Source organism: Dermacentor andersoni, chromosome 1 (genome assembly GCF_023375885.2).
Source record: "Dermacentor andersoni chromosome 1, qqDerAnde1_hic_scaffold, whole genome shotgun sequence".
Taxonomy (NCBI): Eukaryota; Metazoa; Arthropoda; class Arachnida; order Ixodida; family Ixodidae; genus Dermacentor; species Dermacentor andersoni.
Window position 1 is genome coordinate 290790248 of NC_092814.1, and position 72089 is coordinate 290862336.

A 72089-nucleotide genomic window follows, 5' to 3' on the forward strand; every position below is an offset into this window, starting at 1 on the left:
GAAGCCTCCTCCAAGCTGATTAACACTTGGGTCTGGACACTTGACCGAGTTGCTCATCGAAGTCTCCAAGCCTGGTCCCCTTGACTTGAGCGCCATTGTCTAGCTGCGCACGCTTGCTTATTTCCTTGTTCCTTGCACCATCGCGCTTAGCGACGGCGGAGGATTGTCCAAGAAGCCGGTGGTTGAAAGGAGGAGGGGAAATAAATCCTAAAGGAGAAAGTAAGCCCCCAGTGTTCGGCGAAAATTATAGAATGTTCATACCCAGGAATTTTGGACATTGCCCCTTCGGCAATTTGTTGAGCTTCACCGCGTTACACCAGCGCAACTCAAGCGGCAGCATTTTGAAAAGTTATATTTGTCAGAACTGACCTAATTTCAAGAAAGCTTTGTTTACAACATCGAGACGGCACTTCCTTGTAAAAAATACGCATTTACGTGATTTAGTCGGCACTTCGCGCTGCGTCACAGCACTGTGTTTGGTCGTGACTAAAAATACACATTTTTAAAGCTGCAGCTGCGTTAGAACTATGCGTCGTAAATGCGCACGTTATTAGAAGGAAGTACCTTCTCGACATTGCTGTTCGAAATTTGTTCAAGCTCGGCCAATCATTGGAAATATAAATGTTTCAAAATGTTATTATTGAGTTACGTTGGTGTAATAGGGTGAAGTTCAACAGATTGCCGAAGGATCAATGTTCAATATTGCCAGACTTGTATGGAAGTATTCTAATTTTAGAGACTGATAAGTTTTATTAGAAATCATGAGTTTGAAAAGGACAGCAAATTTGGAGGTATTTAGGTGATTTCATAGAATATGAAAAGGCTTCTGACTCAGTAGAGGTACCAGCTGTCATAAAGGCATTACGCAATCAAGGAGTACAGACCGCTTAAGTAAATACCTTGGAAAATATCTACAGGGATTCCACAGCTACCTTAATACTACACTAGAAAAGTAGGAAGATACCTATAAAGAAAGGGGTCAGACAGTGATACACAATCTCTCCAATGATATTCACTGCATGCGTGGAAGAAGTATTCAAGCTATTAAACTGGGAAGGCTTAGGAGTAAGGATCGACGGCGAATATCTCGGCAACCTTCGGAGTGCCGATGACATTGTTCTATTCCGGAACATTGCAGACGAGTTACAACAAATTATTGAGGCCCTTAACAGAGAGAGTGTAAGACTGGGGTTGGAAGGTTAATATGCAGAAGACAAAGGTGGGCCCGGCTGCTGTGCTTCAACACAGCACGCTAATCCGCTGATGTTCTACATGCAGGTGTCACTTCCCACGATGATCCACGTTCTGTTCCCTGCCCTGGCTATGGTTTTTCTAGACGTACCCCAACCGCATCCTGCCTGGCATGTCGACTACGACACAACTGTTTTCTACCACCCAATGAATGCCAGCATCACTTCCAGACCGCTGACACCATTCTTGTGTCCGGCAGCGTCACTGTTCCCGGCAGCGTCACTCGACTTGCCGCCGGAATACCTATCGCCACCAACATCAATTCGCCCATCAGTTATAAAAGAGCAGGCGCGCACGGAGGCGTTTTGTGGGCCCGGCTGCTGTGCTTCAACACAGCACGCTAGTCCGCTGATGTTCTACATGCAGGTTAGTGAATCATATAGTCTTTTCACAAAGCGTTCAAGTAATTACTTTCTACTGCAGCTGCCGGGCCCACATTGCTGCCTTTCCATTGTTGTTCAGTGTTGTGATGTTATTCGCTCTTTATTGTTGCTGGCGGGTGACATCGAAACTAACCCTGGACCTGATAGTCAAGCCGTACTAAAGGAACTTAAGAACCTATCCGCAGGTCAATCGCAACTGATCACCGAGATTCAAGGCCTGAAGTCTCAGTTACTAACAACTGACAAAAAATATCCGATTTGAGCGTGCGCATGACGAACCTGGAGACCCACTACCAAAACCTAATCCCTTGCGTTCTGATATAGAAAGCGTGAAGAGTGATGCTGCCCGTGCAGCACACACAATGCAGAGGCTGGAAGCGCGTCTTGATAATGCCGAGAATCATTCTCGGCACAACAATCTAATTTTTTTATGGTATTGATGAATCTTCAGGGTCAGAGTCGTTCGCGCAATCGGAGCATATAATCATTGACCACTGTCGCAAACATATGAGCATCACGCTTGACCCAAAAGAAATCGAGCGCGCGCACCGCTTGGGCAATCGTGCAGCTAATCGTAACCGCCCCATAATAGTGAAGTTCACCTTTCATAAAACAAAAGATCTTGTTCTTTCTAACGGCCGTAAATTTAAAGGAACAAACTTCAGCGTTGGCGAGCATTTTACACGACCTGTTCAATTGACCCGCAGACACCTTCTTTCATTCGCAAAAAGCAAATCGGCACCTTACTCCCTGCGCTTGAAAACTCTGTTTATGGGTAATAAGCGCTATGTTTTCGATGAACGCACACAGAGTGTGAAAGAATTGCAATAGCAGCCAACTCGACGCGGGAAACGCCCTACGGTATTGACACGAGCTAACCTCTACTTTTCCGTAATCTTTGCCAACGCACGCAGCTTCCTCCCTAAACGCGATATTCTGTCTAACCTCGTGTTGTCGTCTAACAGTAATTTGCTGATAATAACTGAAACCTGGCTGACTGACGATATTACCGATACTGAGGTTCTTGCTGACTTGCCGAATTTCTGCCTTTTCCGGAAAGACCGCGAAACCTCACGAGGTGGTGGTGTGCTAATCGCCGCGCATCACCATTTACCGTGCACGCTTGCAACCATTGAGACTGACTTGGAAATAACATGGCTAATCTGCCGCGCTTCACCACAGACTGTTCTCTTGGGCGTTTGTTACAGACCACCACATAACACTCCTGATTTTTCGCATAAACTTAATAACATCTTCAGCAAACTTAGTGAAAAACACCCTAACGCAGAAATCCTGCTTTTCGGCGACTTTAATTTTCCGCAAATCAACTGGACTAACAATAGTGCTTTCATCATAGGCAATGAAGCTGCTAAAGAATTTGTTAATGTGTGTCTTAATTTCAGTCTAACTCAACTTGTGCTAGAGCCTACGCGGGTTACAAAAGACACATCTAATGTACTCGACCTTATACTAAGCAGCCATCCTGACAGTCTATCATCCATAACTTACCTCCGTGAGGTAAGTGATCATAAAGTAATCCATGCCACCTTCACCTTTCAACCCATGCGGCAACGAAAATCCAACAAAACTATATGCCTATATGATAAAGGGAACTACGAAGCTATTAATTACGAGTTAGGTGACTTCTTTTCAACTTTTGAGACATTATTCCATATGCACTCGCCTCAAGAAAACTGGACACTATTTAAAAATAACATTAATGAACTCGTAAACAAACATATACCAAGAATAACTATGCACACTAATCAAAATAAGCCATGGTTCCCCAGAGCTTTAAAGAAGCTTGAAAACCAAAAGAAACGTCGCTTCCGGCTAGCCACGCGTCTTGGAAGCACCGAGGCTTGGTCAAAATACTACACGGCAGAGAACGCTTACCTGAGTGCCCTTCGCACTGCTAAAAAATATTTTTATAACGTCGACCAGCCCCAGCTACTTACTCAAAATCCTCGGCAGTTCTGGCGCACTTTAAATCCCCAAGAAGCTCGTACCATCAGCGTGACGAATGCAGCAGGCGACACCCCCACGGACGCCGAGTGCGCTGATATATTCAACACAGCATTTTTTTCCGTGTTTACAAAAGAAACTACCACTCCACACTTTCCACTACCTACTAACATAACATCACATATGCCACCCATTGTATTTTCGATAGATGGTATACTATCAATCATTGAAAAAAACAAATTATGTACTTCTTCTGGTGTAGACGAAATTAACTCAAAGATCCTAATGAATACTAAGCATATATCCGCGGCATGTTTCACTCTGTTGTTCACACAATCATTGTCTACAGGTACTTTACCGGATGATTGGAAAGTGGGAAAGGTCGTTCCAGTATTCAAAGCAGGTAACAAAGACTCCCCCTTAAACTACCGCCCCATTTCATTAACTAGTGTTCCTTGCAAAATCATGGAACATGTCATATACTCGCATATCATGAACTTTTTAGACTCGGCAAACTTCTTTCATCCTTCACAACATGGTTTTCGTAAAGGGCTTTCATGTGAAACACAACTAGCTATCTTCCTTAATGATCTCCACGTTAATCTTGATAACAACGTTCAAACCGATGCAATCTTTCTAGACTATTCTAAAGCTTTTGACACAGTGCCTCATAACCGCTTGCTAATAAAATTATCTAGACTGAACTTGGATCCTCTTGTAGTACAATGGATAAAACAATTCCTTACTAATCGTTCCCAGTTCGTCTTTGTCAATAACGTCTCCTCCGAACTCCTCCCTGTCACTTTAGGTGTCCTTCAAGGCTCAGTCTTAGGACCGCTTCTTTTCCTAATATACATTAACGATCTTCCGCTGCATGTATCTTGTCCTATTCGTATGTTCGCTGACGACTGTGTGATTTATCGTACTGTGACTAACATCTCTGACCAGGCATCTCTCCAGAATGACCTTAATAACGTGTAGGACTGATGCAACCGTAGGCAAATGGCCTTGAACCCCAACAAGTGCAAATTTATTTCAATTTCCCGCCGTCGTAATCCTTATCTGTCTACTTACACAATTGCAAACGTCCCAGTAAAATCAGTTCAAGCCTATAAGTACTTAGGCGTAACCCTGTCCCACGAGCTTTCCTGGAATGCGCATGCCACTAACGTAATCTCGTCAGCAAACAAGTCCCTTGGGTTCATGAGGCGTCATCTTCGTCCTGCTCCAGAGCAAGTCAAACTACTCGCATACAAATCATTTGTCAGACCACAACTGGAATATGCCGCCGCCATCTGGAACCCTCATCAAACATATATCATCAATGCACTTGAGTCAGTTCAGAATCGTGCGACTAGATTCATCCATTCTTCATATTGATATAACATCAGCATTTCACACTTAAAGGCGCAATCTAGCTTGTCATCTCTTGCTTTTCGTCGTCGCATCGCCACGCTCTCTCTTTATCACAAATTTTTTTACAGCTCACTAAGCCGCCCGCCTTACGTCACGCCATCATCTTCACGCATGTCACAGCGCACCAGCCATCAACTCCAAGTTTCTCGTCCTCGAACACGAACCGTCACTTTTCAATCATCATTTTTTTCCTCGAGCTGCCAAGGACTGGGACGACCTACCCATTATTGTCGCTGCCATCACATGTCATTCACAATTTCTAGAAACTGTTGAAACTTGCATTTCAATGTAACACCTGCCTTTTCTTGTGTTCACATGTTAACCACCCCTTATGTAATACCCCGAATGGGGTCGTTAAAGTAATAAAATGAAATGAAATGAAATAATGCTCAATAGATTGGCAAGGCAACCAGAGTTCAGGATCGCCAGTCAGCCTCGATCTAGAGTCTGTGAAGGAGTACGTTTACCTAGGTCAACAATTCACAGGGAACCCTGATCATGAGAAGGAAATTCATAGAAGAATAAAATGGGTTGGATTGCACACGGCAGACATTGTCAGCTGCTGACTGGAAGCTTGCCATTATCATTGAAAAGGAAGGTGTACAATCAGTTGATTTTACCGGCGCTGACACATGGGGCAGAGACTTCGAGATTGACAAAGAAGCTTGAGACCAAGTTAAGGACCGCGCAAAGAGCGATGGAACGAAGAATGCTATGCATAACGTTAAGAGACAGAAACAGAACGGTTTGGATCAGAGAGCAAACGGCTATAGCCGATATTCTAATTGACATTAAGAGAAAAAAATGGAGCTGGGCAGGTCATGTAATGCGCAGGTTAGATAACCGTTGGACCACTAGGGTTATAGAATGGGTACCAAGAGAAGGGAAACGCAGTCGAGGACGGCAGAAGACTAGGTGGAGCGATTAAATTAGGAAATTCGCGGGTGCTAGTTGGAATCGGTTGTCGCAGTACAAGGGTAATTGGAGATCGCAGAGAGTAACCTTCGTCCTGCAGTGGGAATACAATCGGCTGATGATGATGAAATACGATCGGCAATTATCTTTTTTTTTCGCTTGGGTTGCCACGTGGCCTAAAGTCAGAATGAAATTAAAAGTAAGCCTGAAGTCCCGTTTCACGAAGGAGCTGCAAAAACGACTTATAAAAGGTGTGGTCCATCAACCATAGTTCATAGTCTTCAGGTTGGTCGCTTCTCAACGTCACAACCCTAAGTACACTCTCGCGGGCGGTCTTCGTCGCACGCACGTCCAGTATAGATGGCAGGAATCCACTGCATACGCAAGAGCGAAACAGTCCGGACACCGCACATTGTCTTTATGTGGCTGCTTTCAGCTATAAGCGGTGGCTGATGCATGCGCTGCTCCAGCCTAAAGTTTCCAGAGAGAAACTTTGTCCGTCCGAGAAAGAGTACGGAGAAGGGAGCTGACTCGCAGGGGAACGAGGGCACGCTTGTCCCGCCGGAGGATACATTTTTGGGCAATGAAAAGAGAGCGAGAGTCAGAGTGAGAGGAAAGAAGATGACATACAGGTGGAAAGAAAGAGGGAGCGTTGCAGTCCGCAAGGTCATTGTTGCGGTCACGATCATGTGCCTGCACCTAGTGGACACTAATGCTCACAAGCGAAGACTCGTGAAGTACAAATACGCAGCGCTTTCGTTGCTTGCTTGAACTGCTTAACGGCACTCACGTTGTCAGGATTGATGTGGTCTGCGCTGTTGTTAGGCTAGTTGACGAAAGTTTTCGTGGCATCTTGCATAGCCGGCGGCTCAAAACAATGAAGCATCCGAAAAGTTCGTTGAAAAGCGATGGGTGGCTTGGATCTCAGGGTGTATCAGACTTAAGAAAGCTAGTTGTCCTCACGGCATACGTGTTATTCACAAAGCGTGCCGTAGTTGCGGTCATATCGGTTGTTGGAATTGGTTGAACCCTTTGGCGGAGCTGTGTCGTTTTGTTAGCGGTTATTGTTGTGTGATAGCACGATTGAAGTTTATCCGAGGTCGTAGTTATGACAGAGCCTCCATAAAATATGATCGGTGAATTACTGATTTCGGAAAAGAGCATGGTATGCTCTTTGTGTCACAAAGATATTTGCAAACGTCTATGTCGACGTTCCAGAGGCTAAAGCCTAATGCAAACGCTCCCGAAGGAGAAAGTGTTCTGACAATTGACAGGAATGCATGTTTGTTGACAGGAATTTCGAAATGCATTTTTTCTGTCGCGTATATATCGACGGCAGGTTAACAAGAAATGATTGATAGTTTCAGTTTGCTTATAGATATGACAGAGAGGAGAAGGTGTGAGAAAATAACAGTGGAGATAAAAAATTTCATGGGTGAATACGGCAACACAGTCTTGTGTGAAACTTTCCCAGTTACGTTTGGAACACCATTGATTGTCCTATGGGTAAAGCAAATGGTTAGAATATATTGGAAGTGTCAGGTTAGCAAAGCCTTGACAAAAAAGGTATTGTTCGAAACGTAACCCCGGTAACATAAGCTAATGTCGGCAGAACAGACATACTTGTCCGTCGAGGCATATGCACGCAAGTGTGAAGCCCATTTCGTTTAAAACACACCACGGTGATCACTAACCCGCAGCAAATGCACTAGGCGTAAGTTCAAAGGGATTCATTATACAAACGCATTCAAAACGGTACGGTCTGAGGATGTGGTGTGTGACGTACGCACTCACAGGGGAATCGTTAACTGTAACAGCTGTCGAAAAATTTACTGAAAGTTTTCGAACAGCTGAAATAGTCGGTAATTCGGCCTTAAATATGGGTGTACAATCTGGAACACATAATGAATACAACTAGGTGACTTATTCAGAGAAAATGCTTACACTCGCTTTCTCTTCGCGCATTGATGCATTGGTCGCGATCGCATGATAAATTCCGAATTCTGTTATATGACATAACAGCTGGCTTAAATATCTAGTGGGTAGCAGTTTATCGTTGAAAAAGAGAACTTATGTCAAAACTTGCGGCGCCACTGAGCTCGACATCGGAGGTCTGATCGCGGCCGCGGCAGCCGCATTTCGATGGGGACGAAGTGCGACGATTAACCTTCGTGTACTTAGATTTAGGTGCACGTTAAAGAACCCCCGGTGGTCAAAATTAATCCGAGGTCTCAGCCTACGGAATGTGTCATTAACATATCGTGTTTTCGGCACGTAAAACCGCAAAATGTTTTAAAATTAATTTCGATCTTCAAAGTAACCGTGTGTTTGCCTACGGGAATCAACTCGCGTATTTGAACTTTTAATGGTTCTAGCTGTGATAGCACAAACATAACGTCAAGTGTAAATGACCGGGGCCATGCCTCCTCAACAAAATGTCATCCTATCACTAAAATTACAAACTCGGATCGTCTCATTAATGACGATTATTTTTCTTTTCTCTTCTTCTATTGTGTTCCAGTGCTTTCGCATTGTTGTTATTATTGTTCCCTGATATTTCCAAAGTGCACAACGAACGTCGTCGTCACCGCCTTCGTGCTCCGTCGCAGTACACAAAACAGTTTTTTATCAGCACACATCAGAACCCTGTGCTGAAAAGCCTGGCATAGCAGTATACGACTTGCTGGAGTGCTCCGCTACCCCAGACGAGATTAGAAATCACAATGATAAGAGGAAAGCAACACATTGTTCGAGCACAAAATAAACCAATAGAAAAAAAAAGATGGATGCCTTAGTGACGGGTCCCTGAGTTACGCAAGCTTCTGGTGTAATTCCTTAGACGCTTTCGATAAAATTAAAATTTTTTTCTTCCATCTGTCTCATTCTCCATGCACGTGAAGTAAGCTATTTCACATTCAGAATATATGTTCCCCTTCGCCACGGCAGGCTTTCTTTAGTGATTATCATTATTATTATCTCTAGCGCGTCACAAATGAGTTCTAATGTTGTAAAGGGCGATTACATATTGTTCGAACAGACATATCTGGCTAGGAATATGTACTCGTTTTTATCCCTGTAGCAGCCAAACTACAACTTTTCTAGCAGAATCTTGAAAATACGCTAAAAATGGTATATGATGTAAGAACCTATTGAATTCCAGGCTGTGTTCTGAACACCATCTTTTGTTCCTCCGAAGATAGCTCGGTGACATAACGTATGCCTTAAGACTGGAACATCTGCCGCAAAAGAAATACTTGAACGGCTTGAAAATCGTTCTCATCACTGATGGTTTACAGCGAAGCGCTCTAGTGCGCAAGTGGCAAGTGGAGCGGACATTTTTGCCGAGTATAATTAGGCGATATATTTTTTTTTATCTATACGCTCCCGGGCTCCCTTACGCACCAGTGACGCGGCGCTAATGAAACGCGGGTTAAAATTAATTTGACGCGCGCTGCAGTCGATACCCGGCTGCCTCTCGAGTTGAAAGAAAAAGTCACGTTTAAATGGAAAAGCGTCTCGATTCCATAGCTTCAGTAAGACAACGAACGATTTAGCAATTCATGGCTCGTTAGCGCAGCACGAAAGAAGTATCTCTCAGAGATTGCTTGGCTTCTGCAGCTTTCCTTACACCGGTCAGCTCCGTGGAAGGAGACTGCAAAAACAATTATGAAAAGAAAAATGCCGAAGCAACGGCGCTGCTCTGCCCGCGGCCTTGAGTAAATGCGCGTCGTGCAAGAAATGGGAATAAAGTGAAGCGGCCGTGTCCGCCATCAGAGGCCCAATTCACGAAGCCCTTTCTTTCGTAAATGCTCCTTGCCATTGGACGGCTGCCTTTGCTAAGGAAAGGTGCACCTTCAGAATTGGCTGGATTTTTTTTTTCTTACGACGAATTCTAACGTAAGAACCTTTCGTGCATACGGGTCCAGCTTCCTTTCATCAATTTTACTATCGTGCGTTTGCTTCTTTACTTCAGTGGTTGGAATGCTCCTACACTTGCTCCAATGTTCTTCATTCCGTTAAAGCTGCTACATCCATGCTAAAAATGAGAGAAACTGCTCCAAAGCTGCTCCAAGGACGAGCCACACCGTGTAATCTCGAAGGCCACGACGAAAAGGAGTTGTGGTCAACGCCAGGTGTCTGCCGCCATCACCGTATGCGAAGACTGCCGTGGCATCCCCTGTCATTCATAAATCTAAACAAGCTATAGGGTGCCTGAGCTAATCCAACCTAGTGCACGCTCACGCATGTTTGCGGTCCACCGTTAGGAAGCTCCGTGCGCCAAATGTGCGCAGTTTAGCATGGACTTGCGTCGGTCCTATAGTAGTGCGCTCTCAGCCCATAACATGTCGTTGGCTTGTCCCGTATTTGTGCTTCGTACCCACGACTTCGCCTTGGTGGGATAGGTGTTCCTCAACCAACGACGCGCACTTCGGCGACTGTGTCGTGGTGCACTCAGGAAAGTAAAACTTACCCCCTTGAATGTTATTAGATGCTTTGCTGTGTGGCAATCATGTACGCGTGCTCAACGCAGCGAAATTTAAGGTTGGCCATTTTACCAACTAAATTTAAGATGAAAATAAAATTGCTCAAATGGCTATTCTGCATATCACGTTGCTGTATTCCCATGAGTTTTTTTTTTTTGTGCCTTTGTGGGGCTTGCTTTACTGCTGGAATCGGGCGGCATCTTCTTTTTCGAGACTGTTGGTTGACTCAGTGTGGCCGCCTGATGGCTGTAACTTGTTCATGAGTGGTCACGCACGCGGATTACCTTCCTCGAGAATATTCGTGATGATGTATGCCAGTATTCTGGAACCATTTCTGACGCGCAAAAATAGTGTCAGGTCGATAACCATTCTGTATCATCATTGTTGATGGCTACAAAATCCGCTCCAAATGGTCATTTTCCCGTCTAGAAAATCTGCTTCAAAGCGTTCTTGCTCATTTCTACCACTGTCGTTTAAAAAAGAAATAAGGGCTTCGAGCGGCGTTGAGACTTTCGGCTCTTTGATTTCTTTGTCTCGAAAAGAGAATGTTGAATGATACTTTTTTTATTTAGCTTTCCACCCAAGGTCACGGTTGTCTTTGCAGCAGCTCAAGGTTTATTAAACTCCACCTCGCGTACGTTTTTAACCTAATCGTAGAGAAGTGCTATCATTTTTCGTGAGTGATAGCAGCAAAAGATCCCATTAGTTGTATTCTTAACTAAAATGATGCGTTAAGTATAATCACAAGCTTTAGTATAAACATGGGCCGAACTCGCAAAGCGTTTTGTTCGTAAGTGCTCTTCGACATTAGCCAGTTGTCTTCGCTAATGTTATGTCCAGAGCCAGGACTGGGTCGCATTTGCTTTTGCGATTAATTATAGCGTCAGTATACGTCCTTTGTGAATACGGGTCCAGCTCGTATTTGACATTGCTGAAAGTTCTGGTATCATGCGATGGCATAATGAATTTTTCTCTATTTTGAATTTTATAGAAATGAGGAAATGAAGCCATGAAACCTTACTCCGGAAAAAATGCCAAACTGTTCATTCATTATCGAAATAGATGGCCTGCATTATTTTACCTTGCGTTCATTTTGAGGGCACTGAAAGCATTTTCTGACGGAGGCGTACCAAAGACTCTCGTCCCGTGTTGCCGCAGTAAGCCTGCTTCCCCATGGATGTATCACTAGCTGCAGAGTTACGAGACAGTGTATAGATTTTTCCCAATATGCCAAGGATCGTCATCCATAAATAACCTATGGACGACAAGAACGGTAACCGAGGGGCCCGATTTTCGTTAGTTACAACCTTATGTGAAGACAACGTGCGATGAAGAAAAGAAAAACACAGGGAATATTAACTGTGGTTATGACTTGAATTATAGAAATGACGAGAAAAAGACAAAAGAGCGACAGCTTGCCACCTCTGGGAGCCAAACCCACATCTTTCGCATTAGGTTGGCGATGGTGTTCCAATTGTACTACACCCCCATGGTCATGAGTGGCGCTGTCTAAAGCTCCCAGGGCCAGATATTTCGTGCGTATACACAGATACCCATCAAAGCGGACAAGGGGATAGCCGCCGCCGCATAGCTAAATTGGTAGAGCACCACACGCATAGTGCGGTGCTTTGCTGGTTAATTTATTACCACACTTAATTTTCCCTATGCTTTCCTTAGCTTTGTTATCTGTAGCGCCATATGAATTGCCTCTACATTTTGCATACGGAAGTGCTATGCCATGCTAAGTTCCACCGCAAACTTTAATAGACTTACCCTCGAATAAACAGGGAGTGCATTTCCTCCATATTTCATACTGTATAGAGCACAGAACAAACAAGCAAAAGAAATGTACTTGCTTGACCAAACGAAAATCCAGAGACAACTTAACAAATCACGCATATCTCGTGCAGCCGTCAGAAAAGCTCAGTGAAATAGGGTGGCGAGAGCAGAGACGCAATCATTCGCAGCTGGACGGACTGCCTCGCGGCCGCGTGTCGGTCATTAAACTCGTCGGGGTGGCATGCAAAGAAGCCAAAATTAGCCAAAAAAGAAGCCTTGAAGCGAAACGATGATAAGCGGAGCCAAAGGCCGGCGCACGAATTGTAATCGACCGAACGTACTCGCCGCTGAGCGGGATACAGTAAGCTTACTGCGGATACAGGTTCAACGTAAACAGTGCGACGGGCCATGCTTCTTTAAAAAGCTTCCATCTTTCATTAGCGGCTTTTGCTCTTTCCTTGTTTAACCATGCGTGCAAACAGATGCGACGGATGCCCTCTCTTCCCAAAGCTACTTATTTTCAAAACCAGAGCCGACCATCGTTCCCGCCGCAGTCCCTCTTCACTTAAGAATGGCGAGATGCAGCCGACTGGCGAACGAGAAAGCCGCGTGCCGGGCCAAGTGCAGGACCGCAGTTCCATAACCTGTGCCCGCAGCTGCAGCTTCGTTTTCCCTTCATTGCGCGCGGCATTTCGTCAAGCGGCTAGGCTGACAATCACGAAGGCGTTCGTACCCAGGTACACGATTCGCAAAAGTAAAGAGCGACCAATCGTGGCAGCCAGCTAGGCGATAGCGAAATGCGGCTGACCAATATCGAGCGCAATTTAGGAACCGAGAACTTTGTCAATACAGATTCATTTTCGCGACTCACAGTGGTTAGCTGGAGGGCCCATTAGTTAAATAGAAAGAAAGAAAAAAGCTTTCATGCACATAATCAACTGGACGAAAAAGAAAAATACACGAAGAACGAAGGCTGTCATTACGTAAGGAGCGCTTTATCGCACGCGGGATCACGTCCATTGCTGATCTCGTCCAGCCAGTGACTGGGAAGGATATAAAAACTATGCTAGAACTAAGAGAAAGCTCTACCAGTGGCGCGGAGGCCGCACACGCTCGCAGTGCTTCATATTAGGCCTTATCAAATTCGACGCAGTTGATATCGATTACATCTCGTATGACACATCCTGATCTCCTATCTTTTTAGAAGAGAGGAAGGATGCAGCAAGCCAACGAGCAAATCATACTCCTTAATTTTGGAAGCTTATCTCTATCCGGCACGCGATATTGCTCCTCGCAAACTGCCTAAAGGCTCCCTGCTTCATTACCAAGAATTGACGTGCTTTGCTACCACTCGCGGGTCCGCTCGTTATTCTTTGCTTTCAATAGAGCCCCGCACCCGGCGAGGGCGAAAAGAAAGAAAATAAAACATCCTTTGATGATAATCAAGAAGCACGTCTTCCACCGTTCCCCTAAAAATTAATACCACTTGGAAAAAAAAGGAGCGCTCGTACCTCTCCAAGACGAAAAGCGCATAACAGAAACAAGCATTGTAGAAAGGAGGCTATGGAGGTGCTCACGGCGAAATATTTCAATTGCTTTCAATACCCGATTAGGGAGCTGCAGAAGTTGATGGCTTCCATCACGAAGAATTCGCCATGCCTGTATGCACGCCAGTTTTATTAGAAAACGGCTTGCGTAATGTCAGAATCCCTGCCGACCACCAAATAACTGCTACCACACACAAAAAAGTCGCAGTTTCGCCCAAAACGCGAAGCATCTATTGCGACAGCAAATTACTAGACGGCTATACGAAGTATGGAAAGTAGACTTACAGGTAGTATACGCTTGTAAACATTCGCTTACTAACTAAGTTAACAAGCATGGTGTCACGCGCACACAAGCAAACATCAACACATCTCACTCGATTACCGCGGGAACTCGCTGTCAAAAATGCTGGCGTGAGGAAGGGGATGAGCAGCGGCGAGCGAATTGACGTTCGTGCTGCCTCTCGCTTCAGCGCTAACTAAGCGACGAGAACACAGCGCGCACGAAGCTATCAGCACTCGGCGCCCAGTGTCCACATCGCAGATCTCTTTCAAGATGGGGCCCGCATGGCCGTGCTCTGCCGCTGCATACGCAGCCACCGCAGGAGTAGAAAACTTGGGCTGATAAACAATAGTGCCACCGCCGCTTTCATGACATCTGTAGCTGTGTACAACTTTGATTATCGCTCATTGCTGCGTTGTCAACTGCTGCAACTGCGCTTGGTATATAGCGCGTGGTTGCAGGAGGAGCTAACCAGTCGGCCAGCCACCTCGGTATGATGTCCGCAAGTCCTTGTCGGAATTCCCGCTACTAAATGCACAGTTGCAGTCGAAGTTTTGCGGACTCTTACGACTCGCCTCTGGGACGAACATTCGTACACGCAGTCCGAAATGACACCAAGTACTTGAAAGCTATCCCTCCGACGACGAAGACAATTTCGCACGCTTCAAAACGCCGCAAGCCCCACATTTCTAGCGGAGAAGATGAACGCTCGCGCCTATGCGCGTGGACACCTGTGTTTGCGTTTGTGCCCCTGTGGTGTGCGCGCGGAAGAGTGGGTGACGTTTGACGTAGGAAGGCGCCAGCGTAGCGGCTAGGCACTGACACGCGCAGACTAGCACAGAACGCGCCAGAGCGCGCTTGTTGTGGCCGCCGGTTCCTTTTCCTGCAGGGTCGACAGTGTTCCCGTTAGCATATAAAAGCTAAACGCATTCGCCTTCTCGTGCCCTCCGTGCTCGAGCAGGTTGTTTAGCTGACCGCTCTTTACGTAACGCATAATTCAACATCTTGTTTTTCTTCGAGGTCGCTATAGTCTCTCCCAGTACCCTCTCTACTGACCTACTCGGTCAAACTCTAGGCCGTTCAGTCAACGCCATCCTCTTCGATGGAAGAACCCTTGCAACAGGACCTTCTGTAGTCATTGGGCGCCTGATCCAGAGCAATTGATTAAATTGCAAGCCAAAGGACTCGCAGCCCTTCTGTTCCTGGGATATATGATGGGCCGATCTTTAGCTGAAAGTTCTTCTCAGCGATCAATTCGATAATTTTTCGTGTCATGTACGCAGCAAAACGTTTGCATCGATTTATCGCCTCCTGCGTTCTGCGCGTAAGCCGAGAACAACACTAAAGCCTTGTCGTAGCTGCTGGCACTCTGTATCGAGGTGTTTGTGTGCTGACAAGCATATGAGGTCGTCCGGATAAATTGGAAATACCGTTATTTGTAATATTTTCCAGTTTCACGCCAGTGGCATTAAGGTAAAGAGGATATATGTAAGAACAGAGCTTTATGGAACTCCGCCGATTGACGTGAGCGCTCCAACTTCACGGCCATCACCACGTGCTGAAATATCCTGGGGACATAGCGTTACACAAAAGTTGAGCGTGCGAATGTTTTGAACGCAATAACGGTTACAAGTAAACAGAATTGAGGTCTGCGCAATTGCCGCTCGGTAAAAAGAAAAAAGAAAAAAGAGATCACAAAGCCACAGATCTCCAGAAATTGCACCTCAGTAACGCACCGCGAGAACTGACTTTATTGCTTAAAGACTGTGACTGCACCGAGGAACACAAGAAGATAGGTGCAATAAAAAAAAAATGTACGTGCACAGGCGACCTTCGCGACGTCGTTCCCGTGGGCGCGAGTTGGGGGCGTGTGTCTGCCGTCCACAAACTGCCCAGCTCCTGCTGCGTCGCCCTGGGGTGCATTACGGAGTATCCGCGTTGATGGGAATGGAGTCGCTTGCTTTACGGCTGCATGAGCGCCAGAAATACCCGGTTGCGTTGCATAGCGACCTGCGGACTCTTATTGTGCTCCCCGCTGCTCTGCAGGCGCGTTCATATTCATTTTCTTCACTGGGCTAAAAAAAAAGTGACAGCCGTCGCCCACGGTGCACCTATTTCTTGCGAAAAGCAGAGGAAACACTGGTTGCACACGTGGTGTTTTTTGTCACTATACGTTAAAGGAGGAAAGCCGAGGAAAATGGAGACACAAAAGAAATTTTAGTTGCTTTTAGCATATACGTTTTTTTTTCTTTTTACGTTAAGCAGCACAAAGCTTTTCATGACTGTCAATTTAAGTTACCTACGCTGCAGTGCCATACGTTTTCGACAGGTGGGCCCCGTCAGACGTAACGTGACGGCAATACATGCGTCTCTCTTTTTGGTCGTTTCTTTGTCTTAGTCCGAACACATTGTTTTTAAATAGCATGTGACAGATACGACTTTTCCCATCGAAATTCTGGACAAGGTGCAAATTACCTTCGCGAAAAAATTTCATTGTCCAGGTTTGTAATTAAACAGGCTCACTAATTACCTTACAGATTATCCTTTAGGGCAGATGTTTTCATTTCGGCATGTGTGCCGAGCCTATATCGAAGTCGGTATGCTTAGCAGAAATGTCAAGATTAGTAGCACTATGGCGAAATCCGTCCTTAAAGTATGCTAAAAGATACATTAGTGCTCTAGAAACGAGTTTCCCACAAGCTTCCATCTAGCAGTTGGGGACTATCTCCAACTAGAACCTCAAGGCATTTCTGAATTTTGCAACTGCAACATGCGCTCTAAAGTGAGTAACACAAAAGGTAATTAGTGAGTTTTTTGAAGACAAGGTTTTTTATTTTACTCGCTTCATAAGGGCTTGGTCTACCGGGGTGCTGCACATATCTATGTATGTAACGTCGTAAGAAAAGCGGCAATTTCGTTACATTGCAACGTCGTGGCGAAATTCAAAAACGTATGAAAATGTAGGCTTTAACTCGACAAGAAGCGAGAATTTGTCGCACAGTAGGTTGGCCTAATGGTACGGGTGTAATTAGCGCCGATATAGGCGGAAATTAACCAGATTGCACAACAGACTTTACTATTACCGGGACTGGCGCACCTGACCTCTCGGTGAAAAACATCTGTAATGCCTTCCCAATTTCAGCACCAGATGTTGCTCTACGAAGACCTTCATTAGTATTTAATTATAGCCGTTTTGAAATAAAATGATGTTTCCTACAGAGATATGCCATCAGTGGTGCCGATCACGAGGTGACGGGTGACACGTGGCATTTAGTTGCTAACACTCATTCATTAATTAGCCTTTAAACTTTTAGTTCCAGAGGGATCATTGGGCACGGCCGCATCGCAGTGAGCATGGCGCTCACGAACCACTTCATCTTTCTCGTCCAGGTCCTTGGTTTTTTGTTGCCCCACAACGTCTGCAAACAGGATCACGGCCCGGCTTCGCTGCTTGATCTTCCGTTTGCTGAAATCCATGGAACACAGCGGATGCGCACCCTGTCCGGCGCAGCCCTCGACCAGATGGACTAGCGGGAGAGCGCACGCTACCGCTTCACTTCTACAACTGAGATGGCAGTGATACCAACTGCGTATAAATGGAGCAACTTGTCGATCGTCGGCATTGGGCACGGCCGCACCGCAGTGAGCATGGCGCTCACGAACCACTTCATCTTTCTCGTCCAGGTCCTTGGTTTTTTGTTGCCCCACAACATCTGCAAACAGGATCACGGCCCGGCTTCGCTGCTTGATCTTCCGTTTGCTGAAATGGCAGCATGGCGCTCACGAACCACTTCATCTTTCTCGTCCAGGTGAGGAAGGATTACGGGAAATGTTTTCGTAGCAACAATGTGTTTCTTGTGGGGCTGCCGTGACCATGGCAAATGTGTTCACTTGTTGCCGAGTATGGTGTTTCCTTAAGAAATGTATTACTCTTGTCTGGAGACATAGAAAGTAAACCTGGTCCTACTATTCAAGAAGTCATGAACGAAATACGCAAAATGGCTGCAGATCTTAACGACATTAAAAGCGAGAACAAGGCGGCTTCTGAATCATTAGCAACCATTCACGCCAAACTGGATGGACTGTCGCTTATCGAGGGTAGGGTAGGTGACGTAGAAGACAAAATTATCCTATTGGAACGAACCGTGACCAACCTAGCACGGCAGGTTGACGACCTCGAAAACAGAAGTAGGCGATCGAACCTAATCGTTTACGGAATTAAGGAAGAACAACATGACACTGTCGAGCGCCTTGAAAATTAAATATGTGTGAAACACATTCAAAATAAACTTGGTGTCACTATTTCTGGAATAGAGACGATTCACCGCCTTGGGGCCAAAAAAAGGAAAACAAGACACGTCCTGTCATATTTAAGCTGCTTGATTTCAGAGATAAAACTAAAATATTTAAGAACTGCACCAAACTTAAAGGTACCACCATGTCATTCAGCGAAGATTTCGCGTTAAGGGTGCGTAATATAAGGAAACAACTATGGGTTAGCTGCAAGACCAATCGAGAAAATAAGGATAAAGTCAAATTGATTTTTGATAAAATTAAGGTTAATGATGACGTGTTCGTTTGGGACGAAGAAAGTGGTGACAAAGTACCATTAAACAGAAAAAAGCAGAACTTTGCAAAAAATGGGAATAGCCCGACCAACAAGAAAAGCTAACTATAGTGAACATTAATTCCAGAAGCGTTGTAAACAAAACCTAAGAATTAGAAGCATTTCTTCTGGAACACTCTCCGCAAATAGTCACAATCAGTGAAACATGGCTGTCGTCACGAATTCCGAGCAGCGGTATCTTTGCACCCGGCTATATTGTCCTGCGCAAAGATAGATGCACCCGGGGGGGTGGTGTTGCAATTTTGGTGAGAGACGACATTCCAACCATGCCCATGCCTGACGTACGTGGTATAGAAGCACTGTGGTGTAAGATTACTGTCTGTAAATTTGTATTCTTCGTTGGAACTATGTACCGGCCCCCAAACGCCGATTGCAGTATGCTTCGCGCACTGGCTGATTACATGCAACGCCATCTTCGGGATACTCGTAAAATTATACTCGCGGGTGACTATAACCTACCCTCAATAGACTGGGCAACGCTTGACGGCGGAAGTGCCGATCCGTCCTGCGCAGAAGCACTGCTGGACATTGCCTTTAACTTTAGCCTCAAGCAGATTATACATGCACCAACACGTGTAACCACGAAAACCAGCAATATATCAGACCTCACCTTCTTAAGCGACAATATTCCCGATAACACAATCTCTTGGGAAACAGTCAATGGCATTGCAGATCACAAAGCAACCATATGTTCATTAACATTACACAACAGGCCGCGAGCGCGAAAGAAAGACTCAAATATACGACTGGACAAATGCCGATGACGTTAGCGTTCTTGACTTCCTAGAAGAATCTTACCCAGAATTCCTTCGGTGTTTCCACGATGGAAGCATGCCAACTGATAACCTATGGGTGCTTTTCAGGGCCAATGTTGATCACTGTCTCAGAAAATTCATTCCTAAGAAAATAAAAACCGTACGCAAAACGAACCCATGGATATCAAGAGAGATTATACATTTAAAACTCAGAATTGCAAGGCTCAGAAAACTTAGAAACAAAAGAACTTTTTTCATCAATTGTACAAGAAAAATGAGCGAACTTTCTCACGCGTTGAAGATAGCAGCGAAAACGGCTAAACAAAAGTGCTTAGATGAAACCTTAAATAACTTCATTAAAAACTCCCCTCATAAATTTTGGCGCTACCTCAAATCTAGGGTTCCGAAGAAGAGCAAATTATTGCCAACCGAAGCCTTAATCAAGGCTACCCAAATTAATCAATTTTTCCAATCAGTTTTCACAGTGGACAATAACACTACCCCAGACAAGGTCGCACAGACAAGTGACATAGGTGAAGTACCATGTGAGCTAAATGTAACGGAAGCGGGAATTCTTTCTTTATCACTTAATCTTGATATAAAAACATTCAGTGGCCCACATAACATTCCAAATACTTTTCTCAGAAGGTACGCTGAATGTGTTTCCAAATACTTATTGCTAACTTTTACAAAATCATTGCAAACTTCTGAGGTTCCTCAAGAATGGAAAATTACAAAAATTATTCCGATACATAAATCAGGTGCTGCTACAAATCCTTTAAACTTCCGTCCTATTTCACTCACTTGCACAGCAGGGAAAATTTTTGAGCATTTAATATTAAAACACATATTAACTTTTGTTGAAAGTCATTCTCTAATTAACTCTAACCAACATGGATTTAGGAGTGGTTTGTCTGCAACAACTCAATTAATAGACTATTTATGACCTAGCATTAACAATCGATAAGCGAGGACAGGTAGACATAATTTTTCTAGACCTATCAAAAGCTTTTGATCGGCTATCGCATCCAAAACTAATCCATGAGCTGCAAGGAATTCTGGGACACGGTATTCTTACAAAAAGGGTTAAAAGCATATTTGTCAGGACGTCAACATTTCGTTCATTTCGAAGGGCAATCCTCAGACTACGTTGAAGTTTTATCCGGTGTGCCTCAGGGCACAGTTTTAGCTCCCATTCTCTTCCTTCTTATTATCAACGACATCGCAAATGGCATTGACGCAACGGTACGCATGTTCGCACATGACTGCATTATTTATAAACCAATACGACCAAGGATGATCAGGTTGTTCTGAATGACGCATTTAAAAATATAGCAAAATGGTGTCAACACTGGCAGATGACGCTTAATGCAGAAAAAACTGTCTGCATGACAGTCACGAGAAAGAAAGCACCACTAACCTTTCCATACGCAATTCAGCAAAGAGAACTACAAAGGGTTGAAGAATACAAGCATTTAGGTATCATTATTTCTTCGGATCTGAAATGGCACAAACACGTGTCATACGTGGCAACAAAATCATTCTCAGCACTTTTTTCCCTCAAACGGTCCCTCACATACGCTTCACCCAACACCAAACTACTCGCGTACACGTCACTCATTCGCTCCGTTATAGAATACGGTGTCATATGCTGGTTTCCATACACTAAATGTGCCATAGCGAAGTTAGAGAACGTACAAAGAAAAGCAGTCAGATTCATTTATAATAAATACCGTCGTCATGATTCCCCAACTCAACTTCTACGCTTAGCCAGACTCCCAACACTTAGAGATCGTGCTAGGTATCTCCGACTAAAATTCCTGTTTCTTCTCCAGAGCAATGCCCTAAAAACAGACAAAAAGAAGTTTTTAGTACACTCTAATGCTAGAATTTCAATAACGAAACACAATAAACACTTATCTGAGTATAGGTTTCACAATGACACCTTCAGATATTCATACTTCCCACAAGCTATCAGAGAATGGAATATGTTACCACAAGAGGTTGTGATTGTACAACCCTCGATTCTTTTTTTCTCTAAGCTGTCTAACCATATCTTTGTTGCTACATGATGAAATGTAGTTTTACATTATGTTCTATTGTCACCATGAATGCATTGTATATATCGCTGTATGTGTGTATGAATAAGCTTGTTTTTGAACCAAGGCCTCTTGTAAACGATTATCGTTGAACCCTGTGTGAATGACGTATTTTCCCTTTTATGAATGTACCCTTTCCTGCCAAAGCCTTTGTTAAAGCTAGCAGTAGGTACCAAATAAATAGAAATAAATCATTGTAAATGGGGAAAATGAAGCGAGCTTTCGGTACAATCCGTGTCAACTTTCGGATCTGGAAAAATTCGACCACCCGAGGAACTGTGGCACGACGAATTTCGGCTCTCGGAGCGCGGGCGACAAAAAGCGTGAGGCTGCAGCGAGCGCAAAGCCGCGCCCCTTGAGGCCACGTTCTGCTGGCGTCAACCAGCAGCGTGCGCGCTGCGCCTCCATGGACCTCGCTCTCGCAGCGCGCTGGCTGCTTGCGTCACCCGCTGCCGGGTGACGCAAGCAGAACGTCGCGCCGAGGGGCGCGGCGGCGTGCAGTGTACCATGTACGAAGTCCTTGTCTACTTTGGCATCGACTTTGGTTGACACTTTAATTAGCTGCCTTGCATTGCGACTTCCGGTCCTTCTCGGCCGGCGAAATAAAATACCGAAGAACCCGGAACCGGTGTCGTCACACGCGACCGCGCAGCCTGCAACGATGGCGGCCGCTGCCACGCCGAGACAATGGCGCGAGCGGAGAAGCCGGAGGGCAGTGCGCGTGCGCAATGGTGACTAGACGGGCGGGTATGGTCCTTGCTTGGGCTACGCAAAGAAAGCGACTGTTGATTTCCAAGTACTGCAAGTTTTATCGAAATCAAGAACTGCATGGCACACCGCGCTGTCATATCTTGATTTCGCCAGCCGAGAGGGAAAGGGGAACAGTCATCATCTTTGCCTATGCCTCCGCCCCGTTGTCAGACTAAACGCCGCACGCAACAGCCGCGTCACATCAGGGAGGAGCTTTGCGCCGATCCTCACTCTCTTACATGTGTAATTATGCGAACTACAATTAAAGGTTGGAGTCGGATATCTCGGAGCATAGACACCCTAGAAGAATTCTTCCTTTTGAAGCTGTGCAGAAAACGACTGCCTCTAACTTTTCAATACAAGCCTACCCACTTACCGCAATCAACAAAAAGCTAATCATTTAGCTTTAGTTAGCTGGGCTGCTAACAGCGATAATTATCATCTCACTTTGTGTCCCCCTGACCACATCAGTTATTTGCACAGGTGGTCTTCGCTTGCTTCCCAGTGCCTAATATTAAGAAAACCATAAGGCTTAAGTTTGAACACCCTCTCTCTATATATATATATATATATATATATATATATATATATATGATCGTAATGTATACGTTAATTGTACAGGCGGTCAGCCAATGACAAAGGGTCTTTGGAATGTAAGGTTACTTTTTCCGTGTTACAATTCCAACTTATTTATTTATTCATTCATTCAAGGGCTATGGGTATATTCATTCATATATGCCAGGAAATGTACTTTTATCTGTTATTGTTGATTATTATTCTAGTGTGTGTATCTTATCTCTTAGGATTTTTATTTTCTCCTGTGTTACTTTATTGCGCGTTATAATTCATTTCCTTCACGGGATAATTTTGCTTTCTCTGCCATGCGCACTTTTTCACTGTGTTGTATCCTTTATATTCTTTTTTTTTGTAAGTCTCGATATGTTTTTTAATTGTTTATCCTAGTGCAGCAATTGACACCGCATGCTTTGTTGCTTCCTGCACATGTATTATATAGAACTGAACCGCAGATCGCTTGCTGTGCTACTCTGTAGGGGGCCGGAGCCTTGTCAAGGTGCGAACCTGCAGCTTTTTCCCTGCACCCCTTCACCCAAATGATCAAGTCTGGTCATCTTTCCAACAGACCGGCGCAACCGAAAGGCCGCGCCGCACATCGGTCCGAAGACCTCACTAAATCATTCAATCGGTAGTAGCGACGGGCGGTGTGTACAAAGGGCAGGGACGTAATCAACGCGAGCTTATGACTCGCGCTTACTGGGAATTCCTCGTTCAAGGGGAACAATTGCAAGCCCCTATCCCAATCACGAAAGAAGTTCCACGGGTTACCCAGTCTTTTCAGACAGGGCTAAAGACACGCTGCTTCCTTCAGTGTAGCGCGCGTGCGGCCCCGGACATCTAAGGGCATCACAGACCTGTTGTTGCTCTGTTTCGTGCGGCTAGGAGCCGCTTATCCTTCTAAGAAGGTTGTAAGGTGCTGGGAACCCCGCACCTATTTAATAGGCTAGAGTCTCGTTCGTTATCGGAATTAACCAGACAAATCACTCCACCAACAAAGAACGGTCATGCACCACCATCCACCAGCTTAATTTGCCTACCTGCCTTTGCCGACCTTTGCATAGCTTTTAATTAATCGCTTCACATAAGTCGAACGTGTCCCTTGGATCTCCAGAATTTTGTTTCGTCCATGAAAGCAACATCGCTGACTGATCCGCTCTTAGCGCCCAATTTCGCCATATTTTCGCCTCCCCATTTAGCCGTTTCGAGGTCGAAAAAGCAAAGGCTAAACCTGCGGCTACAACTCGCACGCGAATCATCTACACCTCTTACAACCAGGACATTCTGGCTTTCTGTCGCCGTGCAAATAATACCACATTGTATGCCGAGCGCAAATGTAAAATGTTGAAGGGCATTGCCACCGTCGCGTGCAACGCGTTGGTTGCTCAGAAACAGGCCGCTGTATACACGACGTTCCAAGCCCGTGTCAGCGCCTGAACGAGACAATTCGTTTTCACCACGGCTCTACAGCGACCCTTACATTTTCGACGCTTCTAATTTACGTGATCTTGTTCACCACCAAGCACCATACCGCGCAAAGAACTTCAGGAGCAAGAATTTTGGGTGTTACTCCGGCTGGATTGCTTCCCACCACCACCTTCCGGCTTGAAGTAGATCGTGAAATGAGAGTTGGCGTCCATGGCGTTGCCGACAACTCCCGAGTCTCTCGCTCATGTCGCTGCACTACAATCCATCGCCGTCACTGCCAAGACACGGTCTTGTGGCCATACAGCCTTGGCTTCGACGGTAGCCAAGGCCACAATTTTGTAGCGATTTTGTAGGCCACAATTTCGATGCTAAGCCGCTTTTATTATCCGCCGTTCACAGCTGCCTGATCCAATTGATAACGCTGGTGGACCGTCGCTCTGACCCCTGACAAACAAATGAAAAGCGCGAAAAGAAATAGCATCGGAAAAGGCGTCCCCACAATATCGCGGCCCAGCGCATCTGCTGCGCCATCATATATGTACCCTCCGCTATTCCCGAAGGGCTGGCTTTCCTTTTGAGGCACTCAGTGGCGCAGATAGTAAGAGCCGCGTTCATCGCGCGACATCTGCAACGCACAGCACATGCTTCATTTGAATAAAACATTATATCGGGCCAGTTGGTTCATACCAACTTCAGGTATATAACTTCCCTTTCTTTTTCACCTGTAGTATTCGATAATACAGCAAGAAAAGAAATAAGAAGAAAGCTTAAACCAGCCAAAATCCAGTACAACGTAAAGGTTCCTTTCACTCGATCCGATTCCTTGCTTATCTTCCACCGCCCACGAGCGGCGGATCCCCCAGATAATGCAGGCGAAGCGCCCCTCGGTCCACGGCGAAGCGCAAGAAAAAATAATAAAGAATTGGAGTAGAATCTTTAGATTATACCAGCGATCGTCGAGTCTCGTGCGTTGCTCGGATACGCCTCAGAGATTGGCGTGCTGCTGTGGAAATAAGTCCGCCTGCGGTTCTCCATTCAGCGAGAAAGCCCCCATTCGAAGCACTCTGCCCCCAACATACACCGCAGCTGGCTATAGGGGTGAAATAGAGAGAGAGAGAGGTGGGATTGGACCTTTTTTTTTTTCGAATTCATATCAGTGCGGCTGCTGAGTCTCAGAGAAAGTAGTCATCGTGGGAATCCCCAAATCGGCCTAACTTCTGAGCTGGTGCACGCTCAGTGGTTACTGCGCATACGCTCACCGGCATCGTGAAAAATGGAAGGGCGTGGCGACTGCTTAATAAGCAGGAAAGGGTGGTGGACACGATTGTTGCGTCAACTGCTTTTCCGGCGCATTACTCGGTTGCAGTGTCGCAAGGGCGATGATTCTGCCTCGTGGCGAGGGCTTGCGGATATTGCGACTGCACCCAACACCACCTAGATAGCACAAGGCCTTTTCACTACAATCCATGACGTCATGTTACCTGGCCCGACTGCCATAGAATCGAATGGGGATGCTCCCGAGTCGGCAACAGTGATTTTGACGTCACCGCTTTCATCACGCCAGCCTTGTCAATGGAAATTTCGGGCCAAGTAGCGTGGCGTCATGGATCGGAGTAAAAAGGCCTTGTGCTATCTAGGTGGTGTTGCTGCACCTTGGGTGGAAAGAGGACTACGCGCTTTGTAGACGCCGCAGAATACACACGAGAACACCGGTTCACGGCGGTAGTCGTAGACGTTAGCTCCCGGCTTACGCACGCGTGTAGTGTCGCAACGGAATACCCCGAAACAGCAGAAGAGGTAGCGATTGCGCTTGCGCTTACCGACCCCCTCTGCGAGGTAGTTTTTAGCGACTCACAATCCGCAGTTCGCAACTACGCGCGGGGGCGCATTTCCTCCGAAGCTCTCCAGATTCTAAGGAAAGCTGGTCGACAGCACTTCGATAACACCGCCATCATATGGTTTCCAGCGCACGTCGCCACCCCCACCGATGAGGGCCTCATTAACTTGAACGAGGTAGCACACCGCTCTGCACGAGAACTGACCCGCCGCGCAGAATCGGAGACCGCCTCTTCGAGTTCGGAACTGCTGGCTCAAAACACGCGAGAACGCCTGGTCAGGTACAATGACATCACCAAGCACTACCAGCTAGGCAGGCGGTTGCTGCCCCCACCTCACCCCATGCTGAAACGTCGCCAGGCAGTCATCTGGCGACAATTGCAAACACAAACATTCCCCAGTCCGGTGCGATTGCAGCACATTTTCCCCGCGCAATACCCGACTGCTCTTTGCAAATTATGTCAGGACACTAGAGCGACGCTGTCACACATGTTGTGGGAGTGTCGGGTTACATCAGCTACAATGGCAGTAGCTCCGGAGGCTCTTGCGTCGAAGTGGGCCGCCGCTCTGCGCAGCTCCAACCTCAAGACACAAGAGTGGGCTGTCCAGCAAGCCCGAGAGGCGGCGACGAGGCATGGCCTCGAAGTCCCCTCATGGGAGACCTGAGCCCGGGTCGTCAAATTTGCCGGATTCAGAATAAAGTTGTTTCCATCCATCCATTGCTGCACCCCTCTTGACCCACGGCATCCTTTTTTTTTTCGCAATTGTAAAAACCTGCGCAATATATTAGATTGGGATACCAGGTTTACAGTATCTTACGACACTTAATTATGACTTGCCTGGAAGCGTTGTTGCCAGGAATCCTTTATCTTTTCGGTCCGCGTTATTGTGTATACTTAGTCAGCACTTAAGTATACGAAAGCAACCTGAGCACTTACTAAGCCATTAGGGAGAAGCTGAGCGGGGTTCGGGTAAATTTTATGTGTGAATATGATGAGAACAATATTGAAAAACGCCATTCAGGGAAGAAAAACTGCATGCACTGCTTGAATGATATTCAAAACTGAAGGGCCTTTATAATAAATCACCTGCAATTCTGATTTGCATATACGAGTACACGATCCGTTCAGAGCCAGTTCTGCAACCTCTTGAGCCATCGGCACAGCCCAAACGCGAACCGTAGCTCTCATGGAGAAAAGCACGTTCACCATCACAGAGCGCGATGTGCGCACATACGGGGTTCGGCTACTGACGTGTTGATTACCGCGCATTCCGTTTCGAAGCCTTCGCGCGGTGTTCGAGCAATCAGTGCGCGCGCTCGTCAACCCGTCGAAGAGCAGGCACGCACCTTATACGAACCGGCTCTCGGAAAGCGTGCAGCACAGCCGAAGCCATAACGATGACGTCCGCAGCCAACTTAGATCCCACTTGACGGAAGCCATGCGGTCGTCCTGTCGTGGGTAAATGAAACCCGAGCAAAAAAAACTCACATTAGAGCATCAGGATAGAAACATTATATTTCAGACGGAGGCAATATTAGCTGACTAGAGTACAACCCCAAGTTCTATCTCGATGAATCAGTCGCAACCTTAGGTTATTAAAAGAACACCTTGTGAAGGACGCAGTAATATATGCCTGATATGTTATCGATCAAAAACAATTCTTGCGTACTTATGCTCCACTTAGAATTTTCCTGTTCACTGTTTTCTTTCTCGCCGATTATGCAGTATTACAGACTGGCATTTTTACAAGTTAAGAAGGTCCCACTTGCAGGTTTTCTGGTTTTGTTTTATTGTGAACAAACTTTTAGATTACGGCGAAGTGGTTCTGAGCCGGTGTTCCCAAAAACGTTCTTACGCTAGAATTGTTATTTATAGCTGACGCCAGCCAATGGTGATGTCAGATATATTGTCAGGGAAGGCTGCAATGACTACAATGGTTAAGAACCAAAATCTTCCCGAGTCCGGCATTAGGGCCCGTATTCACAATATGCTCAGGTGACAAAAATGTTTGTAGGAGCAAGCGTCATATCCAATACTGATATTGGGCAAATCATTAGAGAACGTGACCGGCCAATGGCGAATAGCACTTACGAGGTAAAAGCTTTGTGAATTCGCTCACAAAACATCAGGGGCCGAATTCAAGATGCCTTTCATTCGTAAATGAATTTGACATTGGTCAGCTTTGGTCACCAATATCTCCAGCATCAGTATTGCCTGGTGTTTTTTTTTCTCACGAAATAGTCAAGCATAAGAACATTTCATGAATACAAGCCCGGGGCCCGTATACATAAAAAAAGCTTTACGGAAGAATTTTGCGGCTGAGCAAATTTCAGCCAGTCCTGATGATTGGACATATTAGCGAAGGCAGCGAGCAAACAGAGAACACTTGCAGACGAAAAGCTTTCTGAATACGAGCCCAGGGGCCTATTTTACAAAGCCCTTCGTTCGCAAGTGTCATCTACTATTGGCCCACCGCCTTCGATAATATGTTCAGCATGGTCAGCATTGGTGTGCATTTGCTCTGACGAACAATTCTAGCGCGAGAGCGTTTTGTGAATACGGGCCATGATTTTCTTGTATTTAGGCCTAAAGGTTACCTGAACCACCAAAACAAGGGCTTGCAATAATTCTGATTTGTACGTACGCGAGGACGCGGAGAGCGCACCTTCAATCGATGTAGTAGTGTCATGAATGCGTAATGATCGCTAGCAGCGAACAGGCGCGTTCGCTGGTCGTCGATGGTTGGTGCTCGGGCGAGCACTGGCTGCAGGAACTATAGATCGCCCGTACACCGGTGCGCTCATCTTTGGGAATTTTGCCACCGAATAGTTCCGTAATGTGAGCGGAATATTCCCAGTAGCCTTGCGAACGCTGCACAGTTTTAGTGAGCCAGAGTATACTATCGCCGCGGCTTCGAAGCAGGGAGCGTCCTACATCACGTCCATCTACCAATACTAGGCGACGACATTTGTAGCAGGAGCTTTTCAGTCGAATGGTCTTTCCCATCTCTTGCGCTCATCCGGACCTACGAAGCAGTGTGGTTTTGCTGCAGAGCGCTAACGTTCATTAAGGGCTCACGTGGGATTACGTTATACGCGTGCCTGGCGTTCCACAGTGCTTCCAACGCTTCGAGACGGCGAAATGGACCCAGCGGAGGCGTTCCTTCGACCGGCATTCGCACCGACACTCCGCGCACGCTGCGGAAAATGTCGCGTCGATTGAATGACAGTGAAATAACTTGATTCGGAAGCGCTAGTAGGAAATGTAGAGATGCTACCCAAATCGAGTTTGTGTCTTTCGACAAACGACTTCGTCACGTAGGATGATCGCTTGTTTTGGTTAAAATAAATACATCTGCGGAGTTCCAGCGCCTTATAAAGCGCGTTGGTATATATATATATATACACACACACAGTGGTTTTCCGGATGAGCACCACAAAGACTAGACGTTGCGGGGCCGCCGAACAAGTGCTTGCGGTATATAGTGTACAGGCAGGGAAGGTCAGCCACGCGCCAGGAATTCCAAGGCTGCAAAAAGCGTAAATCTACTTGTATTCCAATTTAGTGCCAGTAGAGCCAATGACACCGCCGGTGTTTCCGCTCTGCCCATCTTGCACGCGTGTTTTGTGATCGCGCTGCACTCAGGCCAGGCGCTGACACTTGCGCAACATTTAAGGCGGTACTTTATGGACGCACACGGTCTCAAAGTATACGAGTGCGCGAAGCCAATTTCGTCGAGAGCTGACACATATGCGTACGTAATCGGAGAGCTCTGTTTCACTGAACATGATGACGAGGCCACGTCAGTTTGTGAGTTCCAATCTGTGCACGGAACTTTCAGTAACGACTTCAGAAATCCTTGCCCGAGTGATTGTAATTACACAAAGACAACCTATGTCATATAGTATGGGGGTGTGTATGAAAACGTGACACAATAGAGATCGAAACACTAATTGAGGAGCAGTGGGAGGCCAAGCTAACAGACCCGGAGCCGAAGAAGCAGCGCAGCCTGATCGAACGGGTACGGGAGATGGCCACGGCCATCTCAGAAAAGGCTACGCATGAAGCCCACAAAAGGAAACAACAAACAAAGAGCCCGTATTCACAAAGAAGTTAGTACAGAAGAGCGGTCCCTATACGAAAAGGCGTCGTATCAGTAGTGCGCACACACGATTAGCTAAGGAGGCCAGTCACACAGACGCACGCACGAACGTACGCACGCACGAACACAATGCAAAAATCTTACCAACGAAAAGCTTTGTGAATGGAACTTGAAGAAATTTGTGAATCTGTCACAAAGCTACGACAGTTACAGTACATTATATTAGCTCCTAGGGATTCTAAATGTCATCATGGTTGGCTTCGAGCTCTTTGCTTCTTAATAAATTCAGTAGGCCGGAACAATCTCTTATTGGCATATGGCTGAACTTTAGCGAGAACTTTTGTAAATTTCGAAACTTGGCAAGAGAGAAGCCCTTGTAACTGTTGTGTATTTAATTTTGTTCTGGCCTTTTACCCCTAACTCGAATTCGGTTAGGTCATCTTAGGCGCACAAGTTGGTGCCTGAGTGAACAGTAAAATTATACGGAGCATCCGATGGCAGCATTAAATATATATGAAGCTATGCGGTACATTATTTGCATATCAAGAGGAATGTGGCCAAAATGCAACGTTGACACTTTGCAGGCCGTTTAATTGCTCAAGCCGCGCAAAACAGAATAAACTGTGTCTTGATAAATGTTTGACTTTAAGGGCATTGTATCGATTAAAAGACAAAGGTTTATTATTGACACGTGAACTTGTCTATCTTTTTCGCGTGAGCGCTTTTTACCATCTAACAAATGCTATCGCTCAGCGCGGGACGCACCTGTATTTATCGGAAGTTTCTGGAATGTGATCGATTATTCAATCCGTTGTAATCTTATTGCATGTATGCGCGACGCCAATGGTGTTGAACTTTTTCTAAGACACGTGGGCACCAGCGATTACTCTGAAACGTTCGATTGCTCGTGTATAAAAGCCGACGCGCTTGACCGGGAGATCAGATTTCGACGATCGTCGACTGTGTTCGCCGTCGTCGTTGTGCTTTAAGTGTAGCCTGTTTTTGTGGGCACAGGTGCGCCCAATAAAAGTTAGTTTCGTCTTTCGCAGTATTGCTACTGTGTTCTTTACCGTCACTAATACGTGACAACATCTTTTCACCAAAAAGCTTTACGTAGGTGTCACTCACTTCGTTCGTTCTGTATTTGTTTAAAGTTATTTTGTCTATTTTAAAGGCACCACCGGCGCAAAGAATGCAGAGGAATGCAGTTGGCTCAACTCATAGGTTAGTGGAGGTCAAAGTATGGGTGTGATATAACCAAGGGGGAGGGGGGATGGGTGTATTGACCGTCTCCGTGATCTCACAAAAGCTGCCGTAACTTAAAACAAAGAACTTTATGAGAAACACTCATCTTGCAGATGCGACCCATCGCATGCTCTATACTACCATGTGACCCCTCTCCGCTGGATTCCACTGGCTACGTCGTTCCATCTTTTTGTCACGCCCTTCCCTTGTGGACGCTCTTAATGTACGCCTGTTTGTATCCATAGGCTACCTGCGTTTTCATTTCCTTTCATTTTACTTGAGTGCATATACGCGCGTTGATAATCATAACGCCCTACGTATTTTTTTATATGGCTCACCCTTACCCTTACCAGAGAAAATCTATAAATTGAGCTCTGCGTGCTTGCAATCGTACTCTTAGTGAAGGCCGATCCCCGGCCAAAACATCGATATTAAATGTTTGTTCTTGCTCTTCTACGTGCGCCTGCACTTGTTTCGGTACATATATATATATATATATATATATATATATATATATATCTACCGGTGCGTTTCTGATGTGTTGACAGCTTGTATAGGGGCTACGAGGAAAAAAATGTTGTAAAGCAAAATAACTTCCTGTGCGCCTCCGTGCACCAATCTTGCTGTGGAGACTGAAATAGGTCTTCATTCCTTTCCGAAGGAAGTGTCTCTAATCAGAAGTGGGCGGTGAAATTCCCGATCGACAAGAATGTGAAATGTGCCAGTGAAGATTTGTATCGTGCACTTCGTCGCCAAAGAATTCTTCTGGAGCGGTATCGGTAAGCGAAATGCTAATTATCAACCTTGATCACGAAAGCATAAACATTAAGCTCTTACCACGTTGTGGCTACAGCTTAGGTGAACGACGCGGCACGAAAAGGCAAGCTAACGAGTCCGCGCCTATGCCTTGCGACGTTACAATAATTACACTTATTCGTAATTATTTGTAGACTCGTTAGGCAGCTGTGCCTGCTTTTCGAGTCCCAGCGGAACGTGAACGGCACGTTACTCTGGAGAGGGGGTCGATAGGTTTAACAGGCCATATGCGACGCTGTGTACATTCGCTGGACTGTGTTTTGAAGTATTTTTTCCAGTCTTACTTTTTATCGTGGTAGTTTTATGACTGGTTTTGAGCGTTCTAATGAATTGTGCTTGGAGAACTCTGCAGTAGCACTCCTTGTTACAGCAAAAGAAGTAATTATTAATTTTTTTTTTATCCCGGCCGCGACGGGGCGAAATGTAAAAACGCACGTGTACCATGCCACAAGCACGTACTGCCCGCTCGATACGCACGATAGTCATAATTACGCGGGGCGTAAATTGTCATATTCAAGAATGTCATTTACGTATTTACGAGGGGCGCGCAAGGCGTGGGGACAGCGCGACTGAAAAATACAACAAGCTCTATCATATTGACAAGACTGGCTTCATCAAAAATAAACTCGAACTCCTATGAGACTTCCTTTGAACGTACGACGTTTGCACGAACCGTCCTCGAATAGCAACAGCTTGAGCGCTTTATGCGTTGACAAAGGCCACTACAAATGAGGCGTCCAGAACTTCCTTGTCTTCCAGGCACAGCCTTCTTTCTTTTTCGCAGGTTTGAAGGTGATCCATCATTTGCGCTGTCTGTCTGCATTACAATTAGTTCTTTCTGCTTAATACCACGTGGACTGCTATTCTATTGGTCAATTTTCAATTCTTCCGCTACATCACAATGATAGGTCCAGAATCATATAACCCTGACATCCTAATTCACAAAACTTTTCGTGCGTAAGTGTTCTTTGTTACTGACTGGTCGCTTTCGCTAAGAAAGTGTCTTGTATCAGGATTGGTTGTAAATTGCTCTCACTCACAATTTTTGCCTGATAGCCTTTTGGGAATACGGGCGCAGAACGCGTTATTGCGCTAATTGTTATACATAGCTTGCATTAAGAATATGTCAGGAGAACCTCTATTTAGGTCCTTTCTTGTATTTATTTTGGTCGTTTTTTTTTCGCGCTTTACCTTTAACACAAGCTTTTGATGCGTAATCACGAAAACTGTTTACGCTAGAATGGTTCGTAAGAGCAAATTACTGCCACTTCTGATACTGTACCTATCAAGTAATAATACCCTCGTAATGAGGGCCTTCGGGGGTATTTTTGTATAAATAATGAATAAATAAGTGACGACGGCCAGCCTATGGCTAATAGACTTATGAAAGAAAGGATTTGTGAATTCGGCCCCTCGTCCCTTACTTAACTTGCAGCAAACCGTTGATGAATTTCTGATTACTTTGTGATTATCCTCTGTGAACCCTGTGCATCAATTCTCTTGAGTACCACTTCGTTACTGAAAAATAATCAGGCGTGCTCCAAGGTCAGGCAACGCTAAGGGCTTACAATGGCGCAACATCGGTACATTGTAGTTCGCAAATGCAAACTGCATGGAATAATTGTGCCTGAATTGGCAAAACGTTCTTACGCTAGAACTGTTCGTAGGAGCAAATTTCAGCTGATCCTGATGCTGGACATAATATTAGCGAAGGCGACCGACCTACGGCATAAGCACTTGCGTAGGAAAATCTTTGTGAGTGCGGCCCCTGGTGTCTCGGTTCTCGACGGGTAAGAGAAAGACATCGACACAGACAGCAAAGAACACACGTTTAAAAATCGAGAACACAAAACATAAGGCTACAACAAGTATACATATAAAACGAGGAATCTGCAGGTTAACCTGGAATGCAGTTAATCTAGGTCTTGCTTTCTACTAGTATTAGCTCTTCTGGGACACTAGCTCATTATGCTCACTGCTCTAACTAAATGTCCTAAGTATAACAGTAGTCCGTTACGCTTACAAGTGCTTGCTTCCGTGTTGCTAGCGTTGTGTGGGACGGGGTCCGTTAGTCACTGACGCTTCGGTGGCGAGGTTGTCCCCGTAGAAGAGGATGGGGCCCTTGTTATCAGAGCAAGCCTAGGCCGAAGTACTCGGTGCACAACCGTGGGACAGTTGCGATGCCGCTGGTGCCCTCCTTGGGCTCAGGTCTTCACGGCCTATGCCACCGCTTCGCCTCCTCAAACAGATTGTTGAATTGCCGAATCGAAGTTAGCTGGTTAATTGCTTGGTTGCTTGATCATATGTGATGGCACAACCCACTACGGGAGAGAGGTCATATATCGGGCGGTAGTAGAAATAAAAAAACTAAGGAATTTTGTAAACTAAAGAGCAGATATAAAAATAATAATAATGCCATATGATTAATAATCGAAATAAAGGCACCTAATTATCTATACATGTTATTACAAATACAAGATTTATATTAGTGTTCTTACTTTATTCATATCGTTAGTCGTTTATGACGACAAAGAAATGTGGAAGAAAATTAGCGTTACAGTGTTTTGTATCGCTCGTAAGGTTAAATTGAGCATTACATACGTTCCTGTCCCAGAATCGTAGTGCTGACGCCCCCAGAGAGTGTAGCATGGGAAACACAAGGTCCAGCCTGATCAGAGGGTTGCGCGTCAACACTGTCACGCTGTTCTTTCTCTATTTTTTGATGACGATGAAGATTAACCTGCATTTTTTAAGCATGCTGGTGGCACACGATGTTTTCTTCATCTTCTGTTATCGTGCAGTGGCAGTGCTGCCGAAACAGTTTTTCTTTCTTTTGATGCCGTCTCGGCCGATTAGCTGCTCTTCTTCTGAACTCGCGGCAATTGAGTGATGATGAATTAAATCTCTCTATAAACAACGCACGATCACACAGGTAGCATGCGGCATCCAAAGCGCCTGTCCACATACTTTCTTTCAGACTCGATCCCCGATAAATGTCGAGGGGTGAACCCATTGTATCTTACTGTGCGGTGCGCGGTTGATCGAACCCTTTGCGAAGTATGTAATTGAAACCAAGCCGTCAAGAAAAGGAAAGCGACGCATACAGTCGCTATTTTAACCAAACCTTATTCGAAATCCTGCACAGAGCAGGTAGAGAGAGTTCCCGAAAGTGCATTAGATGTTTGTTAAACATTTTTTCTCCAATGTTTCCGGCAGGAACCATAATCTTTGCCAGGACACATTAGAGATCGAGAACATCAACCAAACTATTTTCAGAAATGCGAGTGTCGGGTATGCTGATTACGTAATTTGTTGACTTTATGCCGCACATAAATATAGTTTCCCCTGAAATGTGTTCGTGCATGAGGTTAGGCCTGTGCGCTATAGTTTTGGAGTCTGCTGCCTAATGCATATAACCTTCCTTAGGTTACACAAGAATAGACTTCAAAAAATGTGTGGCCATATTTCACACCATTATGATGGTGAATTAAGGAGTCAGGGGATTGATCCCAAATCAAACACTTGCAGGCCGCCTTTCAAGACCGTTGGTTTTTGCACGAGTAGCATTTCTGCGTCAGACACTTACCGAACCTCTGACTGGTTACAGCAGACGATATCTAACCAGCCCAGGAGTACACAGCTGTACGTATGTGTATACGGTATTTTTCTTCAGTAAACGTATTCAGGCAAAACCAGAGGGGCCGACTTGGGAGAGACCTGCCCACTCCGCCGCATGCATTGCTGGCACAACTGCGTCAGAAATAGCACACCAGCGCAAACACGCGTGTCCGCGGACAAGCCACGACGGCACTCTCCGTTTAGACACACTTTCATAAGACGGTAACATAGTTGTAGGTAGTCTTAAGTAATAAAAGACGCAGTGGTAATGCTTCCTCGCGAGCTCCCTTCATCATCGAGCGCCAGACAAACGACACACATTTCGAAAGAGCTGGCCAGTGCTCGGCACGACTGCATATTTCTTCGGCTCAGTGCGTCATGGCACTGTTAGATACGGGACCTTTTCCTGAGCCTCCTTCGAATTCACCAGGCCACATTGAATCGTGCCACAGCTAATTAAGGAGCGCACAGGCACATCTACCCCGTTCCCGAGGCGCGGCACGTGCAAATGAGTTGGTGTCCCCCACTTCCCGAAAGTGTAGCGGGAGCCTGGCACGGTTCCAGGTAACGTGGGTACCGAGCAAAGCTGCTCTGCAGCACTGAAACGTCGCCCCCATCCGCCTATTGTGACGGCGCTTGCAAGTCAGAATGGCAATACCGCAGAGAGAAGTAAGCGCTCGGACAATTGGGGCCCAAGGAGCGACCCTGTGCGTCGGGTGTGACACAATCGCACGGGCGCCTACTATTGGCCAAAAATGGCGTCACCTGAGCGTGCTCGCCGATTGGCCGAATGTGACGTGTCTTCGAGACACCGAAGGGCTTAAAAGCCAGAGACCGGGAGCCGCAAGGGAGCATTCCTTCATTCATCTCTTTCGAGCTTCTTGCCACGGGCCGCAGCGTCAGAGTTGCTGCCGGCCCGCAATGACTCTATGACTGTTAATTTCTTGGTACTCTCACTGTAAATAATGTAAATAAACCTCCAGTTTTCATCTCAAAGTCCTCCTCAGCCTCGGCCAACTCCCGCACCCAACGGCAAGGTCCCAAATCTGGGGGACAGCAATTGGGATCGTCCTCCAGATCCAACAACTGGTGGCAGCGCTAGGGATGAACCTTCGTCCAAAGAGATCCAACAGAACGTAAACATTGCCTCGCCAAAAACGTGCAGCCTAGAGGAGGCCAGTGCTCGCGTCGGCTAACCGAGGGCCAAACTGATAGCGGTATTCGCGCGTCGCGACACCACCCTTCCTACGGATCAGTTCTGCAGTTTACAAAAGATCATAAGCGTAAATAAATAAGTGGTGCTTGTTTGCCGTCGGCCACAAAAGCTTGCGGCAGACGGGCTTCGCGACAAATGTGAATTGCTTCTATGGTAAGCTATGACACTGCTAATTTATTGGATCATAGTGCAAGTCATAGACATTACTATGCTTTGAAACTTTGAATTCGAGGCTATCTCCTCAGGCTTCGTGAGAATTCAACTTTTTCGAAAATTCCATGCTGCGTAAACTTTTGTGGCCATAATGTGTGCGTGTGTGCGTGTGTGTGTACCAGGGATGTTCCGAAAGTAACTTTCATCATATTTTTTTTGGAAGAGAAGATGGTGCATTAGGTCAAACAAACAATCACCGTAAGAATCCACGCCCGCTGCTGTGTCAGTGGAGGAGGAATGACGCATACGCAAAGCGCCGAAGAAGAGAGGGTAGCAGCAGACCGGCGTGCTCGAGGTTATTCGAGTACAAATAACTAGACAGACAGTAGGCAGGCAGACGTGTGCTGACAACGTGGTCAACAAGGTAAGTGCGTGCTGTTATCCAATACGAATGAGCACCTGTTGCCTACATTGAAAGCCGCACTCTCGGGACGTCACTTCCAAAACAATGCTGAGGTGGAGCAGGCTGTGCGACAATCGCAGGGCACCAAGTATATTTTACCAGAATGGTTTCTTCAAAATGATTGCACGCTACAATAAATGTCTCAATGTCGGTGCGACTATGCGGAAAAATAGTGCAAGGTGTAGAGTTCATGATGCCATGATGTACCCCCGCTACGTTGACGATTTTCTGGTGATCCTTCCTGCCCACCCTAATGAAGCCACAACCCTGGTCGACCACGTGTTTGAAAAATTCAGGAGCATCTATCGAGGTTTAACGCTCACAAGAGAATTGCCGGAAAAAGGCCAAATCCGCTTCCTTGACCTTGCACTACACCTCCAGGAGGGGCACACGTGTTCGATGTATGACCCGCGTTCCAAAAAACACCTTCTCCTCTACACATCCAACCATTCTAAAGTGGTTAAGCGCTCCATCGCCCTAGTGGCCCTTAGAAATGCGGTCGTTATTGGAGTCCGGCGGCTTAAAGCAAGTGGCTTTCCTGCACAACTGCTGTCATCCATGGCGGAAGTTTTATTGCAAGAGGCTCGTTCCCCCAAGAAACAGCGCGAAGCGGGTTATGACTTAACCAAGACTGTTGCGATCCCGCATATACACGGAGTATCCCATCACATCAAGAAAGCCGCAGGCCGGGCCGGTGTAAAGGTCGCGTCTACTGCGCCTAACAAGTTGGGAAAGATGTGCAAAAAAGTCAACGAAAGCCGGGTAACACCTGGACTGTGCAATAAGCAACATGTCGCCAAGCCTGTAGATTGCAGTACCAATGTAGTGTATTCCATTCCCACCTCTTGCGGCTGCACTTACATAGGGCAAACAGGACGTTGTATTAATGAACGTTTGCGTGAGCATGCGCACTGTGTCAAGATTAAGACTGGCAGTAATCTGGCTGTTCATGGTGCAAAGTGTGGTTGTTCACCACCCCTTGACAACACACGTGTGTTGAAAAGGTGCAGCAATCAGATGGCCAGAGAAATCTTTGAGGCATTTTCAATGTGTCAGTTAGGAGCCACCTGTGTTAGTTCCCCTTCCATAGCACTTTGTGATAAAGAACTCAAGTTCCTTAGAAGTTAACCAGTTTGACCTGTGTCCACCATGTTATGATTACTTTCATATTGTTTAATGTTATTGACGCATGCACAGCAAGAGTTGAACGACGATGACTCGCCTTCCCCTTTTTTCACTCTATTTATGCCCGTTGCGAAGTGTATACATTTGCGCAGGCTTCAATAAAGGTGTTGTTGGCAGTCAGCGCGCGCCCAGTGTCCTCCCTTGTCCGTGTGTTCTTTTGGCGCTGTTTTAAATATGAATGGCCATGATGTATTTTTTTTTCAATAAAGTTTCCGCGTGAAATAAATGTCGAAACTTGCTTTCGGAACGTCCCTCGAATATATGTGTGTGCGTGTGCGTGTGCGTGCGCTTCCTAGAGTAGAATTCTCTTCCTGAAGGCAGCTCCATATTAACAGGTGTACATGTTTATCCGGTGACCGCTTTTCACCGGCTAACAAATGTTATCGCTCCGCTCAGGACGCTCCTTCATGCGTCGGAACTTTCTCGAGTGTTATCGACGGTTCTATTCTTTGCCTGTTGTCACCGAACCTTGTGTAATCTCAGTGTTTGCGCGCCGCTAATTCTGTAATGCTTTCTGGAAGGCACGCGGGCACCAGCGATTATGCTGGAATATTCAACGAGTCATGTATAAAAGACGACTGAATTGATCCACTGATGAGATTTCGACGATCACCGACTGTTCTCGCTGCTATCGTTGTACGGTTGTGCTTCGAGTGTCACTTGCTTTTGTGGGCACAGGTTCGCACAGTAAAAATTTGGCTTCGCGAGTTACAGTTTAAAAATTTTAATTATGGGGTTTTACCTGTCAAAACCATGGTATGATTATGAGGCACGCCGTATTGGGGGACTCCGGAAAGTTAGACCACCTGGGGTTCCTTAACGTGCACATAAATCTACGTACCACAGGTGTTTTCGCATTGCGCCCCCCATCGAAATGCGGCTGCCGTGGCCGGGGTGATTTACTGTTTTGCTGTTCTCTTCTTCACCGTCACTACAACGTGACATCTGCTGGAGGTGCTTTTCTCTCCATGTACTGGACGACCCGGTCCAAACAAGAGCCTAGTCCAAAGCGTGAAGAGGACGCCAACGCCGCCCCGGACCATCTAGCTAGCCGCAGGCTAGACAATTTGCCCCCGGAGCACGGGCTCTACCAGAGACAACCAGGAAGGGCGTAGCAAAGTCAACTACCACCATGACGTACCGAGCACCGCCTGCAGTCATCGTACTGCAATAACCCAGGCAACCACCTATTTTCCGTGGAGCTTCATCCGACGACGGAGAATGCTGGGTCGAGATATTCGAAATGGTTTCAAACTTCAACACTTGATACTCTCAAGCCAAGCTGCGTCATGTGTACTTCTTCTTGGTACCACCGCGAAGACGTGGTTTGAGAACTGAGAGATCACTCGAACAACGTGGGACCTGATTAGAAGCAACTTTCTGAAGACGTTTACGAGCGTCGTTCGAAGAGAGAGGGCCGCAATACTACTGAAAGCACGAGGGCAAAGTCTCAGTGATGTCATCGCAATCTTCACGGAGAGATGACGTGTCTTTACCTGCACGCCGACCCTGAAATTATTAAGCAGAAACAATGTCCACTTCCTAAGGCGGGGCTAAGCTAATAACTTTTCGCCGGACTAAGGTTGACAGAGGCAACGACGATTGAGAAAACTATGCGAACGCGCACTTGACAATATATCCACCAAGTGCTCATGCCGCAGTGCGAAAATAAAGCACACGGCTCCAACCATCTTTGAGAGACCACCAGGGCCATTGTGCGTGAAGAACTGCGCAAGATGTCCCCTTCTTCGCAAACTCACGTGGCGTCGTCACTTACATGGTCAAGGACTAACTTCGACGGTCACTTGGAGTTTTTTTAAGTGCAGCCCGAATTGCCGCCTACCGTGTCGGAAGAGATGACCTACTCCGCAGTCTCTCACCATCAAGCTCATCCACCGTGCCAGGGACCCGTAACGCCTCAATTATGTCGGCCGCCGCAAACGCCAGCTCGCAAGCTCGCCCGCCCGACGCCTAGTGCAACTACCCAAAAAAGACAGATGTATAACGTGATCCATACCATCCCCCGCTCTGCTATCACTGCGGAGAAGCCGGCCTAGTCCACCGCCGATGCCCGTACCGCGACTTGTCATTGGAAAAGTTTCTCGTGAACGCGCCGCCGCCACAGCAAGGTGAACGGCCTCGTGATATCGCAGACTACCTCGGCGTCACTTAGTGGAGCCCTCGATCACCGTCCTCATAACCGTCACCAAGGCGCTATCTGACACTCCAGCGCCGACCGTACGCAGGACCAGCCCGTAGTCGGTCCGAAAGCGCATATCCGGAAAACTAGAAGCAGCAAACGATGGCGGTGCCATTGCTGTTCGTCGAAATGCCGAAGATCCTCCGCCGCCGACGAAAACGACGAAAAGACCCTCTCGACAGCGTAGCGAACACGCGGCGCCACCCGAACGAAGCCTCGAAGCCAAGAAAACGCCGCCTGAAGAAGGCCTAAAGAGCCGAAGTAACATCACGCGGACAACACCACGCAGCCGTGACCCGACACCACGCCCTAACTGCACCGCAAAAAATAGAAACACCGACCTCGACGTGCTTCTCGGACACGTAGTCACCGAATTAGCGGACAGATTAGTTAAGACTGCATGGGAAAGCCCTCAAATTCGGACAGCTGGACGACACCTGATACGCCAACTGGAATCTGGACGACAAGAATTACAGTTCATGACCGGACTTACCCTGCGACGTTCATTGTCCTCCAACAGTGCTCGCTACGCGTAAGTTTCGGCTTGGACTTCCTGAGCCAACACGGCTTAATCATCACCTGAGGTGCAAGTCGATAACGCTACCCCGAGATCATACGATATCACCGGAGAGCGCTCTGAGTCACAATGGCTTAACTGTGCTTGAAAATAAAATCAGCATCCACCTCGCTCTATCATCATCGTTTCCGTCAGCACCAAAACACCGGCAGACGTAGAAGGTGTCGTCGGAGGCAACCAATATCTACTGATATCGAAATTTGCGTCACAAGAGGAATCGCTCGACTGCATGGCGAAAAGTGAAAGTAGTGCTGACCAACTTCAGCCAGGAGTACAAACACCTCAGGAAGGGCACGACGATTGCATACATGTAAGAATTTTTTTAAACGAGCAATGCGTTTGTCAGCTCGGATTCTGCCGTATCTACCTCAGCGGTCATAGTTCCCGAACCAGCCTTCGACATCAATCTGAGTCTCCCCATGAGTAAGCAGCAACAGCTCAAGTCTTCTACGACGATATAACAAATGATTTTTTCGTCATCATCAAGTATACGTTCTTAGTCATCTTATTCAGCCGCCAATGATGCAAGAACGTGAAGCCATAAGTCACCAAGTCAACTAACTGCTGCGTGACGACATCATCCAGCAGTCAAAAAGCCCGTGGGCGTCTCCTATTGTCTTGGTGAACAAAAAGGGCGGAAACCTGCGTTTCTGCCTGCATTATCGGCGGCTGAATAAGGTGACGAAGAACGTATACCTGATCCCGCGGATAGACTACGCATTGGACCCGCTTTGCAACGATAAGTAGTTCCCATCCATGGATCTTAAAACTTGCTACTCGCAAATAGAAGTGGATGAGACGGATCGCGAAAATACCGCCTTCATCGCGCCAGAGGGCCTTATGAGTTCAACGTCATGCCATTCCGACTGTGCTCGGCGCCTGCAACTTTCCAGCGCGTCATGGACACGGTAGGAGCAGGATAGAAGTGGCATATATGTCTTGTTTACCTGGATGACGTCGTCGTCTTCGCCGCAAACTTCAACGATCACTTTAGGTGGCTTGCGAGAGTACTAGAGGCCATCAAGTCATCAGGGCTAACTCTGAAGCCGGAAAAGCGCCGCTTCGCTTAGACGAGCTTCTGTTCCTGGGCCTCGCCATCAGCAAATCTCGAGTGCGCCTCGAACCGCAGAAGACAACTTCCATCGCGCAATTCCACCAACCCATCCACAAGAATGCAGTTCATAGATTCCTTGACATCTGTGCCTACTATACAGGCGCCTTGTCAAGGAATTTGCGCCTACCGCGTAGCCACTGACACATCTAACTAAATGTGATGTCGAGTTCAAGTGGGAAACGCTGCAGGCCGACGCATTTCACTAACTCAAACGACGCATGCAGTCGCCAGCGGTACTTGCGCACTTCGACGATAACGCCGATACAGAAATTCGGTGACGTCCTAGTCCAGAGGAAAAAGGGACGGGAACGAATGATAGCTTACGCTAGCCGGTCGATGTCAAAAGCAGAAGACAATTATCCAACAACCGAAAAGGAATGCCTCGCCATCATTTGAGCTACAGCAATTTGTAGAATAGAATTTATTGACAGGAAAGACAGAGAGGTCGACCTGAGCTAGTGCGCTCTAGTCTGCTACTCTGCACAGGGGAAGAGAGAAGGGGAGTGAAAGTACTGGGATGGATAATGATGATGATAAGAGAAGTGGTGAGTGCTTATGTAAATGAGACAGTTGCCTTGCTACAGCCGCTCCTCGAGCTTAGTGTCCTGCATAAATTTCAACAACACTTTAGTTGCACGCATTGAAGTTGCAGTGTCCGGCCATGGGCCGAGGATAGCTTCCTCCCACAGTGGTTGCCTGCCAACGCTGGCTAGGAAACTTTCTAACGTCCTTCGCTCCAGCATATATACTGGGCAGTCGCACAGTATGTGTTCCAGTGTTTCAGGCATCTGCCAGTCTTCACAATCAGGGCTGTTAGATTGGCCGATGAGGTGCGCGTAGCGACGGGTGAAAGCAACGCCCAGCCGAATCCAGTGTAGCAATGACGTTTTGCTCCGAGTAAGCTTCGGGCGCAAACATAATTTACCGTCTGAGTCGATCATACGTAGGCGTCTGTGAATGTTGTCATCGTGGGCTCTATATGCCTTTGTAAGGTCCTGCATGAGTGCCTTGATCATGGAGTGGGTGTCAGGTCGGCAGTAGGCAATCCGTACTTCATCAGAGGAAGAGAAGGCCGATCTTGCCTCACTGACAGTGAGTTCATTGCCATTCACACCACAATGACTAGGCACCCATTGAAAAGTGATCACGGGGCTACAGCAAAATTCCGCCCTTACCTATATGACAGGCCGTTCAAAGTTCAAAAGTCGTGTGCGACCATCACCTGCTGTGTTGGCTAGCAAATATAAAGTACCCTTCAGGACGCCTAGCGCGGTGGCGCCTGAGACTGCAAGAAGACATCAGTGTAATCTACAAGTCCGGACGTAAATACTCGGATGCCGACTGCCTGTCTCGCGCTCCCGTGGACCCCTCGCTCCCAGATGACCAAGACAAGGACACCTTTTTAGGTAGAACAAGTACAGTCGACTTTGCCGAGCAGCAGCGAGTGGAGCCGGAGCTCAGAAACCTTGCTAAGTACTTGCAAGGCAAGGCCGACGTTGTACCGAGGGTATTAGTATTTAGGCGCAGATTGTCTTCGCTTTTCTTACGAAACGACGTCCTGGTGAAGAACGTTTCGCCAGCACGCGCAAACTACCTTCTCGTTGGGCTCGCAGTCCTCTGGTCAGGAGTGCTGCACGTCCTGTACGATGATAAGATAGCCGGGCACCTCGGGTTTCCCGCACGCTCGCAAGAATACTAGAGAAATACTATTGTCCGCGCCTGACCACCGACGTCGCGTGCTACGTCAGGACATGCCGAGACCGCCACCGACGGAACACACCATAAACATGGCCAGCGGGATTGGTGTAGGAAGAGAATGGTTGGCCGCCTTGTCAACCATTCCACTAGATTAGAAGGGAATTGTTGGAGCCATTTCCGACGTCTGCACCCGGGAATACGTGTATCGTCGAGGCTACGTACTGCGTTACCTGCTACGCCGAAAGGAAAACCCTACCCAAAGGTACCGCGGCCGAAGTGGTGAAATTCTTCGTCGAGAACATCATGTTACGACATGGTGCATGCTCCAGACGTTCTGATCACCGACTTTTACGGCAGAGCTTAAGCTATCCTGCAATACAATGAGACAAGTCACTGCAGGACAACCGCCCACAGACGAATGGCCTTACATAGCGTCTGAATAAGACCCTCGTCAATATGTTATCCATGTATGTCGCGGTCGAACACAAGACCAGGGGCGCGATCCTTCCCTACGTAACCTTCACTTACAACACGGTGGTGAAAGAAACAACGCAAATCACTCCGTTCAAGCTGGCTTACGGAACGTACCCGACGACGACTCTCGACGTCATGCTGCCACACGTTACCGACGACTGGAATCTCGAAGTCGCCTCCTACCTGCAGCGCGCAGAAGAAGCACGACAACGTTCTCACCTGCGCATCAACAGCTAGCAAAGTACGGACAGCCGACACAACAGTCTTCGACGACACTGCGGAGAATACCAGGCTGGCGACCGTGTTTGGGTATTGGCCCCAATACGCCGACGAGGGCTAAGTGAGCAACTTTTTCGAGGCTATTTCAGACCCTACAAAATCATCCGACGTATTGGCGAATGGGGCTATGAGGTGGCGGCGCTACGCATTTCGCAGCGGCGCCACTCGCAACCAGTAGTCCATGTTGTGCTCCTCAAGCCCTTCTACCAGCGCTAACTAACTCTGGGACTTTGTTTCTGTGTTTGGTATTTTTCTTTATTGCATGTGATTTAGTTTTTCGCTTTCGGTAGCATCAGGTCGATGTTAATTTATTGTGGGGGGGGGGGGGGGGATTTACACGTGCACTTGTTTATCTTTCTCCGGTGACCGCTTTTCACCAGCTAACAAAGGTTATGATTCGACGCAGGACGCGCCTGCGTATATCCGAAGTTTCTGGAATGTTGTCGATGATTATATTCCGTGTCTTTTTACGCCGAACCTTGTCTAATATGGTGGTATGCGCTACGCCATTTGTCTAGTGCTTGATGTAAGGCACGTGGGCACCAGCGATTACGCTGGCACCTTCGACGCGCTGGACCCGCTGATGAGATTTCGACGATCGCCGACTGTGCTCGCAGCCATCGCTGTGCTTCGAGTGTCACTTGCTTTTGTGGGCACAGTTTCGCCCAATAAAGATTTAGCTTCGTGATTTACAGCTTTGCTGCTGTATTCTTCACCGTCATTACGACGTGACAATATATGGTTTCTGTCCTGCGGTGATGAAGAGAGTGCCACTATTGAAACTGTTAACGGTTTACGAAATAAACAATAAATTTTAGTCTATGTCAGCGTCCTGTTCAAATAACTGGCCAATTGGCCTTGCAGCTTATGCCATAAAATCTGCCAGCAGTCTATAGAGGTATAGATCAGTTGCTTATAGAAAATTAATTGGTCTATACTCTATGTAGAAAAGCATAAATGAGTAACCGTAGTGATTGAACTGTCCATGAACTGGCTATCGACAATCAACAAAGTATGAGCGAATATTTTATATAACTGCGGCCTAGGACATGTATTCAGCCACTGTGAGCACAAAATGCCTAGAAAAGTAGTATATGTCGAAGGAAAAAAAACAAATCTATGCACAGATAATTTCTACATTTTCTCTGTATTACGTACCTGGAAGACTTGTCGACAAGATGCCTGAGTACAATGCCTACATTCTTATACGGGCTGATGATCAGAAGGTGGCTTGGCTGTCTTTTGCATTTCTGACTTTCGCGATTGACAAGCTCACGAACGTGATGGCCCACAACTGGTGCACATGCATCCTTACGTGGTATGAGCGCAAGGACCATTAGTACTGAGCATGAGCCCTGCGAATTCGGTCCTCCGTAAGTTGACGCTGAGACAGGCCTGGTAAGTGATGCACCCCTTTTTTTGAGACAGAGTGGGCATTGGCGCGCTTTTCACGACGGACACTGAGCGCGAGAAGCGGCAGCGCCAAGCTGAATACGTTATTCCACGTGGGCGCACCCGAGCGTGGCAAAACAATATCGGCCATAGAAAACTAAAATGCGCCCATGGAGACGACATTCACTCATGCATGCGCAGTGAGTTCCGCTCAGTTTATCTTCCGCGCTTGAGAAACGCCTGTGCCCAGCGCAGCTTTAGTAATACTCTAGTAAAGCCATTAGGCATTAGCTTCCTTTCTGCATCCCCGCGAGTGGCATTCGCGGATGAGCAATGAAAACACCTGCTCAGGGACTGTGTCGCTCGCAAATTAGTGAAAAAAAGAAGAACGCTCTCTTGCTTTATCGATAATACGTGGAAGGAATCAGCTTCTTGCATAGCCCCGTTAATATTCAGCGTGGACACTTTAACGCCATTGTAAACGTGTCTTTGTTGCTAAAGCTTCTGTGCAGTGTACGTCCGCAGCAGAAGATAACGAAAAAGTCATCGTCATAGTAAATAACGAACAAAGGAGTCTTAGGAACTGTGTTCTAAAAGCATGATGAAATGCCTCTTGTGTGTACTCGTCTCCGTGCGTGTGGCATGCACGGTATATATGAGTGTGCACTGGTAGGTGTGTGTGATCGTGTCTATTTCAGTTTGTGACAGTGCTTGTCACACATTCAGAATGCAGTCCCACGCCTGACAGGAAGATTTCCAGGCATGTGCAGGAATTCGAGGCATCTGATCCAGTTCAACGACACTATTGCACTGCCCCCCCCCCCCCTCGAAATGTGAAGTGCCCCGCAATGAGGGAAACACTAACGCAGATCACCGGGTGCGATGTGCGCAAACTGAACAGACACTCAGAGAGAAGGGAATGTGCTCAGCACCAGAAACTGATCAAGTGAACGTTAGCTCTATTTATCACGAAACTTATTTCCCGCTGCCGAAGCTTCCCCATAGACGTTTCCTGAACCGGCAAATCGTCTCACGAGGAGGTCGGTATCTATTGTGCATGCGTTAATATTTGGCGTGAACGTGTAATTAGGACAATAATCTTTGAAGAACTTCGTCGTTTAAGGGACGTGTTGTTAAAGCGAGGCGCAAACTGTGTCTTCGGTCGTTAAAAGAACATGGCGACATTCCAGTGATAAAGTATACATAAACCTTTATCGCAAATTATTTTCTTTCTTCGGATTGAAAATACGTCACTTTTCGGAAATTTTCGTGGGCTTGAATGCATGGAACTCCCCAGGTAATTAGGAAGATCTTTTTTGGTGGGTAAAAACAGAATCGTCATGCTTTAAGCTCGGCTAGGCATGCAGAACACGTGGAAACGGCGAATTTCTGCTTCGTTGATCGCATAAATAGCATAAAAAAAAAAAGAACGCTGGTACATAAAAGCCGCCCTTCTTTGCTGCTCGCAGGCGATGGGGCCGCTTGTATTTATTGCTCGAATTGCATGGCAAATACCTGGCCAATTTAATTTTCCACAGTTTTTCTTGCTTTTCGCATCTGAAGCAACTATCAAGGCGAACTGGCAGATTTTACAAGAAATAAAAGAAAAATTTGCCATAATTATTTTATATGCCTGTTCAAAAAAGAGAAATGTGAAATTCTTATTTATGCGCTTCCACGCTGCGTTCAGTATAAAAGAAAGACCTAGGTATAAGCCACTCACAACTGAAGAAGCCTGTGTGCACCTCGTAAATAGCGACAGAAACAACAGCAACGACGACGATAACAACAACAGCAACAAATCTTCCGAGCGCTTTTATGATCGCAATACTTAATTACTAGTATAGATGTCCGATGTGCTGAACATAGATGAAAAGGAAGCCGCATATTCTTAGCGCACCAGTGCTGTTCTACCCTCCTTGGGAGAAATTAAAAACCAGTCAACTGTAGATCACTTTTGCGAGAGAAGCTAAATGTCTAGCTGCCCGATGTTTATTTCTGCTTTCTCGCCATTGTCACACAGTCTAAGAAACGTTTACGTGCCATTTATAGGCTTACAGAGTAAATATATGCAGGTAACGAAAGCTTTATGCAATACATATTTCAGCCTCGAATACAGCGCTGCGGCGCGCAGAGAGTTCAATGTGCAACTAGCTGGCGCCGTAATCACCACGGTATATTTCGCCTAATGGCAGCCTTAGACTTGTTACTCGCAGGCACCAGTCACACACAACGGCTGCGACCTCCAAACCAAACGACCCTCTTCCCATAAAATGCTAAATCAAGTGGCACAAGGTAGGGTACGCCATGACAGACGACATCATCGCCTTACAAAAGCAACGTAATGACCCCGATAGTGACCGCAGGCACATTCGCAAGTGAAATACTACACGTACGCAAGGCAGCTAACTCCGATTGTTCATCACCTCGTGTGAGAATGTGACAGTACTAAAAATATTTCGGGAAAATCCCAGGCCTTCACGGCGGTGACGTCCTTCGAGGACTGGACATCTGGCCTAGCGTCAGAGAGACGCAACTCACTATGGAGCTTCGCATGTAAAGATTCCACCATCGGAGCCACACACAGCATCACGCGAAGCACCCACATGACCCACCAGTTTTTGGGCCGGTGTGGCCTTTGAGATCGCACGAGCTGGCTGGCGCACGCAATCTCGGATGTCATGCGGTGGGGGGCGGTTTCGAAAAGTGTTTGTACGGAGTTCCCACAGAACAAAATTTTGAAAGCGGACTAAAATCAAGTCATGCCGCTTTTATGCTCCCGCAGCTATCGAATGTCGGCACCGAAGGAACGTCGCTATATTGCTCACGTATGTATCGGGGCAAATATATAGGATGGGGAGTTTTATGGCGCAAGACCTATATAAAGGTAATTTTTCTTGGCAGTGTATAATGACAGGAATTCCATGTTTGTGTGTGCTAATCGCGTTTACAAGGCCTCTGTTCATTATGGTCGTAAAAAAATGGGAGAGCAGGCAGACAGGATATTACTGCGTCGTAATGACTTGGAAGGAGGAGGAAATAAAGAGAGAAGGCAGCGATGTTAACCAAAAAGGCGTCTGGTTGGCTACCCTACTCTTGGGGATGGGAAAGAGAGAATAGAAAGATAAGATAGACAGGGGGAGGGGGAGGGATAGGGAAGCAGCGGCGAGCTGGGGCGCACGCACGCGGAGAGCCTGAGCAAGTCAAAGGCGTTCACATAGGCCAGTCGCCCTCAAGAAGCACTTAAGTGCCTTCACAGCTTTGTGGGCCGACGAGCAGTGGGGTCGGTCTTTGAGTTGGAAAACAGAGCCCATGGATGTACCAGGACTCTCTGTGTAAATAAATTGAAGCGCACTGCGCAGAGCCGTGAGTTCTGCAGTCGTGGACGTCGTGACATATGAGGTCTGGAATCGCACTGTTATTCCGCTCGTCGGTATAAACACAGCACCGCCAGAACTGGTCGATGTAGTCGATCCATCTGTGTGGATGTGTACGTGGCTACTGTATCTCTCGTACAACAAGATTAAGCTCAACTGTTTTAGCACAGATGGTGGTAGATCTGACTTTTTCTGAAGTCCTGGAATTACGAAGTGTACTTCAGGACGGCGCAAAGACCTTGGAGAAGACACTGGCCCGGCCGCAGGTGTGTACCCCGATGTAAGCGAGGCACGATATACGCTGACAGTTGTGCTAAGTGACGTGCGGGGTCTTTCCAAGGTGAGTGCGGCGAGGTGGTGGCAAGGGGTCCGGGCAATGTGCCTGACATGTGCACGCATTGTCTCGACGTGCGACGTGCGTCGTGATTGAATAACCTTGAGCAATGGCAATAGTTTCAGCCGTTGACGCACTGCATGGTAATCCAAGGCATATCCTCAGAGCTTAAGCCTTTTATGCTCTGAATTGTACGCAAATTAGTTTTGCAGGTGTTGGGTATAAGATGTGGGCTAACCGAAGGAAGTCAACAAACAACACTGTATACAGCTGTAACATACATTGTGTGGACACCCCTCAGTTCTTTCCTGCACGGAACCTGAACAGATGACAAATAGCAATCAGTCGTTTCTTTCGCGTGGTTCACGTGAGGAGTCCAGGACAGGTCTCTGTCAATAACAACCCCTAAGACTCTATCACTTCTGCGGGATTATATCACTTGTCCGTTGATTTATATGCGGTATGGAGACATTGGCTTTCGACAATGACAGCACTGCATGCGCACTTTTCCCATGTCACCACCAGCCCTTGTTTGCGAAGGAAGCATGATGTCGATGAGGCCACCTCCTGGACTGAGCGTCAAGGTGAAGCCGTGTCAGCCTCGATGTCCAGATAAAATGTCGTCGGTCTAGATAGAGAGTCGAAGGATGCTTGATAGGTTCTTGAGTAGCCCAATAAGGGCTAGATTAAAAAGTATTGGGCTTAGTACTCCATCCTGAGGTACACCGCGGCTACTGTAACACTGGAGTGTTGTGCTATCCCTGCTGAGCATGTAGAATGATGGCAACTGTAGGTAGCTACAAACCCAGAAATATATCTTGCGACCAAGTCCTATTGCTTCTAATGCTTTCAGGATGGCTTCATGGGTGACGATAACATAAGCCCATTTAACGTCCAGAAACAAGGCAGCAGACAAGCGTTTAGAGGCTTTCTGGAATTCGACGTACGTTACCAAGTCGACAACGTTGTCTATAGATCAACGGCCGCGCTATAATCCTGTACACGTGTCTGGGTAAATTTCATAGTGCTATCGGTACCACTGCAGACGCGTTAGATCAATCCGTTACATTACTCTTCCTGCACAGCTACCAGGCGCGATTGGATGGAACGACGCAATGACCAAAGGTAACTTGCCAGGCTTGAGAAGCGCAATCAGGCGACTTGACTTCCATTCCTGGGGAACCGTGCCACTCTGCCACGAGTTGTAGATGAGCAGAAGTGCCTTTTCCAGATCGTTCAGTTAGGTTACACAAAGCGCGGTAAGTAATGCCATCTGATCCTGGCCCTGAGGAATGACTGCGCAAAGCAGTTGCAACCTCTAGTTCATCCAGAGAAGAAGGGCACTCCATACGGGGATCACGTGACAATAGTTAATGGTCGGGAGCCTGCATCGCAGTGCAAGTTGCTTCGCCGGCAATCCTCCTACAGAAGGATTCTGCGACTTCAATCTCTCTGCATTGTAGGTGAAGAGCAAGGGAATTAAATGGGTGGCGCTGTCCAGGGGTCGCACGGAGGCCACGAACAGTTCCCCATATAAGAGACAACGCCTTTCGGTTGATCCAGAGACTCGCAGAAAGACATATATCGTTGTGAAGCCAGCTTATTCATACGACGCTGTATTTTCTTATATATGCACCTGGTCAATCTCAAATCATGAGTGGACTTTGTGCGCCTATAGCTCTGTTCCACAGCTCTGTGAATTGCCCGAAGTTTCTCTAGCTCGATGTCGAATCCGGTGTTTGCGGTTGTTTTAGAAATTTAATGTGTGGCAACCTGTAAAGCACCTTTATTTGCGCCCCCTAGGCTGGATGGTATGTCGTCTCGATAGCAGTCCTCCAGGATTGATTTAACTTTCGGCCAGTCGATGCACTGGATGGCTCCGGAGAACTTGGAGATAGTCAGCCGCTTAATCGTGAGATAAGATGGGGACGTGGTCACTTCCCCGCGTTTCCAAGTGCGAGAACCATTGAACCCTTCTGTTAAAGGAGCGCGAAACAAAAGTAAGGTCTAGGCAGCTACTATACGCTGTTCGTCGCAAATAGGCTGGGTTTCCATGATTTAACCAACAAAGTTCTCGTTCAGAGGCAATGGACACCAATCTTCTGGACCTCGAGTTAATTTTGGAGCTTCCCCAGAGATAGAGGTGGGCATTGAAATCTCCAGTGATCACTCACGGCTGTGTAGTCATTGTCAAAATTTCCCGTCAGCACTCGCAGTTTAGACGAATTGATGGTGTTAAGAACGGCCAGCTGCAGTGCAAGTTTGCCACCCAGTTACAACTAAGGCGGCAACATTCCGGCGCTGTTAAGAACGGCCAGCTGCAGTGCAAGTTTGCCACCCAGTTACAACTATGGCGGCAGCATTCTGGGAGCGTCGCCGCCAACTTCTAGCCACAGCGTGACTAAATCGACTTTGTGTCGGGGAAGAATATGGGCATCCCCCACTCTCCGTCGCTTCAGCTAGGATGCGTTCGATGAAGCAGGCTTTGTGCTGAAACCGCCACCAACCTCTAGCCTCATCGCCGTTGTGACGGGATGAGTTCGGCGGGCCAACTATTGTTCCCAAACTCTCCAACGCGCTACCCAGAACGGCTCCGAGTACTAGGGGGCCCCTCTGACGTCGGCTCCGGACATTCGAACGTGTGTGCATTTGTGTGTGTAGACCGTCCTGCGGGGAGGCGGATAGTTTGCGATGACGAAACTAACGTTCGCATCACCTTGTATCGGGAGAGGACCGAGTGTTTAAAAACCGCTGTTGTGCGGCTACTCAGGTCACTCTCTCTCAAGCAGTCATGTTAGACTGATGTACTTTCTCAAACAGTCATGTTAGACTGATGTAAATACTGTAAATAAACCCATATTCCTCGTTCTCCATGAGAAGCAGTCCTTCCCTTCATCAACGTCCTCAGCGTGGATAAGTTGGTCGACGGCATGGGCCAGCTACCTTCTAATTCATGCCCGACTCCAATCTTGACATCGGATCACGAGCGATGGGACTGAGCCCCCAATCCTGACAATGGTGATAAGTAGGCTCCGAGAATTGTGAAGGTGCCCTTGCTCTTCACAATCGAACACACGTACTGGTTTTCATTGTCAGGTGACACTGGGTGATGAACATATGTAAAGTCACTGCGCACGAAAACAATAATCTTATTGCATTGCCTGTGGGGGGTAGACAGAACGGACTCATACCTGGACAGTCCGATGGCAGTTGACAGGTTTGGTCCACAAATGACAATAATGGCAAACTGATTCACGAATACAAACTGTAGAAAGTGGGACATACGCGACTTAAGTCCTCTGGTGTTCCATTGAAAGATAGATTCATTCTGGACCTCCTCAAGAAACTATGACATCTGGCGGGACACTGCATTTCCCTAGAGTCGCAAGCACTGGACCCAGGGTGTCCAGCACCTGCAGCGCTCTGTGCGCCGATGGGGTTATGTTGCTGAGTCGAACACGCATAGCATACATCAATGACCGCAACATTATTATAAGCTGGCGAACATCAGGCGCGGCTGCATCAACGGTTGGTGAGGGTGTCGATGGCGGCGGTATTCGAGGTGTCTCCGTGGCAAGCTGTATGTATGTGTGTATGTATGTATGTATGTATGTATGTATGTATGTATGTATGTATGTATGTATGTATGTATGTATGTATGTATGTATGTATGTATGTATGTATGTATGTATGTATGTATGTATGTATGTATGTATGTATGTATGTATGTATGTATGTATGTATGTATGTATGTATGTATGTATGTATGTATGTATGTATGTATGTATGCTTTATTTACATACTGAATGTATGTATGTATGTATGCTTTATTTCCACAAAAGCTAAATACAGCCTTGCGGGGGTAAAGTGGGGAAATAAAGCTGCTCATAGCAGCTTGACCAGCCCCAAATGCCCTTATTACAAAAAAAAGGAGCAGCAGAGCGGAAATACAGTCCGGGCCACTCTGAAAGTATGGGCCACTCTGCAGGATGATGGAGTCTTGCCACATTCTACGTTTTCGCGCTGTCTTTCATGATGTGGCTCCGCGCTGATGCAGCAACTGCTTTGGCGGAGGACGGCGTGTTGCTTAGTGCGGCTCTTCGTTGCGCTCTTCGGTGGCAATACCCTCACCGCCTAAGTATAGCGTCAGCCTCGCTGTTTGTTGAATGATCCCAGACCATGCCCTTTAGAACTGTGAATTCCTTCCAGGCCTGCGGGCAGTCTTCCGATGAACCTTCGTGGGAATCACGGCAGTTAGCGCACCTTATGGGAGTCGCCGGGCAGCCGTCTCCTTAATAGGATTCAGCAAACCATGGGCACATATCATTCTTCACACAGATGCTTTTTACATGACCAGTCTTGAAGCCCTTGTGACATTGCAGGAGCTTCGGTATGTAAGGTCGAACTGGATGGCAGACATGGCCAGCTTTGACGTGAGAGGGAAGACAGTCTCCCTCAAACACAAGCTTCACGCAGCGTGTGCTTCTGAGCCTGGTGAGATGCGCGATGAGAGTGCCTTCTGCTGTTGGCTGTAATAATATTGCAAGCCGTCGGTTGAAATGGAAATGTCGACGTCATAAATGACGCCAACAGTGCCGTTACTGCCTGAAGGGATCACTGATTGCACTTTTACTTTGTCGATTTCCGTGACATTCCGAAGGCTCTGTAGTCCACTACGATGTTAAACGTCTACAGCCAGGACATTCTTTCATGAGATTATTTTCACGTCTTTAATCTCCTTCGGTGCGATACCCTCGAGTAACAAAGAAAGAACCTGCCTGTTCAGGTGCCGCAGATTGGTAATAGGATCCACGGACAATATGAGAGCAGTGTGTGGACAGCACTGTGGTATATCCGACATGGTGGAAACACCTGCTGGCGATGACGCCTGCAGCAGTCTTCTTTTTGCCGTTAGGCTCATGACAACCTTGAAGACGTCGTCCGAGGAGTCGCTGCTGTCCGAGTACAACTCGGTGGTCTCGCTGTCTGTGTTGCTTGACTCGCTGCCGCGTGTCCTCTGGGTAAGCCGACGGGATGGTTGCGCGCCAGGAAGGTCCTCAGAAGTCTCTTCGTCTATTGCCGCAACGAGAGAGCGGCAGGTCCGAGTTTAGTTTGGTTTAGTTTGGTTTGGTTTGATTTGTTGCCTACGGATATGGCTCAACCCACTACGGGACATCGGCCATGAATCGGTCGGAAGTAGGTAAAAAGGGAAGAATACTTCCATAGAATTGTGTAATTTAAGAGCGATAATAAATGAATACTAATCGTTAATATCAATTTTTCAGGCTATATTATTTTAAAATTTTGCAGTTAATATTTTTTATTCATATTTATGAAAGTGAAACGATCAAATTAACATGCAGTCTCTTTGTTTCTCTTACGAAATTAAATATGGTATCACATACGTTCCTATTGCAGTGTGCTAGTGCCGACACCCCAAGAGACAGTATCATAGCAAGCGGAACGACCAATCCAAGTTGACGAAAGGGACCTTCTAGAAGTCGCTTTCTGTGCACGTCGAACCTACGGCATTGTATAAAGAAATGTGCCATAGTGTGCCGGCGTTCAACTTAAGAATGACTTCGTCGTCTTCAGTCGCCGTAATGACTACAGATTGAAAGCGCAGATGCCGTGCTTCGATGCAAGCACTTTTATTCCCGCTGCATTTTGTGCTTTTTATGACGCGAGTAATCATTTTTCCTTATTGTTATATGATATAGCTTTCGTTTTCTTTATTTAGTGCGAAGGTGCTGTGTGAGGCGCTATACCATTCGTGGCACCTCGCCCTTGCCGCTACTTCGCCGCCCTCAGCCTGCGTGCAGCCGCAAATACCGCTCGCGAGTGCTACACGCGAAGCCCTGTCGCCCCAAACCAAGGAGCCACGGCGATCAGGACAGCGGAACGCCAGGCACGTGTACAACGTAATCCGGGTTGCCTTAATGAACCTGAGTGCTTCGCAGCCTCAGGCGCGCCTCGGTCAAGCGTGCTTGCGTGAGGCGCGGAACGCAGGGGGCACCACTCTTCGATTCGAGACCTGAGCGCGATTATTGTGCGCCGCCAGAGACGTGACGGGAGAAACGGTGGCCGGCTCGAAGGCTATGGCTGCGCAAGCGTGGGACGCTGCGCTGCTTTCCGAGGGAAGCTCAAACTTGGGACATAGACCACGCGCAAACGCCGAGCTTTGCTATATAGTAGTGGTAGTCAGGTCGATTACTGTAATAGCTTCGCGGGCTGTTTTCAGAAAGCGGGGCCCAGTTCACAAAACTTTTCGTTCGTAAATGCTCGTTGCTATTGGCCGTCCGCCTTCGCCAATAGGCGCCCAGCATCACGGTTGATTGAAATTATTTCTAATGCACAATTCTAGCGTGTGTAAAAGGTTTCTCTGATGTTAGCCCACACTCGAGACCTTTTCTCTTACCAGCGGTAATTGATCACTGTATTTGCAGAGAAGAACAAAATGGAGGAAAGGAAGACTTGCCGGCACATTAACTAGCTCGCTTTCCATTGGACACCTGAACTTTGTAATAATGTATAGCGTCTGGGTTCAGCCCACATATTTCATTGTGTAATGTTTGTTGCCCGCGTTTTTTTCTTTTTTCTTTGCGAGCCTGGAGCGTGCGAACATGAACCAAACAAAACTTGTCGGATGTCATAACTAGAAGCACGCAGTACAGATAGTCATACAGAGAAGAACCGACAACCAAAGAAAACTTCTGTTCCATGCGTTCACTAAAGTTTGGGCACTAGTAGAACGAAGTAATAGCGCAAAACATAATATGTGCATTGCCAGCATTGCTTCCGATCAGAACGCTGGCAAAAAAGGCGGCAGAGCCGGACGGTCGATTCAGAAGTGCGCTTCCAAGTGTTGATCGCCGATATTGTTAACTTCCCCTCCAAGCGCTGCCAAGAACCGTATAGCTGCAGCACTCATTTATTGAAGTGCAGCATGCAAACATTCACGCAATTTCACGTAACATCTTGCGCATTTTGGGAGAACGATTGTAGAAGTACTGCAGCGTGCTTTCTTAAAGGGGCCGGGAAAAAGATACCGCGAAGGTTTTCTGTGCCCACTGACGGAATCATCCTCGAGGACGCCAGTAAAAACTAGGTGGTAAGAGTAAACTAGAAATAAGCTCTTAATGACGATGATGATAGTACCTCATCGCTATGCGGTGATTTCATGCACTTTATGCAGCGTACGGGATGTCAATCTGCGGCACTCTAATTATTGGTTAAAAAATGCAATTTGCGACTTACGCCCACACGTTTAGCATATAGTACAACCATCACGCGGAAGCTTGTGTTGTAACCATGGGAATGATGCCATCAGTAGGGCGATAACAATGCGAATCAACTTAAGCCTCACGGGAACTGTTGCAATCATAGAGAGGGAGCTTATAGAGACGAAACATAGAAACATGAGAGCCTTGCTGCTATTCGGTGACGCATTTCTACGTCACGGCAGAGTGAAATACAGAGTCGAGGATAACCCTCATTTTGCGTGTGTTTTGAAGTTTCTGTGACCGGTAACATGGGTTTCTGTGCGGTAATTAACATAAATCATTTTGCCCTTACTTGTTTGACATGCTAAAGCTACATCTAGAGCAAGAATAGCGGCCTTAGAAAGCGCTACCGCGCCCCTTTAAGGGTTGACACAAGTTAGCTGAAACACCCTATATTTTCTTTCAGATATACTTGTTCAACTACACTATGCGCTCACAGAGGTCTCTCGACTTCAGCAACTGCAGTGATTGGTGTTTTTCTATCTGGACCTGTGAGGCATGTGACTATGGTCCAAATATTTTTTTCAGTTGTGAATGATCATGAAATCCAGGTGATATAACGTGACGCCGACAATAAAGTGCTGCTCGTCATAAGGGGGAAAATGCAGTACAGATGTTCAATGGTCTCCTCCTGTCCACAACTGTCCTAGGAAGGTGTGCCACTAATTCAAATAAGGAACGAATATGTCCTAAAAAATGAATTCCGGGGTTTTACGGGCCAAAACCACGATCAGATTATGATGAACGCTGTAGTGGCGGACTCCGGATTAATTTCAACCACCTGGGGTTCGCTAATCTGCGCCCAATTCACGGGACACGGGTGTTGCACTTCGCCCCCATCGAAACGCGACCGTCGCGGCCGGGGTTTGATCTCGCGACCTCGGGCTTAGCAGCGCGACACCATAGTCGCTAAGCCACCGCGGCGGGTATACGAATAGGCCTTCGTAGAGGTCACATCCAGCTTCAAGTGCCACAATAATGCTGCATTGCTGCGGGACCGGCCTTGTGGCAGCTGGAGCTTTGCCCGCCGCGCTGGCTTAGCGGCTATTGCATGGCGCTGCTAAGCACAAGGGCAAGAGACCAAATCCCGGCCGCGGCGGTCGCATTTCGATGGGGGCGAAGTGCAAGAACGTCCGTGTGCCGTGCATTGGGGCCACGTTAGAGATCGCCTGGTGGTCAAAATTTATCCGGAGTCCCCCACTACGGCGTGCCTCATAATCAAATCATAGTTTTGGCACGCAAAACTCTAAAATTCAATTCTGTTCGGCTGGAGCTTTAGGAAAGGGTCAAATTTCGATGTGCGCCTGCGACCGAAGCGATATTATTTCTGCTTTCTTCCCTTCCTTTCTTTCTTTACTTCTTTTCATCCCTTAACCATATATTTTCGTGCGTAGGGTAGCAAACCGGACGCGCATTTGGTTGACATCCGCCTATTCATCACTTTCTCTCTATGTCCTACCTAGTCTAGGTCAAAATCAAAGAGCTAAGATAGGTCCATTTTTTTTCTGTTGGTTATACTAAGAACTTTGACAGTTTATAGGAAGTACGCTTAATACACTGTTAGCAGCGACACAATGACCCTTGCTATCGTGCATTTCTGTAAGTTCTACGTTGATAGACACTTTAACGTTGTAAATACGCAACCATTCTGCCGGCGTTACACTGAAACGGCCTGACACAGTTAGCCTCTTCTTCAAGATTCATCATCCGTGTTACCGACACTTCTAAGACACTGGCACAATATATTCTGTAATTTCTCCTCCACGCTCATATATGTTGCAATTGCGGATAAATATACGAGCCGCCTGCGATATGCAAAATCATGTCCTCCGCATGCCCGACATTAAACGCTCAAGGTTACGCGGCACAAACATAAACACGAATTACCCGCAAAAAAGCCTCAGAAGCCATACACTACCAAACCGCAGTTTATACGGAGCGCAGCACTTCACATGGCGATGCTGGCATCTATCCAATCAGCAGCACTTCGTGTTTTTTTTTTTCTGCTTTCTTTCACTGTATCTCGAATGTCCCTAAGAACCTCTCCCGTTACCTCCCTCGTACATTAGAAAACACTTCAGTTTTATTATTCACGTGAAACATCTTCCATTTCGGTCAGCATAAGTGGGACGCTTGCTACAATCACATCTAACGTTACATGTTATATAACGAAAAAAAAAAAAACATGTAATACTAATATCGCTTGTATGCTAATACGCTTGTAATACTAATATCGCTTGTATCTTTGCAACCTATAACTACTCACGTGCCTTACTTTGGTATCGTTGTGCAGGGGAAACAATTTATTACTCGATCGTGCATGTGTCGAATGCGCAGGGGGTGCAATAGTCGCGCCACACATCATGCAATCTGGACTACATTGAGGCTCTCGCTCAGCGTTCAAAGAGGCGTAGCTCGGCAGTACGTTTGTCGATCCGAACAGGAGTAGGCGCGTTTGAGACACCTGACTCTGCCGTAGCAGACATAAGCCATCAAACTCAAACCTGTTCTCATTAGGACTTACACGGCATACGTGTGTGCAATTTGTTGCACAATTTTGACGGTTGCTCGGCTATGACGCCCCCGCGTATGACGCGTGTAGCATCCAGAATAGAGATTAGACAGGACCCCACGCTATGGCTATGCCACAAGTTAAGCATGTAAGCTTTGTAATGCGTCTACAAATGTCCCTTGCGTATTTCGTTATGTCCTGTCTGTACCTCAGTGCCCAAACACCCTCAGTGGCACGCACAGGTAGTTTCACGTACTCCACTGTGGCTGCGTCCCCGATACAGCCTACCCGGCCAAGCGAGATTAAGTGTCCCCATAAAAGCGACGGCTTCTCCTTTTCGCGTAACAGCGGATAAATGAAATTAATTATATAAGATCAGAAGAAAGCTTACAAGTTAAAAAAATCAAAATCAAAGAGAGCTAAAGAGAGCAAGCGAGGTCCCGATTATTTGGAGATTGATTGAAGCCTCCAGAGAAACATTTCCGGCAGAATCAATCTCTGCGGCGAGTGTCTAAGTTATGCGAAAGCAAACGGGGAGTTCGCGCAGCACACATACTTTATTCAAATTCCATTAGAGCTGGTGGAGCGGACCGTCATGGTTCGTTACTTTTGGCTTCGTCGCTTTTGCAACCAAACACGCTGCACGGCTCTGGAGACCTACTAACCATCCACGCGCGAACCGCGCATGCGTGTCAATATCTATGTAGCATGACGGTGTTGGTACTCTTTCGCTCTACTCTCGTACGTATTCCGCGCCCTTCTGAGCTCTTGTCGTGGCGCCGAGGATGGGTACTCGCTTACAAGGTTGCACACCTGGGTTCCATTCTTCACAGGGGCTAGATTTTCACCAATTAATTTTTACGTGACCATCGTATCGAGGCCAGATCGACAGACTAATGTGTGGTAGGGTAGCAGGAGAAACACTCTCGCATTTCAAAGTCAAGGACGAGTTGCACGCCACCCATATACTGAGTACAGAACAAACACATGAGGCGGCGGTGTAGTCTGAGTTGAGCAAGCGCACAGATGAGGAAAATAGGCTAAATGATATAATACACGCGTTGGGACGGAAAAGGTGCTGGCACGCTTCATCACAAAAGATGCACGCACATACGTATGAGACAAATCACGCCCATATATACAAATGATCGAAGCGGGCTGGGCTAGCTCACATAGCGGTATCCACTGCTGCGCGCAGTGTCACAGCCATTTCTCAAATTGCAGTGCACATTGTAACAATGTATAAATTCCACCAAAGCACACATATTAGATGTTCGGTGTGCCTGTGGCCTAAAAACATGCAGTCCTTTACGCGGTGTTGTTTTCGATGGCAATGTGTATCGATTCCGTCAAGTTATCGCTCTGGATGCCATCGCACCGTAGCGCATCTGGGGCTCCCGAAGCGCAGATAATTATAATTTTCCTTAGATTTAATGACTGACATCCCTGGTTATGGTTACTTGACCAGCACCTCGCTTTTCTGACTATTCTTGCGTCTGTTGCGTACTAAACGTTTAAAAAATTATAAAATGGGGTTTTACGTAACCAAACCACGATCTGGTTCTGAGGCACGCCTAGTGGGGGATCTGGATTAATTTTGACCAACTGCGGTTCTTTTAAGTACAACTCCGGCGATTTTTTGACGATGTCAAGGTAATGAAATATTTAATGGCATATATTGAGAGATATGATTCTGAGGAAATCGAAAGCCGCGAATCACCGTTCGCATTCGACCCACCACCACGAGAGCCAGCGCCCATGCGCTACATATCGTGCTGCAACATGAAGACCAAGGGTGGCCCTAACCACTGATTTTATACGTGCTTCTTGCTATTTTAGGTGTTTTACCCCTTCTCAGGGAAACGCTTCGCATGCTCACTGCAAGATGTGGTGCACGACTTTCCGCATTTGTATCTCGCAAAAACGCCGCTGACAGTCCAAAGCACCGAACGGTGTATTTGTTTACATCGGCAGATGCAGCGACCACTCGTCGTTCGCTTGAGATATAATGCTAGCCGCTCATCGGTGACAACAAATAATGTCAGAACATATTAAAACAAGCAGATTTTGTGCATGTAACTGCCGTTGCATCAACCTAAATCACGATATGAGCCACCACGCACCTTCGAAAACAGTGAGCGGGACACTGTAGTGCAGGAGCGTTATGCTGCCTACTTGTCATTCTTCGTACTCTCTTCATGCACACAATATGTTCCGCAAAGTGGACATAGATGAGGACTTTGCGCGTGTCAGCGTTCCTTTAGAGAACGCGTAGTTTTCTCGCGCAAACGCCGATGCCAGTATAGACACCGTTGGCAGCTGAACGAGGCGGTTGTTTACGCTGCTGTAACGAAGGGGCCTACGCTTGCTGCCCATTTGGGATACGAGGCAAGCAGTGCACCTCAGAAGCTAAATAATCAGTCGGCATGGAAATACGTAAAAATACGCCCAGCTTCGTAGTCGCATTTAATTTAGAGAAGTGCCGCAGAGTGCGGCGGGCAGCGTTCCGTCGAAAACGGCAACGTACCGTTGTCGACACTGCTCGTCGTCGTCGCTTCTCGCTTTTTGTGTGTGCACTGCACGAAATGGGAGGAACGGTTTATTTCAAATTCCACATACCACATACCAAATGGGACGTATTCGGATACGTTAGAAACCGCAAACAGCTCACCGATATAGCAGACCTCACTGCGTGGACGAATGAGCTTATCCAGGACGTGGACAATTCCACAACCATGGCACCGATAGAAGAGGAAGGCCCCGTGCCAGACTCAAAACTCCTAGGTCTATGGGGAAAGCATCAAGACCTTCAGCAGAGATGGCTAAAGAATAAGATCAACCGCACGCTGCGCCACGAACTCGCCGCCCTAGAGAAAGAGATTCAGGACTACTCTAGCTATCTCAGCACTATGTAATGGAACCAATTATGCGACAACATGAATGGCCAGTTGAGCAAAAAGAAGCCCTGGACCCTGCTTAAACACATGCTAGTTCCACAACACTCTAAGAGTGCTGCTCATAAATAGATTCAGAAAATCGTACACAGTTTCCCGGGAACAGACTCTGAATTCGTAAACCTCTTGATCGGGCAATATCTTAATACAGAACGGGAGTCGGGTGCATATATAGAGTACAGAGGAAACGAAAACACAACTTTAGAAGAAGACATCACCGAGGCCGAAGTACGCACCGCTCTCAGCTGCCTACGCACGACATCATCAGCCGGTAAAGATAAGATCACCAACAAAATGCTCAGGAGTCTAGATGACCCTACCATAACAATGATCACCAAGCTTTTTAATCAGCACTGGAAAAACGGTACTATCCCGCAAGGGTGGCAGCACGCTAGAGTGGTCTTCATTCCTAAACCGGGCAAGTCACTCAGTCTAGAGAACCTCTGACCCATATCCCTTACATCTTGTCTTGGTAAGGCTATGGAGCAGGTAGTTCTCAATAGGCTGGTTGACTATGCCGAAACCAACAACCTCTTCCCAGAGACAATGATCGGCTTTCGACCCAAACTGTGCACCCAAGACATACTGTGGCAAGTACAAAATGATATCCTTAACGCAGCGCCTATACGCGCAACTCGAACAGTGTTAGCATTAGACATACAGAAAGCGTTTGACAATGTCTCACATCGAGCCATTCTAGAAAACGTATCCAACATGAACGTAGGTAAGAGAACATTTACCTGTATTACCACATTCCTCAATGGACGTACTGCCACCATAAACATAGGCGATTTTGAAAGTAAAACCATAGAGCTCGGCACTAGAGGTACACCACAGGGAGCAGTACTTCCTCCTTTCCTCTTTAATACCACCATGAGGGGCTTATCCCGACAGCTCAAAGAGATTCCTCATATCAGGCACGCCATCTACGCCGATGACGTAACGATCTGGACGTGCACTGGGTCGGATGGAGAAATTTCAGAATCACTGCAGGCAGCGGCTGACGCAGTGCAGAAACACGCTCGCAACAATGGCCTCAGCTGTTCGCCAAAAAAATCAGAATTGCTTATAGTCCGGAACAAAAATCCCGCAAATCCGGCTGCCAATATCCCCGCACACATTCAGGTGCAGGTAGCTGGACAACCGGTCCCACCCGTTCCTAAAATCAGAGTGTTAGGATTGTGGATCCAGCAAAACACGCACAACCAAGAAACCGTAGCACGACTCCGAACTACAGCTAGGCAATTACAGAACCTTGTCAGGAGGGTCTCCAACCGACGGCACGGAGTTAAGGAGAAAGATGCCTGCAGGCTAATCCAGGCTTTTTTTCTGAACCGAGTGGCGTATGTCTGCCCTTACCTGCATCTCAGGAAGAGGGATTTGGAGCGGATTAACGATCTAATCCGAACGCTATTCAAACAGGCTCTTGGGCTACCAAAATGGACTAATACGGAGGCACTCTTGAGTTTAGGCGTGCATAATAACATTGAGGAAATCATAGAGGCCCACAAATGGGCTCAAACAGTTCGATTATCCGACACACACGCGGGACAGCGGATCCTTGACACCTTTGGGTATCGCCCAGCCTTAGACATCCCGCAACGACAGCGGATGCCTAACACTATCCGGAGCAAGATCATTATCCCCCCGCTTCCGAAAAACATGAGCACTGAAAACAGCGGTAGACGCAAAGCTAGGGCGGCGGCACTCTGGCAATGCTACAAAAACCAACCCGCCATATACGTGGATGCTGCTCGCACCAGTGATGGTCGACACTCAGTAGCCGTCACTAATGGCGACGGACACACCATCAGCTGTGCGACGGTAAACACATCTTCCATTGTGGAGGCGGAAGAGGCCGCCATCGCCATGGGCACCTCCACTCCGGGGACCAAGATTATTATATCCGACTCGAAAACAGCGCTTCGTAACTATACCTCAGGTTTCATTTCCCATCGAGCATTTAGAATCATCAACAAAAATCTCAATCAATTGAAGTTGGTGTGGGTACCCGCTCATGCGGGCAACCCTGGCAATGAGGCCGCCCACCTAGCCGCCCGAGCAGCTAGTAACCGGGAGGTGGGCTTGCCCGACGGGGTTGACCGACACGAAGGTATCCACACCTATAACGAAATGACCGTTTATTAGCGCGAATCCAGGCGAATATATCAATCCCCGCACGAGATTCTAACAAGAATACAGGCCACTAACCTCAGGAGAGTACAGACTAGATCTGTACTTAGTCCAAAAAGGCTAACTGCAATGACCGGTGGTGAATATCCACCAAACTGCAAACTTGTAGCTGCCCCCTGGCGGACCAAGCACACATCTTGGGGGGGTGCCAAAAGAACCCTCCCCCGAGAGAACTCTTTAGGCGAGCTCCCACACATGACGAGTGGGAGACGAAGACGAAAACTTCCAACCCGCAAGACCAGATACGGTTGGCGGAATGGGCTGATAGCGTCGCGGCTAAGCAGACGCCATGCTAGACCACACCGCTGGGAAGGAAAACTCCACTCAAACTTCACGATAAAAGTTTCTTTCTCTCTCTCTCTCTATTTCAAATCCGTATGGGCAAAACTGAACTACAGAAGGAGTTTTCTTTATCCTGATGGCTTAATTAGCTTCAGGTCAGTCGTTCACGTCCGCCAGCAGCAGACGCATGATCTACGCAACTGTGACATATAGGCTTTTATTTATTTTTTATTTATTTACAATACTGTAAGCTCTTGCGGGCTGTTAGAGGAGTGGGGAGGACATACAACACTATACATGAAGCAGCTCTAAGCGTCGCTGAAATGCTTCGGGTGATTGGCAGTCCACAAACACACCACAAAATCGAGGTTATTCCATTGAGAAATTGTACATGGCAGAAAAGAGAACTTGAACACATCTATTTTTGTAGTGTAGGGTAAAATAGCATAAGGGTGATTAATACATGGTGACAATCGTCCCGGAGTGCGCAAATACAAACTAGGATCTAAATTTTGTGTTTTATTATACAGCCGGTACAAAAGTTTCAAACATGCAATCTCTCTACGTGTACACAGTTTTTGGAGCTGAGCCCTGTGGAGTAACGCGGTCACTGGCTCAGACCTATGGTAACATGAGCAAATAAATCTGGCTCCTAATCGTTGGATGCGTCCCAACTCATCGGCTTGCTTTTGATTGTGCAGATGCCAGATTATGCTAGCATATATTCTAAGGTTGGACATACTATTGTTCTAGAAGCCATTAGCTTTGTTTCAGGCGTGGGATCTCTTAATTGTCGCCTTAAAACGCCCAGCTTGCGCTCAGCTGAACCACAAATATTTTCAATGTGCTTATTCCAATTTAGATTCGAGGTAATCGTAACACTAAGATATCTTATCTGACAAGATCACCTAATTGCTTTATTTTTGATTGTATGTGTAAACACCGTGGCTCTTTCTTGTTTGATATAGACATACATGCGGTTTTATCAAAATTATTTCCATATGCCATTTTTCTCACCACTATTCAACAGGTCTTAAGGAAGCATTTATAAAGCCCTGGTCAGGGACACTTTTCACGCGAATAAATAGCACACAGTCGTCCGCGAACAGTCTCTCATCAACAGAAGAATGAAGATCTTTTGCAATGTCATTAATATATGCGAGAAACAAAATAGGTACTAAGACCGAACCCTGTGGCACTCCGAACGTCATAGGCACGGTATGTGAATGTGCACCAGAAATCTCTACAAAGTGGTGCCTCTTATGCAAATAGGCTTCATCCCAATTGATGATCTCCAAGTCAAGACAAAGCTCCCGCATCTTTTCAATAAGTTTGGCAAGGCAAACCGTGTCAAATGCTTCTGACAAATCTATTGCGATTATATCAATTTGTTCTGTAGAATTATTTGCAGTGGCGAAGGTGTGGATTGTTTCAAAAATCTGGGTGACAGTTGACAAGCGTTTCCGAAAACCGTGTTGCTTCTCGTAGAAAAAATTGTTGTCTTCAATATACTGGACCAATTGTTTCGAAATCATATGTTCCGATATTTCATACGTGGTGCATGTGATGGAGATCGCGCGATAATTAGCAACCTCCAGAGTATCCCCCGATTTTAATACTGGCCAAACTCTTTCCATTAGCCAGTCATTCGGCACTCTTCCTGCTCGTAGTGATGCGTTAAAAATTCTTAAAAGAAAATGCGAGACCCATTCACAGTATCGTCTTAAAAACTCATTAGGCGACATATCAGGACCCGCCCACTTCTTGGTGTCTAACCCTAACAACAAAGGCAAAATATCTTCTCTGGAGATAACAATGCGGTTGATTGTCTGTCGCGTGCCATTGGAAGCGGAGCATTAAGTGATTTTTGAGTAAATACTGAGCTGAAATAATTATTGAATTCTTGGGCAACTGACCTCGGCTGAACGCGATCGGAATCAGCTCAAACTGTGTGTGCGGATGGCGAGTGCTGAAGCTCGTGCAGCCAACAAAGCAACACCACTTGCCTCCCATCTCCTGCACGTCTGCAGGGAACGCAACTTCCCGTGACAGCAACTTCTCACACCATGCACTAGCTCACGATCGTCGACTCCTCGACGCTCTCGTCTGCATGATCCCGGCATGCGCTGCATGTAACATTCCTGATGTCATGCACAATATGGCCTGTAACTGAGGAGAAGACAAGGTAAGGCAATTTTTTTAATTAATTTGTAAAAAACCTGCGCAACTCTCAAACCTGCTTTTTTTTCAGGACATGTTCGTAGTGTTCACAGGAACGTACCCAGCGAATTGCATCGATATTCGTTGAATTCGAAAAATCGCCGGAGTTGCCCTTGAACGTGTACCCACAAGGGCAAGCACGTGTACCCAAATCCAAATACACAGGCGTTTTTCCATTTTTGCCTTCATCAAAATGCGGCCGCAGTGGCCGGTATTTGATCCCACGACATCGTGCTTAGCAGCGCAACACCAAACCACTAAGCAACCACGGTGGGCTTAAATTCTTGGGCAATGGCAGCCTCAGATGATTAATAATAGAGGATTCAAGATGAAATTATACTTATTCTTACTGGCCAGGTTTCATAGCAGGGGCGAACATAAGAATTTGAGCAGTAAGCGGGAATAAGATTGGTAATGAACAGCAAATCGCTAAATATATGTATATATATATATATATATATATATATATATATATATAAGTTACATTAGGGGGCGCGCAATAGTTCAAGACCCCAAGTCCATGAACAGTCACCCTTTTGCTACCAAATATACGCGTTTGCTATACAAACTCTGTGCTTTGAACCAGTTTCGAGTAATACAAGTTCAAAATTGTTGGTTCATAAAAATGCATCGCTGTTTCAGCAAAATGCATCGTGTTTCCGTTAGCAGTAATCGTACTACAGTTATGCACAGTGTGGATACCTTATTCCCCAAGAGCAACAAGCCCTATAAGGTCAATAATTAAATAGCTATTAGCAAGTGTTTGTTACTTAGTAATCGTTTAGGCGATTATCTTCGCGTATATCCTGCTTTGAGGTTTGGTCAGCAAAATTATGGTTCTCGATTCCTTTCTCTTAATTACCTGCGAAAGATGCGGTGGGAAATCTCTCTCTCTGAGCACAGAACATACTTTCTTTGGAGGCTGACGAAAGCTTTAGGTGTATAGTGATTGCCCTGTCGCCGGACGCCAAGGCCGTCGGCTAGCGCGGACGCATGAAAACAACTAAACAATTATCTGGTGGTTCTAACTTGCTGCTTTTGATTGAACAGGTTAAGAAACGATGAAGCTAGCCACGTGACCAAATTCAGACAAGCGTCGAGAACCAAACAGCACAATATGCGAGGGTGGCGTTTTTTAATCTGTGAACTTTACAAGCGCGCTATCCTTCGCGCTACACTTCAATAGCTGCATTGCCTCGCATATGATAGCGGCGCATATGATGGGCGCTGGAAAAAGGTATTTATTGATAATAATAAAATAAAATAGAGTTGTCTTTTCTTTGCTGGTCACGCATGCATAAAATTGGATCGGAATTTTCGTTGAATGAATCTAAGTGTGCCTCGATTTAACTAAAAAAACGCTTTTTTTTTCTTTCACAATGTTTCTTCCCGTAGTCGCGCTTCAATCGCTGCTCCCATAACCACCATTGCTGATGTAGATGACTATTCGTTCTAAAGCGCGTTTCCCCCGACGCTTCGCGACATATTTGGATCGACCTTGCGTGTACTTTGAGTTTTGCTCGCCGGCTGCTACGATGTCATTTTTTTTTTTATCTTTATGTATACGCCGCAATGATTTTTTGAGTCACCTGATCCTTTTCGAAATCTCCGGCTTTTATTTTGCAATGTTCCACGTTTTCGCCTTCTTTTTCTTTAATTTTTAAAATAATTTTCCCCTTCACCATACATCGTCCTTCAGTGCACATGGCAATTTATTACTTCTTTTTATTGCTGCGGAGAAGCTGCGTGCTTATCGGCCGGGCCGAGGTTATGACAAACGCTGAAGCGCTTCCGCATTGTCACGCGCCCCTTTGTGTGCGAGTGCTTACGCACCACTGTGAGCGTGCGCGCCTTGTCCTACAAGTGTGCGTCACCACATATTGAATATTTTGCTTTCCTTCAGGCTTATTATTTTTTATCTTGTCAATCTTGGTCAGTAACGACTAAATTTTTGTTTGCAGTCGCGCCATGGATTTTTTTCTTTACTCGCGCTAAGCTGCCTCGCGTGTATTTCTCGACGTGACTCGGGCGCCGCCTGTATTCTTTTTTATTTAACTCATTCTTATTTAGCCACCACGAGTTGAGCGCCGCACATCCCCATTTTTATTTTTCCTCCATGTGCCAGGCCCCTCCCCCCACCCCCTCCACCAAGATATGACAAAAAAAAAAAAAAAAAAAAACATTCCATGGCGCTTTCCTGCGTAGCAAACCGATATGCAGGTACAGTACGCAGCTTCTTTTGTTACGCGATCTCTCTTTGTGTGGCCACTGGAAACAGTTGCGGAGAAAGCAAGCAACACCACTTTTCCGTGAATAAACTACAAATAACACGTGGCCGCTGGCTAGAACAAAAAAGAATCGCGATTGCAAAGGAGATAAGATTGCGCTCTTTTCATGGGAAAGGTCTTTTGGTATATCCTACGTGCAAATTGCGTGCTGGGATTGGGGAGCAGGCTGGTCGATGTGTTGTCACGATGAAGATTCTGCAAGCAACTTTTGTTTTCGTTCGTTTTATATTGCTTATGAGAAAGAATAAAAAATAAATTTGGCGCACACAGTTAGTTGCAAAAAACGGTTGTAAAGAAGGAAAAATTAGGAACCAGTCACCGGCAAGAATCGCTCGGCCATCCGGAAGCGCTCCTGGCTTTAGGGTCTGTCCCATTTACCCTGCTTGTTCTCTGCTTTCTCTCTCTCTCTTCAATTGACCGTGTCTCCTCAGTTTGTTTAGCGCGACTGTATGCGTCGTATTATTATAGCTTTATTACAGCGAACCGACCTTCCTTTCTTTACACCAGGCTGCGTCGTGGGTGACGAAATATAAAATTAATTCCACGTGGCGTTGGGAGCCTGGTGCACCACATGGGACGCCCACAATAGCTCGAGGAGACGTCTATGACACAACGCAGGGTTTTACTATAAACGCGCTATGTCCACCATCTGCGTGAGGTTTCACAATATCACAATTTCTCCATAAGGGCTAAGCAATGGCGAAACAAATAATCATTTGTCAGAATAATAGACGAAGCGCAAGACTCGTAGCAGTAGTGGCGGATAGAACTTGAAGTAAACGTCAACTGACTAATTAAAAACGAGCTGTTGTGCTATAGGGGCCGTCTGATTGAATCCTGCCATCAGACAACTTCATTTATTTTCATCAATTACAGCCAACGTATTTCTTAGCCACTTGACCACCATTTTACGTATCGCGCATGCTTCAAAGCTCTTTAGTATAGGCCGTTCCCGGAGGTAGTGCGCAGCCGCGCCAATAAAATTACATAACTGTCAGGTTCGAGCTCAGTTATAGTTGCGCACTTCTGATATTTCAGTCTGAGGAGCTTTAAGAAAAAAGGCATGCGCTGTAGGTGTTTTGTTTCATGACATTTGCTTGTGGGATGCCATTCTGGAATTTCTTAGGAATAATTTTGTCAAGAATTTAAGACCTGGTATGAGCAACTTTAGTGATAAAATGGTGCGGCACTGTAACTCACTTATACCGCATGTCATACAACATGACGTCGCATATGGTATACATATAGCTAGATATACTATATACTATACATAAATGTACTGCATACTGTATACCTAACTTGACTGTCGGTTCTGTCAGAGTAGTTGTTCTTCCTTGAGGAAGGGAAGTGCCTTTGACAGTGGTCATGCCGTTTACTGTCGGTGGTTGATGGACGCGCATGGCTTATTTTCGACCAGGCTGGTTCTTGTAGGCCAGCCATCAAAAACTTTGTAAGCGTACAGAGTATGCAGTTGCCCGGTATTTCTGCGTGTGCGTGCTCTCGTAGGCACGATAATTTTTGTATACACACATCTCACATCATCACTACAAAATTATGTAAAGTACCTCTGTCCCATCATCACTGTATATAACCATTGTGTATATTGAATATACTCAACGTGATTTTATAAATTGTACCAACTAATTTATTTGTAACTGTGCGTTTGCGTGGGTCTATGTTGTTGTATGTGAGTGAGACCACGTGGACACGTACATTTATTTGAAGACGTGCCGTGTATATAATGATTCGTACTTTGTATATGTTATCGTCCTGGTGGAAACGTGCCATTATTGTGTATCAAAGTGTTCATATCCTCTTTTGTAGAAGTAAACTTTCTTTGATCATAAATATATGCGGAACCTTACGGCGACGCCGACGCCAACGCCGACGGTGCACACGATCGCAAAATTCGCTTGGAGTGTCCACGTAATTGTTGTCGCAATAATAAGCGCTGCCGTCGCATGGTGTCGCGTCTTTCCGACACCCAAATTTAAAAGCTAAAGGTGCACGCCCCGCAATAGATC